Raw genomic sequence first — 70,390 nt, forward strand, 5'->3', positions numbered from 1 at the left:
GTAACTGAGGGTCACAAGTTGGAAGCCACTTTCCTGTTCTTTGGAAATCCACTTGCCTAGCAATCAATGATTCCTCCATGCTTCCCCTCACCAGGGATCTGGGACAGGTATCAAGAAACCACTCCCCATGCCAAGATCATATGAAGACTGGCAATGTGGTAGGATCTCTCTCTTTCTGCAGACACAGAACAGATGGCTAAAATGTTTCCCTTTCTCCCACCTCTGCCCTGCTGACCAACTCCACCCCGGAACATGCACCTCATTTCCCTGCGATCTCCTCACCTTTTAAACAAACTTCATTTTTTTTATGGGGATGCCTGCTGGTAGTGTGCTGAGAGAGCTAGAAGAGCAGATGGAGTCATAGCCTGAGCACAGTGCATGGCCGTGTGACTTTTCCTTCCCATCACCTTTCTAACCTTGAGGAAGTGATCTCAACTTCTCTCAACAGCACAAGTAAGCTACTGCAGCCGACACATTCCTGCGTGTCCGGGGATTCATAAAAAGTGGAAGAGAAACACATGCACTTTTCCAAATGGTAGCTCTGGTGCAGAGGGAAAAGCAGAAACTCGCCATTCCAAGAGACCTAAGTGCTGCTTTTAAGCCCTAATCCATGGTGCAACCATCAGTAAGGCTGCTGGTCAGTCCGATTCCTGGTTGCCTGCACGATGCGATCCCCACAGTGATTCCAGCTTTGTTGTTTGCTAACTAATTCGCCACGTGCTCATGCAGCAAGCCTTTCCAGGTTCAATGGCCTGGGTTCCTTCCTGCTTCCAGAAACATTGCCCCATCCAACTGGGCTACATGGAATCCCTGGCTTTCTCAAGTCAGAAATGATCCTTCAGGTACCTGAGCCAACTGAGCCAAAATTCTTCCCATGATTCGTTCTGGAAGCAATGAGCTATAGCTTGGAACCTGCTGACAACCGTCTTCCAAGGCATTGACAGAAAATAGTCGGCCATGAGAAAAAAAGTCAATGTCACGAGAGGCTGAGAGAGGTGCGGGAAGTCGGTCAGTACCTGACAATGGTTCCATGGCTCTCCGATACCCACCTGTACCTCCGCCTACCCACAGTTTGAATGGTTTTTTCCTTGGATTCTATAAGCCAAAGATTTCCCTTCTGGCAAAGCCAGCTGAAGTTGGATTTGAATCATCCGTAACCAAACACCCTGATTTGGAGCATGTTGTATTTTTATAGCAGAGCGGAGAGATAGAAAAAGAACACTGCCACCTGCTGGTTCACTCCCCCAGTGCCCACAACAAGCAGGGCTGGGCCAGGCTGAAGTCAGGAGCCAGGAACCAGATGTTCCATACCAGCAGCCAGGACCCCAGTACCCAATCCATCATTGCCTGTCAGCATATGCATGAGCAGGAAGCTGGAATGGCTAGTAGAGCAGAGACAAAAGCTCAAGCACTCCAGTAGGGATGCCAGCACCCCAGGTGGCATCCTAACTAAGGTGCCAAGCACCTGCCTGGAGCACCTTTTTATGTGATCTAAACAGGTCTCATGTTTATCTGGGCTAGCTTGGGGTTTAATATTTTATTAAACCTGTTGTCGGATTAACCTTGAGATCTGGCTTCTATGGCAAGATGCTGTAACTGCAAGGGAGACCTGGAGCTCCTCAGTGGTATATAATGAACCCTGCAGGGCCAGCAAACATCCTCTCCGGGGGTCCTAGCGGAAGCCATGCTGCAGAGCCAGGACACATCTGTCCTGCAGAGCTCTGTTCTCTTCTTGCCCCTCAGTGTGGACCTTCCTAGTAGATCCACCTTCCTAGGTTTAAACACACTTAACACAAAAAGTCAACAGTGACTCTGGGCCCCGGGTTTGGTTTGCCAGCCTGGCCAGGTAGGGTCCTCCTGGCAGCTTGGCTCTTCAGAGAAACTTAGTATTTCATGAAGCATCCAAAACTCAGTACTTTCAAACAAAGGAAGACCTTTGTTACACAGGCAACAGCTCTCCCCTGGCTGTTCTCTATCCGGCTACTCAGAAATGAACCAAGAATGCCAATGGATGCACTCAGGGGAGTGACTGCTGCTCGCCTTGCCTGTCGGGGTAACAGCGGAGAAATCAAGAAAAGAATGACAGTGGAGCAACTCAAGGCTGAGTGGCTGGACTGGAGCTGAACAGCTGAAACACGAGGCAGACCAGCTCTGCCAGACTCCAGGCAGGAGGAGCAGCTTGGAGTTTCCCCAGAGCAGGTGCACAGTCGGCCTTGATACTATCCCACACATCTTGCTCAAACCCATCCTAGATTCTGTTGTTTGCAACTTAAAACATCCTGTAATACACTGTCTTTGCCTTGGGTTTACAGTGATTTCTACACATTGGTATGGATCCCTTTCTTCTTCCGAGTACGGTAGTAACATAATCTAGGCCAACAGGGAGCAGCAAAAGAGGACAAAGGTATTTCTTCCATTCATTTTTGCTTGGTTATCATCTCCTACTTTTAAAAATTATATGTGCATTTTAATTATATATATACATACATGTAATAGTGTTATCAATTTGTATTTTGGGAAGACATTCATTTAACAAATATACAATTATGCATGTCACTTTTTTTTTTTAAAGATTTATTTATTTTTATTGAAAAGGCAGATATACAGAGAGGAGGAGAGACAGAGAGGGAGATCTTCCGTCTGATAGTTCACTCCACAAACGACTGCAGTGGCTGGAGCTGAGCCAATCTGAAGCCAGGAGCCAGGAGCTTCCTCCAGGTCTCCCACGTGAGTGCAGGGTCCCAAGGCTTTGTGCTGTCCTCAACTGCTTTTCCAGGACACAAGCAGGGAGCTGGATGGAAAGTGGAGCTGCTGGGATTAGAGCCAGCACCCATATGGGATCCCGGCATGTTCAAGAAGAGGACTTTAGCCGCTACGTTACCATGCCAGGCCCTATGCATGTCACTTTAAAAATTGTTTAGGGGCTGGCATTTTGTATAGTGGTTAAGTTCCTGCTTGAAATATCCGCATCCCACTTCAGAGTCTCTGGGTTTGAGTCTCAGTTCTAACTCCAATTCTACTTTCTGGCTTGTGCACACCATGTGACAAAACTGTGATGGCTCAAATACCTTTTTTTTTCTTTTCTTGCACCCATGTAATTCTAGGAAAATCTTTTAAAAATCTTTAAATGACTCACAGGGCAAGTAAATTGAAATGCACATTGGCTAGTAAGAAACTCAGTTTAAAGGTTCAAGAAATAAGACTTTTCCCATTTATTGCTTCAGACTTTAATATATGGTATTAAAATTATTCTCAGTTCTAAAACATGAAATATCGGAATGCTATTTCTCCAATGGGTTGTAGGTTACTTTCACACTAAGATGTGCCTAATTTTAGTGGAAAACGGCCTCAATTGATATTTTATTGCTGCTTAAACTTTTTTTTTCAATGTGGCTATTCTGCCTGCTGCACAACACAGTTACTTCTGGGAAATCATAAACCCATATTTAAAGGATATGGCTAGTCTGAATGAGGTTAAGGCAGCGATGAACAACAAAGATACTGCAAGAACCTTAAGAGGTTGTAAGGAGAGCTTAGCTCAGTACACTCGCTTTTTTTTAAAATAGGTTTCCATGTAATATGCTCTTGAGCCCCGACGATGATGGTGACCGAATTCCCCCGGACTACCTTCTGGGGCAGAGATGAGATAAGATGAGCCTCGTTTTTCTTTTCTTAAAGGGGGTACATGTCCATAATCACCATAAGATGGAGAATAAGAAACACACTTTTCCAATGGATGTTGTGATTCACCTCTGTGAGAGAATGCATCCAGAAAGTTGCCTCCAATTCCAGTCTTATGTAAGCTGGTTTTATTTGCAAGGGAAGATAAGCATACACTCAGGGCACCTCAACTGGACTCTATGCCCCTGGCTTTAGACTGGCTGGGGAAATCATTCTCTCTCTCTCTCTCTCTCTCTCTTTCTCTCTCTCTCCCTCTCTCTGCCCCTCTCTCTCTCTCTCCCTCTCTCTCCCTCCCTCCCTCACCCCCTCCCTTGCGCTTGCGTTTCTCCCTCTCTCAGATAAAAAGATTTTAAAACATGACCATGGAGTATATTCCTTTAAAATACATTTTAATGTGCCATTACTATATCACCTTCACACTCCAAATATTATTTGTGTTTTTCTCATTTAAGCATTTTTTTTCCTCCAGAGGGTAGTACCTTTATTGTTGTTTTCAAAAGAGTGATTTATTGATTCTATTCTGTTATATTCTGTTTCTTTTTTGTTTTCATTATATTCTTCTGTTTGGTGGGAGGAGTTTCTGTTTCAAAAACTCCAGATAAAATTATTCATGCACTCTATTTTTCCAGTGAATTAATCTGGTTCAGTTTTTAAAAACTTCATTGCAGTCCTGCTGTGTCAGGCCCGGGGAGAGGGTCACACAGATGTGTACAGCGTGAATGTGGGTCCCCAGGAACAAGCAATGAACAGACGGCTCACAGTCAGGTAGACCAGTAGCTATCTTTAGATGACACTGTTCATGGTTACACTTCCAAATGTATGCTATTTCAGTGATGCATTTTTTCATGTACTGGTTTTTCCTTCATGAACATGGATAATCAAAAGTACATGGATACTTTTTAAAGAAACAAGAATGTGGTGGCAGACAAGAGAGGTCATCTTAGCCTTGAGTCTGGGGAGTCCAGAATGAGCTTACAAAACAGAAAAGGCAAGCCTCCCAGTCCAGTGTGAGTAGTCCAAAGCCTGGTCCGCTGGCGTCACCCCTGTGCACTGGCAGCTGGCGGAGGCTGGGAAAGCACATGGTCCACAGGCAGACCTGCTGGGCGACACCTCACAGGTGTGCCCTGGGTGGCTGTGACCCTGAATGGAGGCGGGGAGGAGGGCCACGGTGAGGGGACAGCAGTGTTTTCCCAGGGGGCCAGATTTTTTGATGCAGTAGTCTGTTGCCACATTCAGAGCTAGTTTGCTATGTCTACCGCTCTCTGTTTTAGAGGCACAGGCACTGTTCGGGCCTGCAGGTGCGTGACCCCTGACGTAAGTTCTGCAGGGCCAGGAGAACTCTGTCTTGGGGAACAGTTCATTGCTCTCAGGAGTGACTCGCAGCCACTATTTCCAGGGCCCCAGAGGATGCTCAGCCAGAGAAGGCAAAATCCAGAATGAGAACATGCGGATGCCACTGCTGTTCTATCAGAGAGCCACTTAGGGCTAGACATCTTATGTGTACAATTTGTATTTATGATCATTTATAAATACAGAGATGCAGATATCACTCATATTCAGACACAGAATATAAAATATGTGCATAAGACATTGTATATGACATGTAATCCATACATGCCACATATAATGCCACAAATGATATTTGCACTTGCTGGCCTGTTTCTCAGTGTATAGCTGAGTTGTCACTCCGCTCAACAAGTTCATAGGATGTCACTTTCATCAATTACACTAGAATCCTAGTGATGTTTCCTCTTAAAATAGAAGTGAAATGTAAGCCTGATTCCTACAGAGATTTTTATAACCATCGCCCTGTGCTAAGAGGGAGATTAATTACTGCTTGCTTTCTCTGCTTTTGATTGAAAGTCTCCATGCAAATAGAACACATGGGAGGAACTTGGCTCTGGGCAGAGTCAGGTATGCAGTCCCTAATTAACTTGGTGGGAAACCCCTAGGCATTGCTCTTCACCCTCTAGAGAGAGCATCCTTTGAAGGCAGAAGCCAAACTGCCCGGAACTGGTGTGTTTTACAGCCACCTGGCTAGAGAGATGGGTGTGAGGGCTGTCTCCAGTCACCTGAGCTCAGGGACATAGCAGGGGACCGTGAAGGGAAGATCAGGCCCCTGGTGAGCACATGCTGTGTCAGTGTGGCTGCCCTGGGATTGCTTCCACGGGATAGGTGCTCCTGTGGGCACAGCAACAGGTCAAAGGACGAGCAAGACGACCGGGAGGGAGAGCAATGCTTTCCAGGCCTGGCACCCGGCTCAGCTGCAGATGCGGAGTCACCGGGACCCCTGGTGTCTGTGACCACCACCTGGCTTGTAGTGAGACACGTGATCCCAATGGAGAACTCTGCGTTGTCAGACGGCATCCTGGCACTCAAGCAATGGAGGACATGGTGAGTGCATCCTAAAATTCCATCTTAAAAATGTGAAATGTATGCACTTCAAAAAATGTATAAAACTTACAAAATGCAGATGATGAATTAAAAAAAATTGTAAGTGATCACATTAGATTGTTTAGCGGAAAAGAGAGTAAAAATAGTTCTTTAAAGTATGCCCTTGCTTTTATAACAATAATTTGTTCACTTTTAAAAAAATATTTATTTTTATTGGAAAGGCAGATTTACAGAAAGAGACAGAAAGATCTTTCATCTATTAGTTCCTTTCCAAATGACCACAATGGCTGAAGCTGAATTGATCCAAAGCCAGAAACCAGGAGCTTCTTCCAGGTTTCCTATACGGGTACAGGTTTTGGGCTACCTGTGCTTTCCCAGGCCATAAGCAGGGAGCTGGATGGGAAGCAGGGCAGCCACGACATGAACTGGTGCCTATATGGGGTGCTGGCACTTGCAGACGGAAGATTAGCCAGTTGAGCTATTGCACCAGCCCCTAATTTGTCCATTTTTAAGGAAGACACATAGTCACCTAAAGGAAGCAATTTTGGGGTGTTCATCCATTTACTCTTAAAAACTATCTTAAGGGAATAAAGGTAAACCAAGTATAAGCAAGAAAATATTTAACATTACTTTATTGTTTTAAAAAAGTACAAATCAATTCAGAATGAGTGTAATATAGCACTCTAGTATATATATATATTACAGAACAGTGACATAACTAAATAAGTTATTGCATATTCACTTGACAAATGTGACGCAATCATCCCAATAATGATCATGACTATGCCAAGATTTTATATGTGATTATGACAGAACGATTAAAGAAAAAGATTAGCAAGGAGTACGCATGTTGCCTATCGCATAACTTTGTAAATAGATGCACTCATTCAGATGATAACTGCAGAAATAGGTGTAAACAGAAAGACAATTACATTAGCAAATGATGAGCTTGGAGACGATTTTCGCTTTCCTCGAAGAACTGCTGTTATTCTTTGTGCTTAAGGGAGTATGGCGAGACAGTCCCCGGGCACCTGCAGGGTTCTGATTGCGCTAACACTGGCATCACTCCAGGAGGGTGACACAGCCGACTCAGAGAAGCAGGTGCGGCTTGTCCTAGACAGGCACACAGTGGGAGACACAGAAACAGCCTGCGTTGGCATCTACTTCTAATTACAACAATCGGAGAATCCTGTGGAAGACCAGACCAGGCTGTGAAACCTGCTAACCCAATCACCCATTTCACAACTGCTTCTCACCCAGGTCCCGCTTGTTAGGAATGAGAAATCAATATGATCGTTTCCCCCAGAAGTCTTTGTTGCCTGCACAGTGCATACAAACGTATGAGTTTAATCCAATGTATGAAACACTGTTCCAAATGCTTTGCGAAGACATTGTTTGCACTAACAAAAGTCAGATGAAAAAACTAAATGGGAAAGTCAGCTAGCTTGTTTTTCTTTTAAAAACAGTCACTATGGGGCTGGTATGGTGGCATAGCAAGCTAATCCTCCACCTGTGATACCAGCATCCCATATGGGCACTGGTTCTAGTCCAGCATGCTCCATATCCCTTTCAGCTCCCTGCTAATGACCTGGGAAAGCAGTAAACAAGATGCTCTGTTTCACAATAAAATCTGCGTTCACTTGCTTAGCTCACCACCCCTTTGACTGTTCACATCCTAATTCTTCACTGCTGTGAGCCCAAGAACAGACTCTGAATCCTGTAACAACAACGATTTTACCACATGGACTAGTATTAACGCACTATTCAGACGTGGAAACTGGGTGTATTTCAGCAATACACTTAAATAGTATATCAATATATGCAATATATCACTTAAATAGTAGAGAATAGTGAAATAGCTAAATAAGTTATTGCCTGTCCACTTGACAAATATTACACAATAATGATTATGACTATGCAAAGATTGTACATGCGATTATGACAGAATGATTAAAGGTTAAGTTACTTTTCCAACGTCACACCGTGAGTGCTGGGCTCCCTGGACCTGTAACTCATGTCCCGTGTCTCCCAGCCTGGTGTCCTTTCCTCCACATTACAGCACTAGAACTGATCAATTACCTCCTGTAGCTGGCACCTTACAAATCTTTGATTTAGTGAGCACAGTGTCACCACTATGTGATGCTTTCTCCCTTAGCTTGTTTAAAGTCCCTACTAGGAGGTGACGGAACTGTTGTTGGTCTTTCTTCTTCCGAAATCTTCACCATTTCCAGCATCCAGCTGCTCCCTTATGCCAAGCGTGTAGGAGAATCTGGAATCGACAGCCTCCCTCATGCTTCCCTTTATACCTCCCACTCACCCCTTTCTTCAGCTGTAGATGATCATCAATCGATTTATTATTTGGCTGCACTCATTATTAATCTGTTTTTATGGCTTACTGTGGGTAATAATTACAGCAGAGCAGATTAACATGGTGATGGAGGGTTATTGGAACAGAGGGTGCTTCTAAGCAGAGACCTCTAGAGGAGATGGCTCGGGCCCCCGAAAGCTACAGGATGGATCTGAACAGATGTTTCTGCGAAAAAGACACCATCCTGCAATAAACAGCTGCAAAGATGCGTAATATCAGTGAGCATCAAAATAGTGCATCTCAGACCATGGTGGGACCGCTGCATGCCCCCCGGGTGGCAGAGAACAGCAAGTGTTGGCAACAATGTGGGGCAATAGAATCCTCACACACTGCTGATGGGAATGTGAAATGGTGGTGATGTTTTGGAAGGCAATAGGATACTGTCCTAAACATTAATCCATAGGAGGTAGCAATTCTTCCTGTGTGTGTACACTCATGAGACACTCACTTTTCTCCTGCTCCTCACAATCAGTACAGGATTTGGAAGGCATTTTCGGGACACAGACAATGGTATTGTGGCTGGATACCCTGAGCTGGCATCATCAGGCTTTGGAGTCTATGTCATTGGGCACAGGGGGACAGGTAGAGTTTAGGCATCCAGAGGAGAATCGTTTTGGTCCTATTAAAGAGATCAGGTGTCCTGTGTGTTTAATATTTTATCTTCCATGCTGTCCAAGGCAGACACTTCACAGAAGGCTGTAAAAATCCATTAACTTACTTAATTGCACACTGCCCTACCATGGGAGATATATCACGTTCCAATCCCAGCTGGTCCTTGCTGTAAATATTCAAGTTTCATGTCCTCCAGGTAGCTTACAGATTTAGGCTAATTAATCTCTCTTCCCCCAGGAACCCTTTTCTTTCCAGGGAGATGGGAGGTCTGGCTCCCCGCTGCCTGCCTCCATCTGTGAACTTCTGCAATGACCTCCGGTTTCACCTTGGCCATGCCTGACCTGACACTTGCTAGGCACTTGAACTGCCTGTGGCATCCATCGCTTATTGAGGACCGGCTGTGCCAGGGCGGTGCTGGGCATGGAGGAGGCGGAAAGGCTGGGCTTGGGTTCTCCTGTGAAGGAGTCAGAGTCTACCAGGACCCCTACTTATACCTCTGCTCATTTATTCCAGTTATCTAGCAAGGGGTTGCTCTCCCGTGACACAGACACCACCTGCAGACCACAGCAACATGCAAAATGTGGATAAAGCACAAACCCAAAGCTCAGAAAAGTGAACTCTGAGCGGTCACTTCCACTTAGCATCTCACTGGTCAATGCCTGGACTAGTCATAAGCGAAGCATGGATATATGCTCACTGAATGGGATGACGGTGTGCCGGGATACCCATGGCAGGCCTGAGCCTCTGAAAAAGGCAAAAGGGTGTATTTCAAAAGCCAGTCAGTGGTCAACATCAACTGTTGGTAAGTGAGTGACACCTTCAGTTCTGTGGGTATGGGCATTGCTTGTGGTTCTGGAGGCATCAGGAGGGAAGGATGTGGGGCCAGGAAGACGATGGGAAGCAGTGGCAGGGGTAAGTGGCCAGGGAACGACTAAGACCCCAAACCTGCACCTGTGCTTTGGCTACGAGGAGCCATTGGAGGGAGTCTTTAAAAAAGCATTTACGAGAGCCCTGAAGGGGATACGCAATCTCTCTCGTGATGGAATTGCTACTATTTCGTCCTTGACGCTAACTTTGTATCCACAGTTACTATAACATATCAAGAATAGTATCATTCCTGCAAGAAATCTTTGAGTTCAAGGGCACACGAGGGAAGACATGAGGGAGACAGAGGAGACTGGCAGCCGGGAAGCTGCAAAGACCAGAGCAAGTCTCTCAGACAGGTAAGAAGCTGAAGGGGCCGGCACCTGGGAACGAGACACTCGGGTCGGCGGAACCCGAGCTCTGGCGGAACCTGACGGCGCTGCTCGGCGCGCCGCCCGGACGCTGGAACGGAAGCGCAGCGTGCGCCGCTTCCTGTGTTGCTGGCGGCCTGAAGGGGTGGGCGTCGGCGCTGTGATGTTGCCCTACACCGTAAACTTCAAGGTGTCTGCGCGCACCATCACGGGGGCTCTCAGCGCCCACAACAGGACGGCGGTGGACTGGTGAGGGGCCGGGGCCGGCCGGGGAGTGTGGCAGGGCGAGGCAGGGGACGTGTCACGGCGGGGTCGGGCCGGCCCGGCCACCCAGGCGACCCGTGCGCGGTGGGTCGGCCTCGCCCGGTGTGGGGAGCTCCGCTATGGGGCTGGGCGTACCCCTTCCTGCTCCCCTGCACCTGCGTTCCCCTGGACGCCCTGCTGTTGTCCACAGAGGGGAGACCCGGTGTGGGGAGCTCCCCCGGGGGCTGGGCGTACCCCTTCCTGCTCCCCTGCACCTGCGTCCGCGCTGGACGTCCTGTCCACGTCCTCCCCTGCGCCCCGACTTTCCCTGCACCCCCACAGACCCTGGTCGCTGCTCCTCACTTGGGTTTTTCTCTGTTCCCGCCCGTCCTGGGCCATTCCTTTCAGCATTTTATGCATGGCCAAGTCTTCTGGTGGGTAATAGAAGGTGCTGGCCTCTGCCTAAACATAATGCTGTTGTCTGCAGTGGTGCGTGTGCATAACATGGGCCATTCCTTAAGGATTGGCAGGAAGGGCGTATGTTGTGTTTGGTTGTTACATGGCGTTTTCACTCTGCTCCCATTAGGGGCTGGCAAGGCCTCATTGCCTATGGATGTCACTCCCTCGTGCTAGTCATTGATGCCACTACAGCCCAGACTCTTCAAGTTTTAGAAAAGCATAAAGCTGATGTTGTCAAGGTAAGCCAAGTCCCGCTTTGTAACTGTGTTAAGTTCCCCATAGACCCAGGTCCTCGTTAATTCACACATACACACATTAATGACCTTTTAACGGAAGCTTTATGGGTAACCCAGCGTTTTCCTGTATGACTTACTGTTAATCCAACGTGAATTATCGAATGCTGGTTCTTAGGTCATTTTTAAGCTGATGGGTAGCACTGAATCCGCCGTGTACCAAAACACCAGGCTCTTTCCTTCATGGGCGGAGGGTGGAGCTCCAGGTGCTCAGCTGGCTGCCTGGCCATCCAGAGTCAGGGGTCATCAGGCAGGTTTGCATAAGGAGCCACATCCCGCCTGCCGCTGTTGATGGAGCCGGGGGGTTGTTCCTGGAATCTCCAGTTGAGGGACTTCACTTAGCCAAGTGAAGAATGCAGGGAAAAGGAAGAATGCACTCAGAGCTCGGCAGTGGGCAGGGCTGAAACGTGCGTGCCCTTGTAGGAGCTGATGGAGCAGACATCCCGCAAGTCTCCCGTCGCTCCTGGAGGTTCCGGAAGGTGAGGAAGGAGTTTGGCCTTAAAGTAGGAGATAGACAGAACCGTATCTGAGCCTCAGAGCAGCTCTGGCCGCAGTGGAGGAGGGCCTGTTGGGGTCAGGAGAATGTTTAGGAGACGTGCGGTCGTCTTGGCAGGGTGTTCTGAGGCCTGCAGGAGTGCCGGAGGAGCTGCCCCCAAGGTACACCTGGCCGCCGCTGTTGTGACCAAAGCGAACCAGAGACAGAGCACAAAATGACTCCACGGTTTCTGCTTGAGCAGCTGAGTGGCAGTGCTGTGGGCTGGAGGAGGTGGGGTGCATGTAATTGTTGCCCTTGAACTCTCAGCACGCCATCTCAGAGGCAGGCGCCTACAGTGTGTTCGTTGAGCAATCTGAAGTCTGGGAGGGCGTTCAGAATTGGCAGGAGAGACTTCGGGTGTTTTTGTGTGTGTGTGTGTACGTAATAGCTTTATTGAGATATCCCTGCTTCAGAGTGTAGTGCTATGGTTTTTAGAATTTTCACCGGGATGCATGAAGTTCATTACCCTGAAAAGAAACCATGTGTCTGTTGGCGGTTACTTCCAGCTTCCCCACATGTCCGTCTCTTCTAGGTAGCCTCTACAGATGTGTCTGTGGGAACAGTTCATGTACATAGTCTCACAACATTCGGCCTGTTGTTGTTGGCGTCTGAGTTCCTCCTGTCGTTGCCTTTCTGTTGCTGGGTGATACCCGCTGTCGAGGTGCGCCACGTGTGACTGATGGACACGGGGTGTTTCCCCTCTGTGCCTCTGATGAATGATGCTGCCAGGAGTACTTGGTGCAGATCTTTGTGAGGACCTGTGCTTTCTGTCACGTGTATGTCTAGGAGGGGTTCCTCGCCCTGCTTCCCTTCCTGTATGGCTGATTTGGTAATCCGGTGGTTAACTTCAAGGAATTGCCAGACTATGTTCCATTCCCATCCATGGTTTGTGAGGACTCCACTTCCCCCAGATTCTCGCCCACACGTGTTCCATTCCTAGGGCGGTGAGCGTCCTCGTGGAGTGTTGCCCCCGGGGTTCTGGTTTGCATCCCAGTGGCTTAGGATGTTGAGCATCCTTTGCTGGACCTTCTTTAGAGAAGTATCTAGTCAAGTCCTTTGCTCGTTTTTAAGTTGGGGTTTCTGTTTTCATTATTTTCATATTCTTAAGTTGTAGTGTGTTTATTATTGAATTGTGAGATACTTCCTGTATTCTGGATACAAGTCCTTTACAACCTACTTGGTTTGCAAGCGTTGTCCCTCATTCTCTAGGTTGCCCTTTCATTAACGTGTCCCGTGAAGGAGGAAGTTTTTAATTTTGATATAGACTAATTTGTTTGTTCTTTCCATTCTGGCTTGTGTTTTTGGTACTATATGTGAGAAAGCACTCCTTTCCTCAATGTCAAGATGTGCAGTTTTGTTTTCTCTAAGAATTTTGTAGTTTCATCTCTTAGATCTTTCATCCATTTTTAAAAAAGATTTGTTTATTTTTATTTGAAAGATTTTACAGAGAGAACAGAGAAGGGCCATAATCTGCTGATTCACTCCCCAAATGCAGCTCCTCTGGCCGCAATGGTCAGAGCTGAGCTGATCTGAAACCAGAAACCAGGAGCTTCTCTGGATGTGTCCCGAGGGTCCAAGGTCCCAAGGCTCTGGGCTGCCTTCTCAGGCCGTGAGCAGGGAGCTGGATGGGAAGTGGAGCAGCTGGGACATGAACTGGTGCCCACGTGAGATGCGGCGCTGGCAGGCGGAGGATGAGTGCCACTGTGCCAGGCTCCCTCGTTCCATTTTGAGTTAACATATGTATAGAGTGACAAAGAGAAAAAAATGCCACTGATTTTACTTTTTACTTATTTGACTGCAGAGAGAAAGAGAATATCTTTTCCATCTTCTTGTTTACTCCCCCAGTTCCCTTACCAGCTGGAAACTAAGAGTCCAGAATTCAACCTGGGGCCCCTGCGGTGATGGCAGAGACCCAAGTACTTGGCCCATCACCTGCTGCCCCTCCTTGAGACTGGGGCTGGGATTCCAGCCCAGGCACTGGTGTGAGAGGCAGGCAAACTCATCAGTGTGGCATAAGCAACTGAGGATTTTGTTTGTTTTGTTTAGTAACTGAGGATTGACTGTGTACACACATGAGTGCATACACATAACTATACATACACACACATCTTCTGTTTCAAAATTACCTGGGAAAAAGGTAGATCATTGAGGCCTTAAGACTTAACACTTGGGTCCAGTGCAGTAGTCTAGCAGTCTGCCTAGTAGCCTAGCCTAAAGTCGTGGTCTTGCATGCTCTGGTATCCCATATGGGCGCCGGTTTGTGTCCTGGCATCCTCGCTCCCCATCCAGCTCCCTGCTTGTGGCCTGGGAAAGCAGTCAGGGACAGCCCAAAGCCTTGGGTCCCTGCACATCTGTGGGAGACCTGGAGGAGGCTCCTGGCTCCTGACTTTGGATCAGCTTAGCTCCAGCTATTGTGGCTGCTTGGGGAGTGAAACAGCAGAAGAAAGATCTTTCTCTTTGTCTCTCCTTCTCTCTATAAATCTGACTTTCCAATAAAAAATAAATGTCTAAAAAAAAGACTTATTAACACTAATTTTCAAAACTGCTTCCATTTTTTTCAAGAGTGCCATTGGAATCGGTTAGCTTACTCTGACCATAGCACAATGTACAAATACATTTATGTGCATACACACATACATGTAGTTGTAAACATGTTTACATATTTATGTTTGCAGATTTTGTGGTTTCTAAGGTGAATTATTAAAGAGAGAACCCCAATTCTGGGCCCTATTCTAAAGTCTGAAAAGAAATATAAGGCCTACATGGACTGCCCTGTGGAACCAGCAGTTCATGAGCAAATCGAAATGTAAACAACCGAAAATGTGAACAATTACAGACGCTTTGGGAATGTTCGGAGGGGCACAGCGGGATGCTGAGCTGGAAGTCGGGAGGCGGCACCCCGGGAAGGTGCTGGTTCATGGCACGGGCTGTCGTGTCCCTTGGCAGTACTCATTGTGGAAGGATTTAATCAGACTTGCCTTGAGGCTTTTCTGGTTTTTATTATGAAATTCTATACTTAATGATGTTACAAAATGTATGAACCATATATCTTTTATTTTAAAATTTTAAAGATTTATTTATGTTTGTTGGAAAGGCAGATTTACAGGGAGGAGAGTCAAAGAAAAAGAGCTTTCACTCCCCAAGTGGCCACCATGGCGGGAGCTGAGCCGGCCTGAAGCCAGGAGCCAAGAGCTTCTTCCAGGCCTTCTGTGCAGGAGCAGGGTCCCAGGGCTTTGGGCTGTCCTTAGCTGTTTTCCCAGGCCACAAGCAGGGAGCTGGAAGGAAAGTGGAGCAGCCAGGACAGGAGCCAGTGCCCTTAGGGGATTCTTATGTTTGAAGGGGGGGGGAGGATTAGTAATTTGAGCCATCATACCAGGCCCTGAAAGAACACTCTTAAGATGTTTATGAAAGAAAGACAATCACAATGCTGTTTTGTTGTTCCTGCTTTTTTTTTCTTGTTTGATATTTTTCTGTCTGTAACTCGTCTCCTTTTAATTAAAATAGTAGAGTTAAGGAAGTCGTTCTACTTGACAGTTTATGATCTTAGATATCCTGTGAGTTGTTTTAGGAGAACTAACATCCAAGCGTCCTGGAACGTTGGCCTGAGTTTCTCAGAGTGTTAAAGCTAGCGGGCAGGAACAGTGTGATGCTTTCAGAAGTATTTTAATGGTCACTTTGCAAAGCTATCACATGGGTGGGAGACCGGGTGGGGCTTCTCCCTTAATATCCCCCCCTACCCCAGATACATGAAGGAAACAATGTGGAAATAGTAGTCTTACCCACTTTCCTGTAGCCCTTGAACCTTTTTACCCTAGTAACTATGTAAAGAATGTAAAAAAATATAATAAAAAGAAATATTTTAAGAAAAAAATGCTATCACAAATAATTAGAAGGTCTCATTTCAAAATGAAAACCAGCTTCCTAATTATGCTTGCTAATCATTTTATAATATAAATGTAGTGCTAGTGATTAGTATTTTGTAAAAACTTTTTTTTGTCCAGCGCAAAAGTTGACTTGCTTTGGCTTCTTCTTGATGCCAGGTTAAATGGGCCCGGGAGAACTATCACCACAGCCTTGGCTCCCCCTATTGCCTGCGCCTGGCTTCTGCTGACACCACGGGGAAGATGATCGTGTGGGACGTGGCGGCGGGCATAGTGCAGTGTGAGATCCAGGAGCACGCCAAGCCTGTTCAGGGTGAGCAGGTGCACCTGTCACCTCCCTGCCCCTGCTTGTCCCAGCTCACGCTTCACAGTGAGCAGGTGTACCCGTCACCTCCCTGCCCCTGCTTGTCCCAGCTCACGCTTCACAGTGAGCAGGTGCACCCATCACCTCCCTGCCCCTTCTTGTCCCAGCTCACGCTTCACGGTGAGCAGGTGCACCCATCACCTCCCGCCTCTGCTTGTCCCAGCTCACGCTTTAGGGTGAGCAGGTGTACCCATCATCTCCCTGCCCCTGCTTGTCCCAGCTCACGCTTCACGGTGAGCAGGTGCACCCGTCACCTCCCTGCCCCTGCTTGTCCCAGCTCACGCTTCAGGCTGAGCAGGTGCACCCGTCACCTCCCTGCCCCTGCTTGTCCCTGCGCATGCCTCCTAGCACACATTCATGTTTCATCTCTTCTACTGTCTGAATGTCGCTTCGTTTGCCTTAGCAGTAACACTTCTGGACTTACTCTCTCCATGGATCTGTGATTTGGTAAAACATTAATTTCACTGTCAATCTCAGTCGAGTGTGGTTACGAAAACTTTTTTGCTGCATCTTGTAATGTAACCTGTAACAGAAGTTAACTTGGCCAAACTGCCAGCGGAGCTTCTTTTACAGAAATGAAATATACAAAGCTATAGTCTTACTCTGCTGTTGGTTTTCTCTATAATATGTTACCAAGGCCCAGTATGATATTCTTTCAACTCAGGTCTTTGTGCAGCTCTCTTATACTAGGTGTTGAGCCAGGGTTTTTGTTTTTGTTTTTGTTTTGTTTTGTTTAATTTGCATTTCTTTAATATGAAGTCACTCCGAAACCAGACGCTTTTGTTTCTTTAGTTTCTTCTGTACCACCACCGCTCTGGCTTAGGAACGATTTGTTCCTTTTCAGCGTGAACCATCTCCGTGTGACACGGGGCGCCCATGTACGGGTTAATCCGAGCGCGGGTTCTGTGGGTGTGGCAGTACATCTTGGGGGCCTTGTTCACCTCATGAGCCCAGTGACCAAAAGCTACGTCCGAATCCTGCAGGTCACCGTTACGCTCTGAGCTTTAAGTATGGGCAACAGAAAGTCCGTGCTCTTTGGGAGCCATTGGCCCCGTGTCCAGCCGCACTGTTGGCCTGGGCACACAGACCAACTCCACTCTTGGAATGACCGAGTGACACTCATGCTTCCGTGTAACGTCTCGCAGGTAGTTGCTGGCTCTCAGTTGGGCACGCCCCTGACGGCCTGGACAGTGTCTCGGGCATTCTTAAAGTGGGCATGAAGCTGTCAGCCTCCTGCTCTGCATGGTCTGGTGAGATTTTCTGGCAGCAAGCCATTCTTGCAGATCACCGAAGGCTGCTTTCAGAAAGAGCCTGAGCCAGATTTTTATCCCATTTTTGTTGTGAAAAATCATGAAAACTCATGAAGTTCCATTAAATAATTCCGCAAAATCGCTGGGAGACTCTGACATCTTGATCATTGTCAGAAGTTTCTCAATATGTTGATTTTGCAGTTTTACATAATGGTGACTGAAAATTTTGCCTTTGATTTTTGTTGAGATCTCAGATTATAAGTTTTGACTGTGAAATTTTATGCAGATAGTGCATTTTTCAATAAAATTGTTTTCTCCTCTGCTAGTACTGACATCCACACCTGTTGTCGCATGTGGTGGCGGGGGAGTGGGAGGTGAGGTTAGTTGAAGGACTGTGTTTTGCAAGCGGAGTGTCGCTGAAGGTGGTTCGTGGCTTTGGCCCTGCGTTGTCCGGTCCTCACAGATGTGCAGTGGTTGTGGAGTCAGGACGCTTCCCGGGACTTGCTGCTCGCCGTCCACCCGCCCAACTACATCGTGCTCTGGAATGCGGACACCGGCACCAAACTCTGGAAGAAGAGCTATGCTGACAACATCCTTTCTTTCTCGTTTGACCCTTTTGATCCTTCACATTTGACTTGTGAGTAATAAATTGCTTGTAGAAAACAAGCGAGCTACTTATGATATAGTGAATTCTATACATACAATAAATCCACACGAACTGCCTCTCTGAGTATATTGCCAAATGAGCCAAGTGGGGAGCACATGGACCACGTACTGGTGGCTCCGTATCGCCTGCAAGCCACACCTCAACTGTACTAGGCCGGCCAGGGACAGGGTTCCTACGATAGTCCACTTTAGAACTAATGAAATGTGCTTTTCTAGAAACATTTCAAGAACTTGAATCAAGGGTCAGATGAAGGTCCTGCTTTTTTGTGACAGGTGAGGGGACACCAGAGGCCCCGGGGAGTTTACTCCTAGCTGGTTTTTTCTGCTGTGCTTTGTGTTTTGCCAAGTGAATTGTCTGAAAATGATATTTGTTTTACACAGATTTTTTTGTGCCTAAATTGTTTTGAACTTTCTTTATTCTTGAACATAAATATCTTCATTCAGTTATGCAGATCTTTCTGGAGCTTGTTACTGCTGTTGTGGGGCTCAATGGTTCTTTGCAGAAATTGCATTCAAATTCAGGGCGTCAGATGATGAACTGTGAACATAGCAAAGTAATATATTCTGACGAATTAGGAGGTGATAAATGATGTGTAAGACAGGGGCCTGGAGATGAGAGCTGGCAGGCTGCGTCCGATGGAGTGGTTAGAGTAAGCTTCCTTTTGATCAGAATCAGAAACTCACAGAGCATTGAGGGAATTAGCTGGTGCAGAGTGTCTTCTCTGAGTGATTCGTAGCACTTATCTATCAGCATTTGTTGAAGGAGGAAGTGGAAGGCAGACAAGAGGAAGTATATTAAATAGGAAGCATTTTTTGAAAGTTACAGTGTGTAAACGTTTTTGTGTAGGTAAGTGTTTGCATCTGAATATGGGCCCACTGGTGCTTGCTAACTTACTCATCGGCTCGCTCTAGCTTGCTGCTGCGGGCACACGGGCGTTCTGGCGCACAGGCGGATGGGGGAAGTTGATTTGCAGGGAGGTAAGCAGTGGGCAAGCTGACGAAGGAGTCTGGGCCATGTTGTGTCAGTGCTTTGTGGCTGCACTGTGCAGCAGTGCTCCAGTTCAGGGCGTCATCTGACCCCGGAGCTGTCATCATCTCCAGCCGGTGTGCCGGCGCTGTCCCAGCCCGTGAATGCCTCCTGTTCCTGTGATAAAAGTTGCCTCACGGTAGATAAGGTTTGCCTGTTCAGAAAACCTGCTTTAGCGCGCCCCATCTAGAGGGGGATTGTTTTTACAGTCCTGACAAGGCGTCTGCACTGCAGGTTGTGGCCCAGCCTCCTGGGATGATTTTTTTTCCTGAATGCTTAGTAAGCCATCACTTCTTTCTAAACATGAAGGGGTAAGAAAGCACACTTTTCACTCATCCTGAAGTTCAGTCTGATGCTGGAGAAGAAAAGAGGAATTTGTTTATACTGAGTAGATGATGATAATCTTAAAAAGCATAGTGTCACCGAACCAAATATTGGAACTCAGCTAGTTATGCTATGCGGGTCCTCTTGCGTAGGGGATTTTTTTTCTGTCTCTGTGGATCTTAGATTCTGAAACGTGTTTGGATATAATGAGGAAAGAATTTTAGTGGGAATCCATGCACTGAATTTATCTGGAAGAACAAACATTTGTTCTTTCTGCCAGTAACCTCCTGGTGTCTTTCTAACGTGAGACGTGCTTTCGGAAGCCTCAGCTGAGTTGTAAAGGACCACCCGTTTCTCTTCAGCTCGGAGAGCATTTGCATTGTGTTACGGCTGCGCATCATTGCCAGCTCGATATTATTACAATGGCCCTTATTTTGCTCCAGAATCCTATCGGAATGAAGCTCTCTGCTGAACTTGCTTGAACTTTGATCGGAGCTTTTCTTCTCTCGATGTAGTGCTCACCAGCGAGGGTATCGTGTTCATCTCCGACTTCTCTCCGTCCAAGCCTCCCTCGGGCCCCGGGAAGAAGGTCTACATCTCCAGCCCGCACTCCAGCCCGGCGCACAGCAAGCTGGCGGCAGCCACGGGCGCCAGGAAGGCTCTGAACAAAGTGAAAATTTTGATCACTCAGGAAAAACCTAGGTAAGGTACAAGTATAAAGGTGAAAAGCATTGTTTGTGCATCAGATACAAAAGTGACGTTTCTGAAATTGTGCTAAAATTAATTTCCTGCTTCATCTCACCTTTTTTCACTTCTAGTTGGAATGTATTAAAGGGATATTAATGTATTATGTATTATGCCTGCTTCCCCACAGGAGGTCCAGCCTTTAACATGGCTGCTTTGTTTCTGCTAGTTGTACCCACCCAACCTCACCCCCTATATGCACCAATTTTTGCAAGTTAAAATATTTGGTTTCTGATACCTCCTTCTGATATGATTCTAGAGTTGAGGTTATTGGATATATTACAGTCCAGAGCATGAAGTGCTGGGTTTTTAAACATTGTGAGTACCTTTTCCTGACCTGAATGCTGTGTGCGCTCGTCAGTAAGATTGGTGTGTTGTCACATGCAGCCATTGGCCACCTGGCTGGGCGGGTTCTACAGGAGCCTGCAGCTGAGGGATCCAGAAACACTTTGTTCGTCTTGCTCAGATTTACTCTTAATCTCTAAAATAGAATTGTAGGGTTTTCACGGGATTACTGAAAGGTTACTAGGTGTGATGGTGTCACTATAGAACTGTCACTATAGTGGCTGACGCAACTAAACGATGTTGTGGGTAACAAATCTTGCGCCTGAGCAGTAGCCTTCTGTCTTTTTTCCAGGGCTGTGATCGTGTAGTTTTGTTTTTATTTTATTTTTTACACTCTTTTAAAAGATACTGTTTAAAATGCTAAGAGTCTTATACCAAGTTTTCTGGATATTTATTTGAAAACTTTCTAGTAAAAATATAAATTACAAATATATTCTGAATTTGTGGATAAAAATTTTTATTTATTACAGCATGAGCTAGTTAGGTTCACTGGTTAATTTATCTCTGAATTGCTCTGTAAGTATTTTAAGAGAACTTTCAATTTTTCATAAAATCCCTGTCATAAACATATTTGACAGTATGAGTAATTTTGTAAGTTATAATTTATACCTGTTAGGTTTTCTGTCATGTACAAGTGGTGTGCATCTTGAGTTTTGGGGAAATACATTGTTTATCTGTCTCAGTAGTTCTGGGTGTTTGTAGATCCATTGATTCCTCTAATCTTGCTCCAGTTCTGAGCAGCAGTGCGGTTCTCCTCTGGAGGACCACCAGGCCCTACACTGTGTTAAATACGGTACTCACCCAAGCAGGACATGACAGGCAGGGTTTTCGTGTCCAAAAAAATCCCCAACAAAGAAACACAAAACCTCCTTTCAATACAATTATACATAAAAACAGAACAGTGCCTATTCCTATTATTTTTTTTGTAAGAAGGCTGTGTGATATGCAGCATTCACACATTATTAAAAGTAACTTTTGAGTCTGACAGTCTTCTGCAATCACGCCAGTTCCCCTTCCTCCCTGGTTTTTCTACTTGGAAGCAAATGCTGTCGTATAAGTGAATAAAAACCTCTCTTCTGTTTCAGAAAGGAGTTAGGAAGAAAGTGGGGGAGGTGGCACTTGGGCAAGGCCTTGCAGTTAGTTGAATGGCTCGGGGCCCAATGAGCCTCACTCTCCTACATATTTATGTTTAATTTCAGCACTCTGTGTACCTCTGCTTACAAAGTAACAATAAAATGAAGCTATTTTATGAATGGCAGTATGGTAGTATCTGTGTAGTATAGTATACCTCATCATAGACATAAATGTTACTTTCAGTATTTCAAAAATGTAGAAATACTGTCATCTCCACCAAGCTGTACAGTATCAACAGCCATAGTTTGAATTGTAAAGCCGGGTGAAGGTCTGACTGCTGCTCATGGTGATCATTTCTGGAGATAACTGTGCACTTACCGATCATCTTTATGTGGGAAGTGCAAGATTCCTGTTAGCTCTTCCTAAGATAAGTCAGGTCTTTATGTGGGAAGTGCAAAATTCCTATTAGCTCTTCCTGAGATAAGTCAGGTCTTTATGTGGGAAGTACAAGATTCCTATTGGCTGTTCCTGAGATAAGTCAGGTCTTTATGTGGGAAGTGCAAGATTCCTATTGGCTCTTCCTGAGATAAGTCAGGTCTTTGACTCACCTCCTGTGCTTTACTTGTTTCCAGTGCGGAATTCGTCGCTCTCAATGATTGCCTTCAACTGGCGTATCTGCCTTCGAAAAGGAACCACATGTTGTTACTGTATCCTCGAGAGATCTTAATCCTGGACCTGGAGGTGAATCAGACAGTGGGTGTGATTGCAATAGAGCGAACAGGAGTTCCGTTTCTGCAGGTATCCAGGACCATAATCCTATAAAAGTCATTGGTTTTGTTTTCTCTTTTCTGTTCATTGAAAAGTTAACTATTCATATTCCTTACTTAACTATACTTTTACAAGAAAGGATTTAGTTATTTACTTGAAAGTCAGGATGGGGAGGATAGGGACAGATAGGGAAATTTTCCATCTGCAAGTTTTACTCCCCAAATAGTCTGAAACCAGGAGCCAGAAGCTTCTTCCCTGTCTTCCTCGCAGGTGTAGGGTCCCAAGGGCTTAGGCCGTCCTCTGCTGCTTTCCCAGGCCGTGAGCAGGGAGCTGGATGAGAAGAGCAGTAACCGGGACCTGAACTGGTGCCCAGATGGGATGCCGGTGCTGCAGGCTCAGGGTTGGCATGCTGGGCTGGCCCCATTGCACTTTGCATTGGTTTGATTTTCTCTAGGAAGTCTTAGGGCTGAACCTGAGACTTAAGAGATGTAACTATTTAAGTTATATGACCCAAGACAAGGTGTTAGCATTATCAGTGAATTTTCTAAATGTTCATTTAAAGCTTAAGGATTATGTGTTTATTAGGGGGATTTTGTTTTTTTGTTTTGCGACTCATTCTCTGAGTTTGAGTCTCACAGTATGTGTCTGTTGATCTGTGCATTTAAAAACAAATACATCATCTGTTTCAAGGTAATACCCTGCTTTCAGCGTGATGGTTTATTTTGCTTGCATGAAAATGGTTGTATAACTCTACGTGTTCGGAGATCTTACAATAGCATTTTCACCTCTTCAAATGAGGAACCAGGTGAGTTTACATCTCAATAATGTTAATTATGCCTTTCTTCCACTTTCTAAAAAAAATTCATTTGTTTGAAAGGCTGAGAGATTGATTTTCAGTGTACTGAGTGACTCCCCAAAAAGATACAACAGCCTGTGCTGAGCCAAGCCAAAACCAGAAGCCAGAACTTCATCTGAGTTTTCTTATGTGCAGTGGCAAGCATTTGGGTCATCTTTTACTTTCCCTAGCACTTTAGCAGAGAACTGGATCAAAGTGGAGCTTCAGCTTAACCTGCTATGGCACAAACCCAGTCCTTGGAGCATTAGTTTACAAATTTCCATGTGGCAAATATCTGCCACACACAGTATGCGTGATGATATTTGCCCTGAGAAAGTGTCAGAATGAATAGGTGCAATATGGCTGTATCATAAATGAGCATAAGGGAGAGCCCCAAAGTGACCCTCTTGATACAATGGCATGTATCATACAGGCCAGAGAGTAATATTTTGTATTGCCTTTTTTGTTGTCATTGTTGTTAAGGTTTATTAAGGAGTCTTTATTAACCAAGCTTGGTGATCACAGGGCCCACTAGAAATAGCAAATCACAAGTCCATATGGCAATCCAATTAGTTGTAACCCTAAGAGGAACAAATGGTCATTACCCTGAAGTCCGTCCATTAAGCTGAAGACCTATGTCCCAGCTTCCCCAGCAATACAAGTTATCCTGAGACATGCAATGAATAACCTGGACACACTTACAAAGCTGCAGACAGTCACCTTTCCCTGGCTTCTCTGCCCACATTCCATCACTGCTAGGCCTCACCTCTCCTGGAACTCCTGATAGTACACACATTAGAGATACAAAGCATCTTATCATTGCTGTCTTCACTGTCCTGCCCAAGCAGTGAACAGAGTGAGGGACACAGACACACAAGGGCCGTGCTCAGGAGACACCTGTCCCGCAGAGGTACTGGGGAGGCCAAGAGTCCGAGTGCCAGAGCTGTGGGAGCACAGGACCAGGAGAGTGAGCCCCTCCTAATCATGAGCCTTTAGAGGGGCTTGTGAGGACAGTGGTTACACGGCAATGCAATACCGCCCCCTCTCAGGTGATAGGCGAGAATCACAGGTGGGCAGCAGGGAACACCTAGGTGGTCGGGGAGTGACCCTGAACTAGCTGTCTATCTCACCACTTTTCCCCCTCAGAGATTTCCCAACCCTTAATCCAAGCTCAGTTTGATGTACCTTTATTACTAACATCTGTTTCACCTCTCTTTCCACTGTAAAGTGACACGATGGGTCTCCAGGGCCCTTGGTTGCCAGGCCACTTGTATCTGGGAGAAGAGAAGGAACGCTTCTGGGAAGTGATGTGGTCTGTAAAGGTGAACCGGCGTTCAGTTCTTTGGTGGCGTGCAGTGACGTGCTCACTGCTTCCGCACGTGCCACCTTGCTTCTTCAGTTAATTTCTCTAGAAACAAGGTGTCTCGATCATGTTTGTTTAAACAGTTATACTTGTGTACAGTCATTATGTGACTTTCCTTATTTTCTGAAGAAATGACTAGTAATTGTAAAAAATGCAGCAACTCCTGACCAATTTTGCATTAATGAAAGAATGGTATCTTTTTTTATCTTAGGTTGGATTTACATGAAGATGAATTACAGTGGTACTGGTTGCTTTCTGATACTTAAAAGTAAACCTGTTTATCTTAAGACCCAGATCCTGTTCAGGAGCTCACCTACGACTTACGAAGCCAGTGTGACGCCATCAGGGTGACAAAGACTGTGCGTCCCTTCAGCATGGTGTGCTGCCCTGTCAATGAGAATGCCGCAGCCCTGGTCGTGAGTGACGGCAGGATCATGATATGGGAGCTCAAGGCAGCGGCTTGTAGTAGAAACTCACGGGGCAGGTACGTGGCTCGAGGAGGTGGGGAGGGATTTCTGTAGCTGGTGTTTATGAACAGGGCTGTGTTTCTATAAATGTAGTTGGTAGTTGAGACCTTGAATTATTGGAGTTTTATATAAGTCTGCTGGAGCTGTGTGGCCTCTGGGTAAGGTTACCAAGTGCTGGTGTACAGACAGATGGGTGCCAGGGCCTAGGGCTAATGCTGTGCGTCCTGAAGGTGCTGTGCAGGCCTCTCTGTGTAACTGCTTCATCGTTGTGTCTCTGCAGTAGCTCCGGTGCATCCCCTTTGTATTCACCAGTGTCTTTCTGTGGAATCCCTGTAGGAGCGCTACAGAGCAAACTCCCAGACCTGTCCTTAGATAACATGATTGGTAAGCTGTTTCTTCTGCTGCTTTCCTGTTAGCTACTCTTTGAAGGGCGTGGTTAACAGTCATTGACTTGTAAAGTCAAAGTGAGTACTTGACAGAATCAGAAGATAGAATTCCCCCATGTTAAATCAGAGGGGTGTAAAACATTGCACTGGAAACGTGCCCGAGGTAGCAGAGCCTGGCACTGCCGTTGCGGGGAGGCCTGGGCCGTCGGACATGTGGCTGCACCTCGGCTTGGGATTCAGTGCGGGTTCCTTCACTCTCCCTTCCTGCCTAATTCAAAATTTATAACCTCCCAAGCCTGATTGAAATGTGCTGCTTTTGTGGTCTGTAATAGTTAATCAGCTGTATTAGACTTGTTGTTTTATTTCCATTTCCTCCTATAAATTGTAAGCTCTGCAGGATGGGACAGTGTTTGGTTTTAATTTGTTCTCCCACCCCCGAAGCTCAGCACAGGACCTGGGGTATTCTAGATGTGTAGTAAATATTGATTTCAAGGATTAAAGTAACTGAGCAAAATTAGAAAAAAAAATTCAATTTTTTAGAATGAATCTTCTTATTTTTATGTTGAGGATTATTGCTTTCAACTTACATTTGTGAGTAAAGTATCCAGCTGTTTAATCAGGTATATAACTAATAATAGCAAAGCAAGAATGAAGATTTGCGATTTCAAAGATTACACAATTTGAAATTTTAAAGATTCTTTAAATATGCCATACCTGTAGTTCATAAATAGCTTTCTGTAGTATTTAGCCTTCCAAACTGTAGCAGAAAATGGATATTGATAGGTTTTTTTGTTGTTTAAATGCTTGATAGGTGTTATGCTAGAAAGAAAACAACTACTTTATTAATAATCATATTAATCAGATATTGTTTTTGAGGGCTTATTACATTATAGTAAGTGCTATAGTATATAGTCCACATGTTGCCTCACCATATCCCTGTAAGGCAAACAATATTGTTTCCATTAGTGTATGTGGGAGCTTGCCCAAAACCACGCAGTGGAGCAAGGGAAAGGGCCACCCACACATCCCTGGTCTGACGCTGCTCCCTGGCAGTGCCTGGATATCCTGGTCTGATGCTGCTCCTCTGTCAGCCTGGACAGACCTGACCTCTCTAGACCTTGGCTTTGTCATGATTTCAGTTAGCTGTAGAATTCCTTCACACAGCGACACTAACTTTTACACTGAAATTCTTTGTTCACCATCCAGACATCAATGCTCATGAGGATGTTGAGATGCATACTGATTTTGAAAACTCATTTTATGAAGTAATGCAATTTTCTGAGTTAATTGACCCTGTCCTTAGTATAAAGTATTAGAGTGGAAAGAATTATAAACACATGAGAACAGAACTAATCAGTAATATGAAGCCCATGGGAGGCAGAAATTTTATGCTGTTTAGGTATCTAAGTGGTATAAATTATAGTTTTTAAGAGGCAAAAGAATACAGGTTGTAAAGCAGTTCTAGATGGTGCAGTTGATTTAAAACTGTTAAATAAAGCTTTGTTGAAAACATTTTAATTAGAAGTTTTAATTAAACTATTAATTTAAAGTTCATTGTGTACTTAGTGAAAACTGAAAGCAGTTCTGTTAAACGCAGGGGCTGGTTTGTGCTCATGGATGAAGGCTGCTTGCTAAGGCCTGGCCGGCCTGCCTTGTGCACTGCCTGGCAGACGGATGGGGCGGTTCTCAGGCGTCAGCTCCTCACTAATGGGGCTGGCATGTGTGGTTCCTGCCTGTGGGCACTTTCTGTGCCTTTTACACCCTTGGTTGCCAAAGACAGAAAGGTTGCTATCAATTGTATGGCTACTCCTAAAGGATCACTTTGCTTGGATTAAATCGATGGCTGTGGTTTCTGTAAATTTTCTAGATTTTAAAGTAACATTATCAAGGGCTGAGCGTTAGTCTAGCAGTTAAGATGCTGGGATCCCTATCGGAGTCCCTGAGTTCCGCAGTTAGCTGTACTGCTCCTCCAGCTCCTGCAGGTGCACACCTGGGGGTGGGGCAGAGGGGGGTTACTGCTCAGCTCCTGCAGTTGCATACCTGGGGGTGGGAGGGGGGTTACTGCTCAGTTCCTGCAGGTGCACACCTGGGGGCGGAGGGGGGTTACTGCTCAGCCTCCTGCCTGGCTAGGGGACCTGGAGACCTGGGTTGAGTTTCTGACTTTGATCTGACTCAGTCTCTTCTGCTGTCCCTTTTAATAAATAAATGAAATTTTTAGGAAATTTCTTACACTACAAAATCTGAAACACTCCTGGATAAGAGATGCTCAAATTTATTTCATATTTATTAACTTTATTTATATACTAAGTATTTAGTTATAAAGCTTAAATTGTGGTGCCAACATTGTGGATTTCAGGTGAAAGTACTACCTGAGATTCCAGCATTCCCTCTGGGCACCACTGGCTGGCGTGGGAGCCCCACTCCTGAACCACCGCCCGACCCACTCCCAGCTCACAGCCTGAGGGAGACAGTGGAAATGACCCAAAGGTTTAGGTTGAAAGAACCCACAGAGGAGATCCAGATGAGGCTGCTTGCTCGACCTGGTCCGATCCTGGCCCTTTTGGCCAACTGGAGGGGTGAACCAGCAGATGAAACATCTTTCTGTCTCTCCCAGTTTCTCTATAATTTTGACTCTCAAATAAGTAAATGTTTTTGAAAGTTTAAATTTTATAATTATATTGCTATATTAAAGTCTCTAAGAAATCAAGTGAATTCAATGACTTTTTTGATTGTTTTAGTATTTGAGAAGCAGAGAAGCAGCAGCTGAGAGGCCGAGAGAGAAATGGCTGGAGTGCCCTCTGCTGGTTCCTGCCCGTGGGCAGGGGGGCGGGGGCTGGGCGCCAGGGGGCGGGGGCTGGGCGCCAGGGGGCGGGGGTGAGGCTGGGCGCCAGGGGGCGGCAGGCCCTCCCAGGTGCTGGCGCAGGGGCTGAGTCTGCAGCTGGGGCGGCTGTGAGCTCCAGCTTTTGCAGGAAGGAGCACACTCTCGGCTGCTAGGCTAAACAGTCATTCTTGAACCTGCTTTTGGTGCCCACCAGTTTTTTTTTTTATTTTTTAAGATTTATTTATTTGTATTTGAAAGGCAGAATTACAGAGAGAGGAAAGAGATCTTCCATTCACTGTTTCACTGCCCGACTGGCTGTAATGTCTGGAGCTGGCCAGGTCCAAAGCCAGGAGGCTGGAGCTGCTTCTGGGTCGCCCACATGAGTTCAGGGACCCCAGGACTTAGGCCATCCTCTGCTGCTTTCCCAGCAGGGCTGGATCAGAAGTGGAGCACTTGGAACTCCAACCAACATCTGGATGGGATGCTGGCATCGCAGGCAGGTGCTTAACCTGATTTGCCATGGCACCAACCCCTCAGGTTTTTGGAATCTGAGAAGAAATAAATCTAGAGTAATCCGCCTTTTGGTTTGTTAGCCAGTGTGATTTAAGTGTCATGGCCAAGGACAGAGCCATTGCTAGTAGCTATAGCCCCTCAAGGTTCTTATAAGCCTGAAGAACAGGCACAAGAAAGTGTTTCTTCGGGCCCGGCGGCATGGCCTAGCGGCTAAAGTCCTCGCCTTGAACGCGCCGGGATCCCATATGGGCGCCGGTTCTAATCCTGGTAGCTCCACTTCCCATCCAGCTCCTTGCTTGTGGCCTGGGAAAGCAGTCGAGGACGGCCCAAAGCTTTGGGACCCTGCACCCACGTGGGAGACCCGGAAGAGGTTCCTGGTCCCGGCATCGGATTGGCGCGTACCGGCTTGTTGCGGCTCACTTGGGGAGTGAAACATCAGATGGAAGATCTTCCTCTCTGTCTCTCCTCCTCTCTGTATATCCGGCTTTCCAATAATAATAAAATCTTTAAAAAAAAAAAAAAAGAAAAAGTGTTTCTTCAGGTTCTGAAGGCTAGTGTACATTATAACCAATATACATGTGTACATTTGATTGCAAACTAGGGCAAAGTGCAATTGCTGGGGAAGAACATCCCAAAGGCTCCGTGCTGCAGGAGGTGCACCTCAAATTCCTGCTAACAGGGCTGCTTTCGGGGCTGCCCTCCCCGCAGTTCGCTATCCGGATGTGCCCGCCACTGACCACCAAAAACATCAAGATGTATCAGCCGCTGCTTGCCGTGGGTGAGTTGCCTGTGCTTTTTAGGATCCCTAGTTGTTTTCTGTTGTTTTACTATTGTTTTTGTTGCCACTTTACTGCAGCTGTCTTAGTTTTCATTGTGATGGAGCATCCTTTGAGCCAGGGCAGTCAGAGCTGTAACAGTGCAGGGTGTTCCTAAAAGGCACAGGGCTGGTCCTTGTGTCCTGAACACATGGCTCCTTGGCTCCTTGACCCTGTTGGGCCTTCCCAGTCATTCTGCGTGGCATATGTATTGGATATGTGTTAACTACTAATGGCCAAGGTTAACTATTTAATAATAGCCAGTCTTCTTCAGTTGCTAAGAATTATATGCTGAACATTGTTTAAATGTGCCTTTTGGCTTGAAATTGTGTTTTAAGTAATTTTATGACTAGGAAATTTGTCTGTGCTTTGGTTTTCTGTTACGTTAATCTCATAGTAGTACATTGTGCCTGATTTCTCCTAAAGAGAAGCCAAAGCTTTATTTTGACTATTAATTACATTCCTGAAAAGTAGTTTGAAATTGTCACTATTTCTGAAGATGAGATTGGTGGCTTCTGGCTTTCTTCTCAAGTTGATACAGATATGATTTATGATTGTACATATACTTTGCCATCAGCACGGCTCAGCTTAATGGCTGCCCCTGAGTGCTGAAGGCCTCATCACAAGGTTTAATAGTTGGAGAATTTGATAGTAGACCCATTTTTAACAAGGAGAAGTACAAATTTGTGAATTTTTTTCAGTCCCTTTTTGAGTTCCTTTTTTGAAAGATACTTGTAAAATGATTGAAACCTCAAGAAAATACTTATGAATTATTTATTTGAGAGAAGAGAAAAAGAGACAGAGGGAGGTTCTCCTCCCCTGGGCTGTTTCCCAAATGCCTGCAGTAGCTGGGGCCAGACCAGGCAGGAAATAAGGACCTGAGGCTGTAAACCAGGGGTCCTGTGTGGGTGGCAAAGACCCGAGGGCTTCAGCCCTCAGCTTCTTTTTCCCAGTGAGTGGAATGAGAATTGAATCCAGACAGAATGAGGTGTGGATGTACCCCTGGAGTTTTAACCCCAAGGGCAACACCCTTGGGAGACAAGGTGGTTGGGAAAAAACCTCGAAATGCGGCTAAACTCCAACTCTTGTGTTTGACAGGTACGAGTAGCGGGTCCGTGCTGGTGTACCACCTGACCAGTGGGCTGCTGCACAGGGAGCTGAGCGTGCACTCCTGTGAAGTCAAGTGAGTGCGTCATTGTTCAGTCGACATCACACACATGCACACCACCAGAAAATATTCTCAGGGAATTTTCTTTTCTTTTTGTTTAGATTTATTTTTTTTTTATTACGAAGTCAGATATACAGAGAGGAGGAGAGACAGAGAGGAAGATCTTCTGTCCGATGATTCACTCCCCAAGTGAGCACAATGGCTGGTGCTGTGCCGATCTGAAGCCAGGAGCCAGGAACCTCCTCCAGGTCTCCCACACGGGTGCAGGATCCCAAAGCATTGGGCCGTCCTCGACTGCTTTCTCAGGCCGCAAGCAGGGAGCTGGATGGAAAGTGGAGCTGCTGGGATTAGAACCGGCAGAGGTGAGGTGTTAGTTTAAAGTAACATTTATTATCCTGGACATCAGATTGTAGATGTCATTAAACTCATGACTTTACCCAGGTCCTAATATTCATTAATGATTTATAAACACTAGAATGGCCTATCAAGTGTAGCCTAGAGCCTTGACCACCAGGATTTTGCTATCCGGATAGACGAATGCTGTCAATGATCATATAAAGATGTGCCAGTTTTTATATGAATTTTCCCTATTAGTCACTGTTTTGAAGATAATTCACATTTTATATTCAGAGATGACTGCCCAAGAGAAATGGTAAGGTCCTGCTGGCTTTGTGTTTCACTTCATGTCATGTTAGTGTTACATAGGAGCTCCTGAGAATTGCAGATCAGTTATAGCAGTGTCGGGAGGGCCTCTGCAGCTCCTGCGGGGAGGACCAGTGGTCGCTTTGGACTGTGATGAGTCGGAAATGCAGCATCTGCCAGAATTCTAGGTTACAGCTGTTCCAGGGACTCGTGCGTCAGGTCAGGAAGTGAGCTGTGGTTAGTGGCCTGGCCGGGTGTCCCGCGGCGCTGGTGCTCACACGCGGAAGTCTTCAGGGTTTTCTCCGGAGAGATAATCCCCTACTCCTGTACTCCACTTTCAGATGCAGTGGAATTTTTCTTTTCTCCTGTGGGTTCAGATACAGAAGCTGTTGCTGTGATCTGTGCAGAGACAGCTTGCTCATCCCGCTGGGTTTTAAGAAGCTCTGCCCATGCCTTTGTCTGGGGCGTGTTCTGAACAATGGGAAAAGGCAGAGGGTGTGGAGGGTGGTTGGGTGTGTGCTTCCGCATCAGACTGTCTGACACTGGAGGGTTGAGAACGAACAGAAACTGCTTTGGCTCATATTCCGGAAGCTGGGGAGTCCAAGACAGAAGAACCAGTGTGGCCTGGGCCTCTGACCATGTCACTGTGCAAGGGCAGGCCAAGGACCAGACGGAGGGCCAGACACTGCAAGTCTAGGAGCTTGTTTCGTGTTTCCGCTTCCTAACCAAGAAGGAATTTTGATCAAATTCCCTGGTATACTCAACTTGAAGCATTCTGTCCAGAATATTTCTGCGTGACTTACTTTTAAGCAGTTAGGTTTCTTGGAAATGGCTGTGATGTGACTCCATAGCCAGATATTAGTGGCCCTTTTAATAATATCAGTTCTGATCACTGTATTTTTGAGATAAAGCTTTAGGTATTAATATCATATCATATAATATAGTTATAAATAAGAGATAATATTTTAATTAAATTGTGTAATAAAAGAGAGTCTTAGAAAACCTGTCTTTTTTTTTTTTTTTTTTTTAAGTTTATTTTCACATTGAAAGAGTGACAGAGATAAAGGCAGAAGTTGAGAAATCTTCTCTTGCTGGTTCACTCCCCAATTGTCCACAACAGCCGGAGCTGAGCTGGTCTGCAGCCAGGAGCCACGAGCTGCTTGTAGATTTTCCATGCTATGGGCTGAAGGATACGGGCCATCCTCTGCTGCTTTCCGCCATCTACAGGGAGCTGGATTGGAAGTGGAGCAGCCAGGGCTAGAACCAGTACCCATATGAGAAGGCAGCACCACTGGCAGAGGAGTAGCCTGCCATGCCAGCACCAGAAAAACTATTTTAAAATGACTTTTTAAATCAAAGAAGGGTATTAGGCTAATTTTTGCTTGGTTTCTTGTTTTAGGGGTATTGAATGGACAAGTTTGACTGGTTTTCTCTCTTTTGCTACCTCAACACCAAACAACGTGGGGTTAGTGAGGAATGAAGTTCAACTGGTTGACCTCCCAACAGGTTTGTGTATTTCTACAGTGAAAATGTTCAGAATCATTCAAAGACCTTGTTTATAAACATGCTCCAGAAAACTTTTTTCAAACAGGAATTTTTCTTATATTCAGTGCTTACCTTTCGAATTTTGTTTTATAATAATTGTCTTAGAAAAATCTCATTGTTTTTGTATGGAAACTTTATTAATACAAGTAATTAAATGGAACAGCATTACCTGAACAGACGGATTCATGAGAAGTGTAATGCCAGTTTTGGTATCACGGTGGTGTGCATTACTGTGTGTAACCAGAAGATCAGTTTTAAAGTAACTCATTAGAGTTGACTTAATTATGTTTTTTTATTAATCATTTGTATATTTGCACTAAATTGTCAGAAAAATTGTGACTTAAAATTTATCTGGGTGCCTGGCACGTTGGCTCGACTGGCTAATCTTCCACCTCGAAGTGCTGGAATTCCTTGTGGGTGCGAGTCAGCTCTTGCCTGCTCCACCTGCCGTCCGGCTCCCTGGTTGTGGCCTGGGAAAGTGGCAGGGATGACCCAAGTGCTTGGGACCCTTCACCCATGTCAGAGACTGGGAGAAGCTCCTGGCTCCTGGCTTCGGGTTGGTTTAGCTCTGGCCATTGTGGCCATCTGAGGAGTAAACTAATGTGTGGAAGATCCTTCTTGCTGCTGTTCCTTCTTTCCATGAATCTGCCTTTCCAATAAAAATAAATCAATCTTTTTTTCAAAAAAATACTATCTTTAGGTCCAATGCAGTAGCTCTACTTTCTAGCACTGGCATCGCATGTGGGCACTGGTTCAGATCCTGGCTGCTGCATTCCAATCCAGCTCTCTGCTTATGGCCTGGCAGAGCAGGAGAGGATGGCTTAACTCCTTGTTCTCCTGTCCCCAAGGGGTAGACCTGAAAGAAGCCTCTGGCTTTTGGCTTCACATCAGCTTGGCTCTGGTCATTGCGGCCCTGTGGTGGGGGGTGAACCAGCAGATGGAAGATAAATAAATCTTTAAAAAGTTATTATTAAATGCTCAAAAATTTGATAGTTTCTGAACTAGGAAACTTGGAAGTTTAAAATGTTGTAAGATGAGTTTCAAATTATTTTATGGCACTTTTGTGGTGAATTCCTTTAAAATAGTATACCGACATGAACATATGTAGGTGATTTTTTAAGGACACACTATGGGTGCATAATAAATCAAGTATGTGGTTGTTTTCTCATAGTCTCAGCTATTTCCAGGCTCTGAAAGTACAGTTGAACTAACTTACCCGACAGTGCTCGGCCTGTTCAAAGGCTCGGCCTCACCGTTTAGCTGGTGGTGCTCCTGACAGGCGGGCGGCTGCCCAGGGAGCCAGCCTCACATTGCTGACCTGGGCCAGCTGGCCCTGGCTCTCTGCTTGTGCAGCACTCTGGATGAGGTGTTGCTCTCCACTGTCATTCACTTCCAAAGTCTGTTTAGTTTCTCCAACCAGCTCAGGTTCACGACTGTTAGCTCACTCCCAGTCGAGCTTTCCGAGCTTGAGGAGTAAATGCCTACTGTCATTGTGACTGGCGTTCTTAGCTGGGCCATGTGAATACCTAAAGCTGTGATCTTACTGTCCCACAAGGAAGGTAGACTAGCAGGAAAGTAGGGACATGGGCTGTTTGGGTACAATACTGGTGAGCTTGGTGGCATGACAGGGCAGGGGTCCATAGGCTTTCAGTTGTCTTTGAATTGAGTCTCTTCCCCCTTATAAATGCCTATGGAAAGATACTAAAATATAAAGTAGAATTTATATGTTTTTCTTCACAGGAAATCATTTAGTTTTTCGAGGCAGCAAACTAACTCGTAGACAGCTTGCATATGCTGGAGTTTTCATAGGAATATAGCCAAAGTGTTTTACCCATAGCACAAAATCTTTTAAATACCTTTCATTTTTTTAAAAAAAAAGATTTATTTATTCTAATTTGAAAAGCAGATTTTCAGAGAGGAGAGGCAGAGATCTTCCATCCTTTGGTTCATCCCCCACATGGCCACAACGAGCAGAGCTGAGCTGATTCCAAACCAGGAGCCACACGGGCGCAGGGCCCAAGACTGTGGGCTGTCCTTTGCTGCTTTCCCAGGCTGTAAGCAGGGAGATGGTGGGAAGTGGAACAGCCAGGATTGGAACCGGCGCCTATATGGGAAGCCAGTGCCACAGGCAGAGGGTTAACACTACCATGCCTTTCTGAAGAGTTTTTTTATCCACTAGTTCATGTTTGGAAATATTACATTAAATATACATATAATTTGTACAGTGGATGGTTTCTTTACCAGTTATGTTTCTGTGTTTGTAAAATTGAATTATGCAGTGCAAGAAAGTCTGTAACAATTGGAAGTATCTTTTTATAGTAAAGATACTTGAATATAGCTAATACATTATTATTAATTGAATACCTCAGAGTGTTTTTTAGATTTGGTTATTGGAGCCCAGAATGCACTGGGAGACTGAGCAGGACTCCAGAGGGTGCTGTGATCCAGTTACGTTGCCGTGGCTTCTTGACTTGGATGTGTTTTATGTGTTGTTTCCTGTACTCTTGCTATTTGTAATTACAGGCAGGAGCATTGCCTTCCGTGGTGACCGAGGCAACGATGAGTCTCCCATGGAAATGATCAAGGTGTCACATTTGAAGTAAGTGTAAAAAAATATGTCACGTTATCACAATGGACTATTCTACAAGAAAGTGGGATTATGGTAACAGGCATCTAGCATCTCTTAGTGATGGTAAATTGGTGGCAAGCAGCCATTATCAGAGAAAATACTTTGTGAAATGAAGTTGCTGTCACTTGCCAGAAAAGGAGGTAACTTGGGCTCGGCAGTGTGGCCTAGTGGCTAAGGTCCTCGCCTTGATCCCATATGGCCGCTGGTTCTAATCCCGGCAGCTCCACTTCCTCTCTATCTCTCCTCCTCTCAGTATATCTGACTTTGTAATGGAAATAAAATAAATCTTTAAAAAAAAAAAAAAAAAAAGGAGGTAACTTTCATATGTATCTTAACCTTTTATTAGATTTATAAAGCCAGTGACTTCCTTTGGTTCTGTGACGGCTGTATTGATGTAAATGCACACCACCCGCAGATGTTGTCTCGTGGCTTTTTTATGCACTTCAGCATGGAGTTACTCTGTTAAAAAAAAAGCTCATTTCCTTTTTTATAACTTAGTTCCCATTTCCTTCCAGTAATTTTGTTTTGTTTTTAGTTTTTTTAGTGTTTTGTTCCAGGAGAAAATAAATAGAAAACAGGAATAGAAAAAAAAAAAAAAAAAAAAACATGAGTTAAAACAAGCCAAAAAAGCTAAAGTAAGCTTTGAAAAGTAGTTTTTAAATAATTTTCCACTTTTAGTATCTTTGTATTTCCAGGGCTGATGTCACATACCCTGATTCCCACAGACACTGTGTCCGTCCCTGGCTTCTGGCATTATCCTGTTTGTAATTTGTCTGGAATCCCATTTCCCTGATGTCGAGTTTATCTCCTCATTCATGGGGAATATTTATAGCATTTACCATCTCTTATGTTATGTTAGTTATTTTATATATACCTTTAGATTCTTTTTTATTGAATGAGTAAACAGTGTAATATGTTGTATTTCTGTAATTCATCATAGTTTATGAAATTCTTTCATGTCTTAAAAGATCCTTATAGGTTTTGTAAGGCAGCTACAGCAGGAGATATTAACAGCATTAAATATAAGTAGAATAAAGTCCAAAAAGGTTCCACAGCTTTTCTGAAGAGACAGACAGAAACAAGTCCCCAGATACATGGAGTGCAAGGACCCTCTGCCCGGCGTGTCTCGTGGGTGTCAGCAAGGACCCTCTGCCCGGCGTGTCTCGTGGGTGTCAGCAAGGACCCTCTGCCCGGCGTGTCTCGTGGGTGTCAGCTCTTGTGTCTCGACAAGGTCTTAGTTCCTTTCATTCATCCAGTGCTTCTCTTGGCTCGACAGAAAGCCAATAAAGCAGCATTTATTGAGTCACTGTTGTGGTAAGAGACCGAGAGCTTTCCACACTTGGATTTAATTTCATTCCGCATGGCAGTCCTTTGCGATGGCTGCTGGCTTTCTCACGACAGTGGCAGGAGAGTCGAGATGTGACATCAGGATTGGAATCCAAGCCATTCTTTCTCCTGAGCTGGACTCCTTGCCTAACTCTGTGCTCCCCAGGGTCAACCTAGAGCGCTGCCTTCGTGTAACTGTTGATTATAGGGGCTAGCTGTTTATTTAAATTGCGCTTAACCTGTATCATCCGGGTTTTCAGATTTAGTGAACTTTCTGTCTGTACTAATTCATGATGAAGTTTTTGCACAAAGGGCTTATTTAGTTATTTTGTTCTAGGCAGTATTTGGCGATTGTATTCAAAGATAAGCCGCTGGAGTTATGGGATGTTAGGACTTGCACCCTTCTTAGAGAAATGTCCAAAAATTTCCCTTCAATAACTGCTTTGGTAAGTGACAATGTATGAATCAAAGAGTTTCTTTAAGTATGTGATGTAGGCTTTCCTTGGCTTGAACTGACATTGCTGCCCTACGTTTTCTGTTTTAAAATGTGAGTTTGGAGAAGATGTTCTAAAAAGAGAGGGAGAGTGATATCTGATACATAGAGGCCACTCTGATTTTCTTGGTTGAGTCAGCCTAGTACTGGGTTAGTGCAATTCCAGTTCAGCTTTCCTTTGGGTATTTTGAGCTGCATTGTAAACATATTAAAGAATATTTACATGGAAAGAAAGATCCTAAATAGTTAAATCAAGACATGCATCATTGTGGGAAGTGTGATTACGGCTGGGACATGCTGCCGGGTACTAGTATGTATTACAAAGCCATGGAGATAAACTCAATATTGCGTTGGTGCCAGCATAAGAACAACAGAATACGGAGTTTGGAAACCGACCTGTAGATAGTTGAGAACATCACAGTAGTGAAGCAGCGCACAGACCGAAGGTCTGGTTTGTTTCATAGACAGAATTAGAAAAACTGTCTGACTTTGTGGACAATACTGAATCTCCAATCTCCACCTGATACCATATTAAAAAGTGGGGCTCACAGAATTAAAGACCTAAATAGAAGAAAGGGAAAACTGTAACATTTAACAGAGTGTCCAGAAGAATATTTTTGTGACCTGGGCCGAGAGAGGGCGTCAGAAATGAAACTTAAAGGGGAAGAATTGATGTGTTGCCCCCAGACTGCTGCTTTCTGGGGCAAGCGTCAGGCAGCGGCAGAGGCCGACCTTCGGACACTGCATCCCGCATCACTGTGCGTGCAGTGAGTCCCGGCTCTGCTTCTGGTCCAGCTTCCTGTGAGGGTACTTCTGTGGATGCTGATGGCCTTGTTTGGATGAGCACAGTTATCTCACCCACGTAAGGTGGTGCTGGAGTCAGGAAACAGCACATAGCATCCTTGAATTCATGGTTGGAACATTGGAAAAAAGGAAAACCTCAAAAGGCGAGTCCTTTGGAAGTTCGCCGGTAGACTTCCTTTCCTTAAGCTCTATTAGAATGCGGTCAGCCGTTCTAAAATCTAATGGAGCCTGCAGTCATGAGTGGGCTGAGCGCTGGCTAGCGTGGCCCACTGTTCTGGAAGGATTCCTTGTCTGAAGGAAGCCGAGCCCTTCAGGGTTTATCTTGGCTTCACAGGAGTGGTCACCATCCCACAACTTGAAGAGCCTGAAGAAGAAACAGCTTGCCACCCGGGAGGCCATGGCCCGCCAGACCGTGGTCTCTGACGCAGAGCTGAGCGTCGTGGAGTCATCCGTGATCAGGTACGCACACCGTTTCCTGTCACAAGCATTTGCACTCAGTCATTGATGGGTGAGCAGAGCCCAGGGGTGCCTGTGGTAGCCAGCTGGGCTCAGTCATTGATGGGGTGAGCAGAGCCCAGAGGTGCCTGTGGTGGCCAGCTGGGCTCTGCCAGTGAGCACCCTTGGTTTCCCACTTCAGCACCTGCAGATGCCTGGAAAGTTCATTCGGTCACTGTGTTGCTTAGTGCAGCCGATGGTGCATGCAGTGGTGTCCACCTGTCACCAGACACACTCCTGCTGTTTCCTTCTGTTGTTCATAAGCTTCAGCATCTGAAGTTCAAGTGAACATGGCATTAATGTTCAGAGAGATCTCATAACTATGTGTGCACACTGAGGAAAATATATTAACAATTCTAAATGTGCCGGCCTCATCCACAGCGAGTGTGCAGTGAAGTGCTGGGGAGAGACAGGCCCGCATGAGCCTCACTTCTGTGGAGGGCTCCACAGTAGCAGCAGCTAAAAGTTGACTTTTCCTGGTGTCAGACTGAAGAAGCTGTTGTCCTCTGTACAGGGCGCACTTTCTTGGTGCAACTATTTGGGAACGATGTGTTTCCCAAGCAAACGTTAGCTTGGGGCTTTTAGGCCTGCTTTGGGCACCTGGGCTTTGGGTGAGTCACTTGGTCACAGGTGTCAGTAGGCAAAAGAGAATCTGATCTTGTTTTTCCCTTATTCCAAAGCTTGTTGCAGGAGGCAGAGAGTAAATCTGAACTGACTCAGAACATCTCTGCCCGGGAACACTTTGTGTTTACCGACAATGATGGCCAAGTTTATCATCTCACTGTTGAAGGAAACTCTGTCAAAGATAGTGCTCGTATTCCACCGGACGTGAGTCTAACCCTTAAGTCTTCCAGGGCGCGGGGGGGCATTTAGCCTGGCACTCCAGATGCCTGCATTCCATATCCGAGTGCCTGCTCCCTGGGAGGCCGTGGCAATGGCTCAGGTGATGGGCATCCTGTCTCCTGGATAGCAGGCCTGGGCACGGTCCTGGCACCTGGCTTGGAGCTGGCCTCACGCTGTCTGATGCGGACATGCAGGGAATGCAGCACACATCACGTCACACGTTTGATGAGTGCGTTGGAACGTGTGACTTCCCCTTTCTTTCTCTCACACACACACACACACACACACACACACATACCTTCCCTTCTTCTTTTTGCCTCTTAAATATTTTTAAAAATCTTTGCAAAAATTGCTGACAAGTATTTGTTAGTTCCATGGCCAATGAAAGCATAGTTAAGTTGGAAAGCTTCAGAAAAGCTTGGTGTAAATAAACTATGCTATTTAGGGAGACATGTTCACTCATTCAACTTGTTCCATACTGCTAGATAATAACATGATAACTTTTTAATTAATCATCTCACCATGTGCTACTTACTTTTATTCACATAGTAATCTGTAAGGAGTAATCTTCATTGTGTCTTAGCACCTGACTGTGTTCAGGTGACCTTGTTCAGCACGGGGTGGAGCAGTGCTTTCCGCTTGGCTCTGTTGGGCTTCAGGCCTCACTCTGTCCAGGGTACTGCCCTGAAGAGTTTGACTGACAGTATTGTTTTTAGGGAGTTGTATTAGTGATAGTAGTCAGTCCTGTATGTCTTATGTATGGCTTATGGAATTCTTTAACTGAGATTTGACAGTTAATTGTTGCATTAGCATGCGTGTGATGGACTCAGAGAATTTTTAACTAATGCAGACCAGTATAATGCTTAAATGGAGTCAATAGAATTTCTAAAGACTACGTAAAATTACTTATCACTGCGACCTAAAGCTGGGATGCCGACTCCTGTGTTTACTAGATGGCTGGGCCTGCAATCGTTTGATGGAGATGAGGCAGTGGGAGCCGCTCAAGCTGGCTCACGTGTGCCTCTTGCCTGTTCACAGCCAGGCTGGCCCTCGCGAGAGCTCCCCCCTGGGCACTTCTCTCCAGGACTGATGAAGTCTCCTCACAGTGTGGCAGCTGACTCCCTACAGAGCCAGCGATCCCGGGGAGATCAGAACCTCTGCAGGGTGTCTGAGGAGCTGGCCTTGGAAGTCACATCACAGCCCTTCTGCAGTGGGCAAGCTGGCCCCTGGACCAGCTCTAGTCCTTGTGGGAGATGGCTGGCAGAGGCCGCGGATTCCAAAAGCAGGTCTGTGGGCCTCTCCGAGAAGGCCTGCCTGATCTTCCTGAGTAGCAAGTTCACAAGTGGGGACATCCCCTCACAACTGCTTCGCTGCTCCTAAAAGTGAAAGCAAACACATGAAGGGTGCTTTTCAAAATAATTTAATTTTTATTATTGTATAGGATAAATCATAGCTGAGACTTAATGATTCTCTTGAACTGCTAACATCGCCAAAAATGTTCAGAATTTTGAAAGGATGAAGATTATAATGCAAAGGTGGAATTTCACTCTTTGGTAGTAATAGCACAAAAGTGACCCAACTTTAAGTGTGTGAAAAGAAAAACTGTTTACATGGTACAGATATAGTTTTCGTGCATTGTACTGCCCTTCAGGAAAGCATTTGCTTTCTTCTTATCCAAGGTAGGTCTTCTTAGAAGCCTGGAGAAGAACCCACCTGAGTGGGTTCAAGGCCACTCCTGAACAGCTCTTTCGGGTCAGCTCACCTTGGATGTGAGAACAGTACAGTAGTTGTTGACATGCCAGCCCTGTGCCCTGCCCACTGAAACAAACAAACGGAGTAGCCACTCTTCAGATCTCCTGTCACTAATGGTGAAGCCACAACCCAGAAGGTTAAGTCAGTGTGTCCCAGCCACACACCAGTCTAAAGGTGATCCTGGGATTCAAGGCCACCTGCCCTGTACCCACTGGTGCCTCAGGCTGTTGCCTCCATGTTGGATTTATTTTCAGAATGTTGCCTTTTTATATTTGTGTCTCTATATAACCAGCTACAATATTTTCTATTGGTACTACAAAGATGCATTTAGTAAATACCTTGTTTTCATTTTCATTATTCCAGAAGGTTCCAGAATATATCAGTAAAGCTTTGGATTTTCTTTTCAATAAAGAAATCACTGTACAACTACTTAGGAAACAGCTCTGAGTTTTTCTTGAAATGGATTTGATTCTTTCACAGTGGGAAATGAGTCAGAACCAGCACCTGGGGAAGGCTTTCCTTTATTGCCTCTGCCTTTTAATTTTCTTTTTCATAGGATATTTTCTTCCTCAAAAGACACCCATTCTCTATAAATCTAGCTTAGATAACCTAATGTCTTTCAAAGTAAAATCTCTAGTTTCTCCAGAGGTTAACCTGACATGCTGTTATATGGCTCTGTTAGTGCCGAAAGTCTGCTTTAGAGTTTGGTGATATTCACACTATAGCAAAGCTCTGATTTTACTGAGATTACCGTAACTGTTTCGCCTCAGATGTGGAGTGGAGGTTTTCTGTGTGCCAGCTTGCTGGCAGTGGGATGCATGTGTCTGTTGCTGTTGTTCCCAGGGAAGTATGGGAAGCATCACCTGCATTGCCTGGAAAGGCGACACGCTGGTTCTGGGAGACATGGATGGAAATTTAAACTTCTGGGACTTGAAGGGCAGAGTCTCCAGGTATGAACCCAGAGAAAAGGAAGTTCCCTTGAAGACCTGTGACTAAGCAAGCAGGACATGTCCAGGTGTATGTTGGATGCTTGGGTACCTCGCCAACCAAACCTGGGAGGAAAGGTCTTTTTTTTTTTTTTTTTTTTTTTTTAAGATTTTATTATTATTGGAAAGCCGGATATACAGAGAGGAGGAGAGACAGAGAGGAAGATCTTCCATCCGATGTTTCACTCCCCAAGTGAGCCGCAACGGGCCGGTACACGCCAATCCAATGCCTGGGAACCAGGAACCTCCTCCGGGTCTCCCACGCGGGTGCAGGGTCCCATAGCTTTGGGCCGTCCTCGACTGCTTTCCCAGGCCACAAGCAGGGAGCTGGATGGGAAGTGGAGCTGCCGGGATTAGAACCAGCACCCATATGGGATCCTGGCGCGTTCAAGGCGAGGACCTTAGCCGCTAGGCCACGCCGCCGGGCCCGAGGAAAGGTCTTGAGCCGAGTTCCGAAGCATTCCTGGGAGACCCTGGTCTGCAGGTGGCCCATGGGAGAGTCTCGGGCTATTCCCAGAGGTGACGCAGTCAGATGGCTGGTGTCAGGCAGTGAGTAAAATGTGAAGCTGTCAGAAAGGACATAGGAGGACAGGCCGGACAGTGTCTGGTGACTGGGTGTGGTTCTCCATCGTGTTGTTGTTTTGTGCTTAGAGGGATACCTACACATCGAAGCTGGGTGAGGAAGATTCGTTTTGCTCCTGGCAAAGGAAACCAGAAGTTAATAGCAATGTACAACGACGGTGCTGAAGTGTGGGATACTAAAGAGGTAGGGTCAGTGGGCTGAACCACTGTTCTCTGCTCCCCGATTTAGAGGGGAAGGCTGTACCACTAGGGAGTTTGCCCCAAATCTTAAGCTAGTTTCCTGCTTTTAAAATATGTACTCTTACATGTTCCTGTACTAACATGTCATTTCAACATATTGACTTTATTTTTCAATGCCATCACTGTCCTTGACACCTGGAAAATGTGGGCTGCAGGGGAAGATAGGCTGCCCAGTGCTGGCCGACCTCTTGTAGGCCTTTGCTACAGACACCATTGATCTGGGGCAGGAACCAACTCCTTCTCCAAGTGACTAGCACATTGGTTCTTGAAGGTCCAGATGGTGAGCAGTTTAAGAAGCGGAAGAAACGTGACCTTCAGGATATTGGATGTGGACTGGTGCACGTCAGACAAGGTGATTCTGGCGTCGGATGACGGGTGCATCCGAGTCCTGGAGATGTCCATGAAGTCCACGTGCTCCAGGGTGGATCAGCAGGAGCTCACGGGTACGTTCTCCTGACTGCCCTGTGCTGCCAGCGCTGCTGTGTGCCAGGGAGCAGGCCACCTGCCTCCCCCTGCCTCCACCTGCCTCCACCTGCCTCCACCTGCCTCCACCTGCCTCCACCTGCCTCCAGCTCGCTCTCACTCCGTGACAACCAGAGTTGGCCTGTGAGACCTGAGTGCTGAGCTTCTGAGCTGCCGTCCTGCACAGACGTCCCTGACCACCTGCCCAGGGTTTGGAGGGGCCCTGTTGGCGCTTTTCTGAGTGGGTTGTTAGTCAGAGAAGACATGTTTGCATTTAGGAAAGTGGCTTACTCAGAGGATGTGAGTCTGTGTTGAGACATGCTTGTTAATAATCCTTGATGCTTTGCAGCTCTGCCTCATTGGAAGTCACTTTGCACAGTGTTCTGTGAAATGGTCAAAGCAAAATTGGAGAATTACAACATCTTGCCCATTTTTATGGTTGTATTAACATTCTTTTTTCACCAAATAGAAAATATTTTGGCAAATATGTGACTGAAAGGAAAATCGCTGAGTTTCAAAGGCAGCTTTTGTCTCAGGGAGGAGCAGCGCTCCCCTGGGACATCCCTTCTGGACATCTCCCGCAGGGGGCGCTCTGCCTCCTCTCTTGGCTGCTTGAGAACAGTGGCACCCTGAGCCAGCTCTGGGAGTTGTTCGGTTCTTGCAGACAGTGGGGGTTGCTGCCCGTGCTAGGTGGACTGTGCTTCCCCGTGCCACTGCCCTGCCCCTGCCCAGTGTTTGGTTCCTGTGTCACCGCTGTGAGGTGAAGACGGAAGTGGAGTGCTGCGTCTGGCCGCTTGCCAGCTCTCCTCCCAGGGAAGGGAACAACTGATGATCATTTTAGACCTGAAGTTATTCAATTGTTAGTTCTCAGTTAAAAAACAAGTGTGCAAATATAATTTAAGTACTTTAAAAACCCTTTCTGCATCATTTAATTTAAAACTTGAGTCTAAAGAGCTGCAAAGCCAGGGTAGCTTGTTCTTAAACTAAACTGACTCTAGAGCTAAAGTCCATCGCGTTCATTCGTGTTTGGCACCGTCCTTGAGCATCCAGCCTATAGCCGGATCACAGGTTTCATTTTATTTTAAAATTTTTCTGATACTAAGGCAGCACTGTATCCAGCGCTTTAGTGTTGTAGCCTTAGTGAGGAAGGGAACCATTTCTTAAGTTATTTCCTCGTTACTACAGTGAGTGTCCCCTCACAGAGTGCCTCTTTCATACCTCCTCACTGAGTGTACCCTCACAGAGTACCCCCCATACCTCCTCACTGAGTGCCCCCTCAGAGTGCCCCCCCATACCTCCTCACTGAGTGCCCCCTCACAGAGTGCCCCCCCATACCTCCTCACTGAGTGCCCCCTCACAGAGTGCCCCCCCATACCTCCTCACTGAGTGTCCCCTCACAGAGTGCCCCTTTCACACCTCCTCACTGAGTGTCCCCTCACAGAGTGCCCTCCATACCTCCTCACTGAGTGCCCCCTCACAGAGTGCCCCCCATACCTCCTCACTGAGTGCACCCTCAGAGTGCCCCTTTCATACCTCCTCACTGAGTGCCGCCTCACTGAGTGCCCCCCCATACCTCCTCACTGAGTGCACCCTCACAGAGTGCACTCCCTCAGTGCACAGATTTATACATTGTTCTTAGCTCACTTCTCTGGAAGCCAAAGTTTTATTATAGTATGAAAGTTTGTTTTCAAAACTCTTGTTTCTGTTTTGTGTTTGCTGCAGAGCCTGTGTGGTGTCCACACCTGCTCGCCCCCAGGGCCTCCCTTGCCCTGAAAGCCTTCCTGCTACACCAGCCTTGGAATGGACAATATTCCTTGGACATTTCTCACGTGTGAGTTTTCCCATGTTTGTTTTGTTTTCTTGAGTTCCTTGAGTTTGCAGGACACCCATGGAAATTGGAGTCAGTATTCCAGGGCTTAAAAGGACTTGGACCTTACACCAAGCCAGGAGAAGGCTGGAGGATTCCAGTGTGCCTCCCAGACCCACCCTCTGGGCCCCTGGCAGGTGTGTGGGTCCCTGAGGAGCTGGAGCACGTGCGTGGACGTCAGGCAGCCCTGTGATGTAACCTTGGGTGGGCACAGCATGGTGAGAGAAAGCATGCGCGTGCAGCGGGCCAGCTGAGGCCGGCGGGTGGCGGCCAGGCCTCCCCTCCTGAGCAGCGTCCGAGGGCCTGCTTCAGCGGCTTGGAACAGCTTATAGACCTCAGGCGAGGGAAGACAGTGTCACAGAGATTACTGTTTGAGATGAAATGGTCAAATGCCCATGTGAGTGAGCTCACACTGCAGAAGGCACAGGGATACTTAGAATGGGGACCTTCTAAAAGACGTGATGAGGGGTCGGCTCTGCAGACTCTGTCTGACCCGGAAGTGAGGGACCAGCCTACAAACAGAATGAGCGGATTCCCGTGGTCACACGAAGTTCTTCGTTTAAAGGAAACTAAAGCTGATAAAATTAAGAACCTGCTGACAACTTCTCTGACTTCTTGAAAGCCAAGAGATTTTCTCCACTTATTTCTTTGTTTTGACCTGATACAGTAAAAGCAGACATTGAAGGTGATGCTGGGGTCCAGAGTAAGTTACTGCTGTTTCGCTCTATAGTGAGGTTTTTAACCAAGGTTTACACAAAGGTCATTTCTGCATTAATTTTTTCTGATGAAGAAATGAGTGGTTGAAGGTGGCATGATAATGAACTCATTTAAAATCTTTTCTGCACAGTGATTACCCGGAAAATGAAGAAATAAAGACTCTTCTTCAAGAGCAATTGAATTCATTGTCTAAGTAAGTTCGCTGTGTTTTATTAGATAAGACTATGAGAAAGAAAAATGTAATATTGAATTTTTGCAATTGCAGTAGTTAATGTTATGGAAATAGTGTCCGAAGCGGCGACCATTGTGTTCACAACGCTTTGTTTTCTCTTAGCATCTTTGTTTTGTGGAGGAAGAATCCGTCACGTGGTTGTTGTAACAGTGTCCTCTTCCCAGGTGTGAGGCTTGTCTGCCCTGGTAGGTGGGCCTCCTGGTAGCTCAGCCTGCCTGCCTCCTGAGCTTCCCAGAAGCCAGATGCTGTCAGACACCTGCTAGGCTAGCCTTCTGTGGGCACCTGCCCTTCTAAAGGAGTCCTGGGTGTGAGCACACTGGGAGAGGAGTGCGCTGTCCAGAGCCAAGAGCTCTAAACAGTACGTGTTGGGAATAATAGCGCGAAGAAAGGGGAAAAATGTGGGTCCACAAGGAGTTCCTGCATTTATTTTTGTAATTTATATCTGCCACATGAAATGATAAGAATTACAAAATAGAACAGTAGGTTATTCCATCAGTACTCATTCAAAGTAAGTGCTTTGTTTTCTCCATCCAGATACTAATGTTTAAATTTAAATGAAAAACTACAGACTTCAAGAATGTCTTTCTCCTTGGCTTAAGAATATTTCTGTTTTTTTGGACATTTTAGAAATATTTTATGAAAATACTAGCTGTTGCTCCTTAAATGTCTTACTTTGGCATTGTTGTCACAGTAAGTTCTGGGTGCCAGCTTCTCTGATGTAATTAACAGAAGATGAGCATTTTCTCAGTGGCGCCATGACCCTTCCTGTGGTGCGTATGTTCCAGCACAGGAGTTCAACTCTTGCAGGCCCACCAGCCAGCAGCAGAACCGTGGGTCCCCTTGCCTTTGTAACCTCTGGGTCCTGGCAAAGTCACTTTCCTTTTTTTAGAAGTTGTGCACCTATAACATTCATAACATAACATAACATGTTATGTTATGAATGTTATATGTTGTGTATAAACTAAAATTGAAGTGTAGGTGAGGTGGTCACAGAAGGTGGCTGGGAACTCGCATTTACTTTTAACATGTTGGTTACTCATTACTATGTCAATTAATTCCATAGTGATGTAAATTTTTGCTGATGGTATGTTGGAGCTTTCAGTTGACTGGGATGATACTCTGCTGGCTCTGTCTTCAGACCAGAGAGGGTATACCTAAGAAGCTGTTGAACTTGACAATAAGATGCTGGACTCTATGTGTGGTATACGCTTGCAATGGGGGAATCTCAACTGAACTTGAGCTGTGGTTACGCAACAAGGTGGAGGAATCCACCATGGTGGGAGGGTTTGGGGAGGGGTGGGGAGAACCCAAGTACCTATGTAACTGTGTCACATAATACAATGTAATTAATGAAGAAAAAGAAAAAATAAAACACACAAATCAGAAAAAAAAAAAAAAGAAGTTGTGCACCTAGCCTTTAAGTAGAAGATTCCATTTCCAGGGCATGTTGACTTAGCTGCTTGCTTTGTTGATGGGTTGATAACTTCTGGATTCCTGTCTGCAGTGACATAAAGAAACTCCTGCTTGACCCGGAATTTACCCTGCTGCAGAGGTGCCTGCTCGTGTCGAGGTAACGCTCTCCGCTGTGCTCTATGGCAGAGACAGTTTGTTAGCTTGGACCTTTTATGTAGGATGCTTAGTTATGACCAGACTTTCAGAATTTAAAAAAATAGGTCAGTTGGTTCTTCCTGTGTGTCACCATGAATTTTGAGGAGTGATCCAAATAATCCTGGAGAACAAGCAGTCACCGCCAGGCATGAGCTCTAGATCCTTCCACACGGAAGAGTCCGCACGGACAGCTAACAGATTGTGTGTGCTACACCATCAGCCATCATCACTGATCTTAGCCTGGGACACAGAGCTTGGGGACCTCAGTGCCCTGGGTGTTGGAACGTGGCAGGCCAGCTGGAGGAGTTGCCACTTCATCCCTTTCCCGTGGCAGGCGCTGCCAGGTCCCAGTAGACTTTGGGGAGAGAGGTTCTGTTGGCCCATCCTGGGAAGCTGGGTCCCAGTGCAGGCGTGCTCGGTGCTGACTGGGTCCACCTTCTCAGGCTGTATGGGGATGAGTCAGAGCTGCACTTCTGGACGGTGGCTGCCCACTACCTGCACAGCCTGGGCCACGACAAGCCTGCGAGCATGGCAGCCACAAAGGATGCCACTCCTCCGGACAAGCTGAACAACCCTCTAGATATATGTTACGACATACTCTGTGAAAACACCTATTTTCAGGTATTACACTTTATGTAGTAAAACATTTAAAGCTATCCTCTTGATAATTTCTGTCTTTGTAAATATCCTAAACTTGGCAAAGTTTCAAACTCAGTTGAAGTCCATGTAATAGACTTAAGTAGGCTTAAATACGTTCCTAATATTTTGTTACCTCTTTTAAATTTTGTAACAGGGTCATTTAATTTTCTTCTGTAGAAACAAATGTTTCACTTGCTTGGGTTAGATTGTGTGGGAGAGGTGGCCCCTGTGCTTTGGTGCTTAGGGGGTTCTTGTCACCCAGGACCCTGGAATGTCACTTGTCACCCCCTCAGACACGTGTGTGCACATGAAGGACACCCGCCCACCCCCTCAGACACGCGTGTGCACGTGAAGGGACCTGCCCACCCCCTCAGACACGCGTGTGCACGTGAAGGACACCCGCCCACCCCCTCAGACACGCGTGTGCACGTGAAGGACACCTACCCACCCCCTCAGACATGCGTGTGCACGTGAAGGGACCCACCCACCCCCTCAGACACGCGTGTGCACGTGAAGGACACCCGCCCACCCCCTCAGACACGCGTGTGCACGTGAAGGACACCCGCCCACCCCCTCAGACACGCGTGTGCACGTGAAGGGACCCACCCACCCCCTCAGACACGCGTGTGCACGTGAAGGACACCCGCCCACCCCCTCAGACACGCGTGTGCACGTGAAGGACACCCGCCCACCCCCTCAGACACGCGTGTGCACGTGAAGGACACCCGCCCACCCCCTCAGACATGCGTGTGCACGTAAAGGACACCCGCCCACCCCCTCAGACACGCGTGTGCACGTGAAGGACAGAGCATTTCAGTCCTGAAGAAGCTGAAGCTGATTGAACAAGCTCATGTTTATTAAAATGGCCTTATTAAATACATTAACATTTGAATATCTTGAAAGTCTTATCATCTAGCTTCTCTGTTTTCCTTTTCTTCTTTCCCTCCATCACAGAAATTTCAGCTGGAAAGGGTTAATCTGCAGGAAGTGAAAAGGTCGACTTACGATCACACACGGAAATGCACAGACCAGCTGCTGCTCCTGGGTCAAGTATGTGGGCTTCTGTCCCCGTGGCCTGCTTCCGGGGGCTGGGCGGGGACGTGTCCGACTCAGGAGGTGCCGCGTGGTGCCTGCGCTGGAATGGGTCGCCATCCCTGTGAGTGCATACTTGCTCTTCGAGTGACGCCAGTAGATGCTGCGAGGAGAGCAGAGCGTGCGGCGCGGCAGCGTGTCTGGCTCTGGCTCGCGTGCAGCCCTGCTCGTTCATTCTGTTTTGTGTCTCGGAAATGCCTGGTGCCGATCTGACCAAGGCAGAGCCTGGGCACCTGTGTGTACCGCACCGGCTTCATGCCTGTCCAAAAATAAGTGTACGCTTCTGTGTAGGTTGCATAAACAAAGATCGGAGACTCAGTTTTTAAAGTGGCCATCTTTCTTAAGCTCTCGAGTTCTGGATGTTTCACATTATGAATTTCAAAAGGTGGTGTTAGAGGAAGACGTCGTAACAAGCAAGCGTTGCTCTTCTAGACAGACAGAGCCGTGCAGCTGCTGCTGGAGACCAGTGCCGACAACCAGCACTATTACTGCGACTCCCTGAAGGCCTGCTTGGTCACCACCGTCACCTCGTCGGGCCCCTCTCAGAGCACCATCAAGCTGGTGGCAACTAACATGATTGCCAATGGCAAGCTGGCAGGTAGGCACACCCACGGCTGTGTTTGTCGGTCCCGTGGACATCAGTGTGCTCAGCTCAGTGTCTGCTCGTTGACAGTGGTTCTTTCTTGGTTACATATCCTGAAGACAAAGTAGTCATACGATGATGTAATTTCATGTCTGATAGTTTCCAGGACAACAGGCAGTTGGGTAGCTTGGGGAGACCAGAACCATGAAGCCTGTGACACAAGCCCACTTGCCCATTCTCCTGACTGTGCTGTGTCTCCTTCCCCGTTCGCTTGATTGGAAACAGCATGGAACTGGGTCATGCAGCACTGGGCTTGGACAATGGCCTTGGGAGATTTTATTTTAAAATTTAAGTCAAGAGTCTCCATAGAAACTCAGTGCAGGAGAGCAGCTGAGGTGGCGACCCCCTGTACGACGACTCATCCCAGACAGATCCGCTGTTTCTCTCCTGCTTTCCAGAGGGTGTTCAGTTGCTCTGCCTGATAGACAAGGCTGCGGATGCCTGCCGCTACCTGCAGACGTATGGCGAGTGGAACCGCGCAGCGTGGCTCGCAAAAGTAGGTGATTCGAGTGGGCACCTGTGGCATTCAGGACACAGAGCTGAGCCTTTTGGCTTAGAAGCATTGTTGGCCTGCAGAACCGCCTCGCAGGATTTTCTTGCACATCTCACCCTCCTATTCCATTTCTTCTTGTGGGAAAATGGAGCAGTGTTGTTAGCCGTTAGGTGAAAGCAGCTGCCCCTGTCCCTGCTGGTCCGAGCAGCCTGAGCATTATTCCTGCTGGTCAGCCTTGCCTCTGGGCAGGACTAATAGAGCAAGGCCTCCTTCCCAGGACCATGTCTGGTGTCGGGGACGTTGTTGTTTCTTCGCAGTGAGCTCGCCTGTGTGACTCTCAGCATGTGCCTCTTTTCAGGTCCGCCTGAGTTCTGAAGAGTGTGCTGATGTCCTCAAGCGCTGGGTGGACCACCTGAGCTCCCCGCAAGTCAACCAGAAGTCCAAGGCCCTGCTGGTCCTGCTCTCCCTGGGCTGCTTCTCCAGCGTGGCGGAGACTCTTCACAGGTACCCGCGCCCAGGCTCGTGGCCTCGCCCAGGAGGCCTCGTGCTGTGGGCAGCCTGAGCACACCTTCCAGGCTCGCTGAACCCTCTGCAGGGGCACGGCACCCTCCGCACTCACTGGCTGCTGCTTGGTCTAGGAGCTATGGAGATGTCCCTCCGATAGACTGTCAGACCACCAAGCACCTGTTAGAACCTAAGAGAAGTCTTCAGAGGCTTGGGAACAATTCAGTTTTGAGTGTAGGAGCAGAGAGGAAGCCCAGGGAGCAGTAAGAAGGCTCCAGAAAGCATGGCCTGACGGGGCATCCTCTCCAAACACCCCCAGCAGGACGTCCCAGGGCTTGTGTGGGGACCTCTGCTGGTGGCAAGCCAGGAGATGGGTTGAAAGGCTGTGACTCAAGATCTCTCGTTCAGTCTGGACAGTGGGTATCTGAATGTTCGTGGAGTTCTTTGTACAAGGAAGTGTCAGTAAAATAGAAGTTTGTTTTGGGGCAAAAGATTTTGAAACCCATGCATAATTCCTTCATGATGTACATTTTCAGTGAGCTCTTGAAAACCCTTCATATTTAAAGTATCTTATAATGTCTTTAAGTGTTAATTTTTTAAAAATTCTTGGGGCTCAGGGGTGTTCTCTGCTTCCTTTAATAAGCCAGGTCTTAGGAAAGCATCAGTGTAACATGGGACACACCCGTCCCAGGGAGGTTGCGTCCCACGTCTTGCTGAGCAACCCTCAGCTGGTTCGCCCTCCCGAGGCTAACTCTGCCCTTGTGTGTTGAGCAGCATGAGGTACTTCGACAGAGCAGCCCTGTTTGTGCAAGCTTGTCAGGAGTATGGCGCCTTGGAAGTCAGCGAGGACACGAATATCCTTTCAAGTGTGTGCATGCCAGAGGAGGCAGGTGGCAGCAGGGCAGCTCAGGCTTTGCTGTCGGGCTCCTGACACCTGCAGGGTGGGCAGAGAGTCATGTTCTGATTCGCCCAGGTTGTGAACAGGGGAGGAGTGGGGGAGAGACCCAGGGACAGGTCACCGCAGCACCAGCATCAGCTCAGGCGAGGCAGGGAGCTCTGCGAGGGGAAGGGTTGAAGGTTTATAATGCTTGGTTGAACAGAAAAGGCAAGTAAAAAACCACAGAAGTATATAGCTGCTTCTTTCGAATGGTACTGAACTTTGTGTTTCCTGGAAGAAGTGGCTAGGGAGACGTGCCACTGTGAGCGTGGTGGGATTCTGACAGTCTAGGGGGCGCGGTACAGCATCTCCCAGGATGCATCCCACGGGCACCTGTGGCTGAGCGCATCGTCTCGCTTGTGTATCTCACTTGAACCACCACCTTTTCCTTAACCGTGGTCTACAGAAGCTCAGCGCCGCCGTCTACGCGGATTATGCCCGAAGTTTGAAGAACCTTGGTTTCCAGCAGGGAGCAGTTCTCTTTGCATCTAAAGCTGGAGCAGCTGGCAGAGAGCTGCTGAATGAGCTGGAGCGCTCTGCACAGGAGTGAGTCGGCGGTCGGAGGCAGGCTGGGAGTGCACGCAGGTGTGGCGTGGCATGCTCATGCTCACAGTGCGGACTGATGAGGACCAGGCGTAGCGGCGTCTGCAGCGCAGGGCGTGGGCGTTTACATGGGAGTGAGTTCTTTGTCCCATGTTGATCTCAGAAAAATGAATGCTTCGGATTTTGTAAGCGTGTCACATTTTATACTTTTGGAGAGAGCTTTACAAATCCCTGGAAATACTTTCAGTTTTTTAAAACTTAAAACTCAAGAGACTGAATTACTCTTCTCGCTGAGTAAAAATGCGGAAGAAGGCGTGAGGCCTTTGCTCGAATGAGTGCTGGGCCTGTGTTTAGGTGGCACACAGGCAGGACCAAAGTCGTTCAGGATGGGCGGCCAAAGCACTTGCTGTCTTCTTAGCTTGAAAACTGCATTTGATTCCTTGGTGTAGGCAGTTATTAAAATTTTGTAATTTCAGGCTCATAAGCTCCATGGTTTTAAGTTCCATGGTTGACTCCAGTATGTGGAGTCTTTGATATTTTGGATTTTAGCTCCTTCTATGATGTATTACAGTACTCATTTTTGAAGTCTCTCTTGAATTTTCTATCTTTTGTTCTTCCAGTAGCTGAGATATGTGAACTGTAACTATTGTAAATTATTGCTGGAAATTTCAATATCTGTAACTTGGAAAAATGATAAATAAAAAGAACATTCGATGCGGCCTTGGCGTTCTGTGCGAGCCCACCCTCCAAGGCCCAGGCTGCTGCTGCTGCTCCCACTCAAGCTGCGCAGAACAGGCCTAGAACGCGTGCCTGGGGCTGTTGAGCCTTCACACCCCAAGAGAGGCTGTGGCTCCATGGCCAGGTGGCAGAAACAAAGGGTTGAATGTGCGCCTCTTTCCCATCCTGGGTCTCACCCACCATGGCTTTTCTTCACCGTTTTAGCAGCCAGTCGGGTCCCCCTGCCATAAAGTAGACAGGCCTGTCCTAGGAATGCCTGCCCCCAGGGAGTGCCTTTGCTAATGGTTCTAGAAGGAACCCCAGATCCATCCATGGATCCTGTATCTGCCTCAGGGCTTTACTTGTTAGATCTTATTTTGAGGAGGCAGAGAGCAGACAAGGCTTTCTCCCGGGGGTGCAATGCTGAAAGTGTCCAGATGTGTTGTATTAGTCAGCCCTGGTGTCTCAGCTCACACTGCCACAGCCAGGCACTGCGCACTGGGAGGCTGAGGCAATAGCTACTGCTTTCTCATAGTTACGGTAGCGGAAGGTCCAAGCCGAAGTCGGTGCTGGTGAGGGCCTGTTTGTGGAACTTTGGGGGCACAGCCTCCTGGCCGTGTCTTACACGTGGAGACAGCAAGGTCTCTCATCTCGCCAGTCAGACCCTCGTCACCTCATCTGACCTCGATCACCTCCCAAGGCCCACCTCCAGATGTCGTCACCCAAAGGAGTGGGCGTGTGAGAGGGCCATACAGACGTTCAGTCCGTCATCGCCCTCGGCCAGCTGAGGAGACAGAATGCCGAGCTTCAGTGGCAGAAAGGAGGCACAGAAGTTTAATTCCAGAGGGCTGTGTTTTGGAAAACCATCTGTTCTTCAGGTTTGAGGCCACAGGATGAGCAGTGAGGCATTGCGTGCCGGCTGGATGAGACACAGCAGCTGGGTGGGAGCCTGGTCTCTGTTGGGGAGCAGCCGGCAAGCGTCTCACAGCAAGACAGAAACCAGGCTTTTGTGAGCTGTAATCAGAAGTCCCCTGCGACACCCGGCCCTGGTGACAGCTATACTGCCTTGGTGAAGTGGTGGAGTCGTGAACAAGCGGGGAGCCACTTTGCAGGAAGGATTTTCAGGAGCTTGTGCTCCCGCCACATTCTCCAAGGGACCTTCTCCAGAGGGCCAAGCAGCTGGAACCCAGGTGACAGTGTCGGGGAGTGCAGGGTGGCAGAGCCCAGGCTGTCCCTCCAGGAGGTTGCGGCCAAGGCCAGGCCTCGGCGGGTGGGCAGGGGCTCCTGGGAACGAGGCAGGCCAAGGTTAGATTCCTCCTCTTGGCTGTCCTCGTCAGCATTCCTTCCTCCTTTCCTGCTGTCCCTCTTGCCCTGTCTTGCTCCTGAACTGCTCTGTGTCTCACCACAGTGCTGCTGGAGTTCCCTACCTGGCTTTGGAAGCAACCCTGGAACCTCAGTTCTTTGAAAATAGCCCTCGGAGCAGCGCCTGTGTCATGGCCTTCGGCCAGTGGCACCTCGTCAGGAAGTCTCATCGCAGCAGGTGCGAAGGCAGATCCCGGCTCAGCTGCCCCCTTGGAGGGCACCGCTCGGGTGCTGTTGCTGTGACTGCTGAGCTCAGCGGTAGCTCTTGCGTGTCACTAGTGTGCGCCGCAGCAGTGCTCGTGTTAGGAGTGTTGAGGCCCTCATTTGTCATTGTGCCAGGCAGGCAGGCAATGTGACAGTGTTCTAGCCATTAGGGCCACCCCCTTTGGAGTGACTCAGAATGACCTGTGACCAAAGGAGCTCGTCCAGGTACAGCGTGGAGGTGTTGCTGACTGGTTAGCTCAGCTGCTGCTTTCGAAGAAGCAACGAGAAGGCACCGAGTGTCAGCTGACAGTCCTTGAAGCTGCCGCAGTGGAGCCGGCGAGCCTCAGGACACAGAAGGCAGCCTTGCAGACGGCTCCCCGGGCTTCCTGCATGATCCTGCCTGCGTGTTGGGTCGGACATGCAACACCCACGTGCAGTAAAGCCCTGCTGTCCCGCGTGGCCGTTTCCAGGGGCTGCAGCTCTCAGGTGAACAGAGTGGAGAGACAGGCACGGGCATTTCAGCATCTGGCTCTTGGGGGTGGTGAGACTGGGCAAGTCTACTACTTAACCAAGAGGAGAGGGTTCTAGAAACAAATTGGCAGACCCAAGGTGACCCATGTGCATTGTGGGAAGGCAGGGGAGCCTGGGAACCAGGACGTCCCACACTCGGGGATGGCTTGCATGGGTTTCTTCAGAGCTGCCTGCCCAGCATGGAGGTGGGCCCTGCAGGTTGCTGCTCCCAGCATTCCTCAGGAGCATGATCGATCAGGTCATCTTCACCGAGCACAGGGGAGTTCTTCTTGCCCACCCAGCAGCTGGGAAGCCGTGCTTTGCACGACCACTGGGAGTGCACGCCAGGGAAGCTGAGAGTCCGGTCTGAGCATGGCATTGAGAAATGCCATTGCACGTTTCAGAGACATGCGGGCACCTCTAGCTAATGGTGGCTTCGGCTCACCTGGCAGACCTGCTCGGGAGGGGCCTCAGCACCGGCGCAAGAGGTGTAGCACAGGGGCAAAGGGAAGGAGCCTGGGATGGCGCCTCCAGCTTCCTACTGCCGGGCCTGGGCCTCCTGCTGCTTCCCCAGGCGCATCAGCGGGGCGCTAGATGAGAAGTAAAGCAGCAAGCAGCGGGGACTGAACCCGTGCTCATGTAGGATGCTGGGCCCGCAGGCAGCAATGGCTTCACCTGCTCCTGTAGCAGTCCTGTCACTAGAGAGCCAACCCTATGAGTGTTGTTCTTCCCAGGCTTCTCAGGGGCCCCAGGAGAAGGTCCAGGGAAGGAAGGCACATGCAGGAGGAAAGGGTGCAGCTCAGGGAGGGCTTTGGTGAGGGGAGGAGAAAGGAGCTGACTGAGCCCATGGCAGCCGGCATGCGTGCCCCCTGGTCACACTGTGTGCCGGCAGCCCTGTGAGTTCCCACTGCCTGGGATCGCTTCATACCTGTGGCACTGCCTGGATCCTTGCACCAGGTCCCCTGACTAGGTCCCTGTCCCCAGAAGCCCCCCACGGCAGGTTGAAGGGGTGCCATCTGCAAGCGCCATCGCAGCTGAACTGGAAGCACTCAGGGCTGGCACTGGCCCACCCTGCTCCAGGGGCAGCTCTGCCCAGCAGCACAGTACTGGCAGAAGCCACCACCCTTCCTGGAGCTTCTGCAGTCCTACCGCTTCAGGCCGTTTCACAGGTGGAATGAGCCCGCACCAGTGTGAAGATGTGCCCTGTGTCAGTCTCTGAAGGGAAATGGGACGGCTGTGCCCCCTGCAGGGAGACTGGCCTCAGTGGCCCAGGACCCTGACAGGCGAAGAGGGGCTCCAGGATGGTAATGGCCTTCGAAGCCCTGGCCCTCATGGCAGGGCAGCAAGAAGGGGTCATTTGGCACAGCTGCTCGATCTGTGGGAAGATGGAGAAGTGCCCGGGGGTGGGTTCAGTTTGCAGGAGATGCTGCCGTGTAGACAGCCCCAAGGGCCTGAGTGTCCAGGCTGTCCTGAGGGCTCCCCCTGCCAGCCGCACGTCATGGCCCGTGTACGGTGAAGCGACAGGCCCTCAGGACCCACGTGCCCTCTGCAGCTCTGAGTCTACGGGTGTGTGACGGGGGCGTCTGGGAAGAGCTTGACATGAGGCTGAGACTTGGGTCAGAATCAGCACCAGACTGAGAGAAGGTCACCCCGGGCTGAGGGACAGCCCCGCACTGGGAGGAGGCCACTGGGAGGTCCCTGAGGGCCTGGCCGGGAGGACGCTGTGGCACCTGCTGCTGGTGAGGGAGGGGACAGGGATGGCACTGGGGACCGTAGGGTTCACCTGAGGCCAGCCGGCACCAGGCTGAGCACATTGCTAAGGCTTGCCCAGCCTGTGGAGTGTTCTAGAAGAGTTAGGAGCGGATGTTGAGTCAGCACAGTGTGTCCTGGCACCTGGAGCAGGATGAGGCGCTGCTTTTTCTCATCTTTTGCTTTGTAAATGCACATGGTGGTTTATTGTACTGCAAGTCTCAGACACTCAATACCCAGAGCACTCAGCCCAACATTTCCTCTTGGAGTGACGGATACAGACCGAGCTGGGACTGCCTGGAGGAAGTGTGCCGTCACCTTCTGCAGTGTGCCGACAGGTTGGGCCCGGCAGGCAGCCTCATTGTGTCTGCTCACCATGTGTGTGTTGGTGCCTGAGCTGCCATCTGCACCTGCCACACCAGCCCTTTGCAGGGAGCAGCTGAGCTCAGGGCTGGACCACGAGGGCTGAGTCAAAATTGAGCCACTTGCCAGCAGTCGACCAGAGTGGGTCTGGACAGACTGACCCCTGCCTCAGCTCCCTCATCTGTAAAACGGGCCTCGTGGCAGTACTTTCTTCCTTGGGCCGTGAGGCTCTCAAGATCGAGCTGGGGGCAAAGGCTGCAGCTGCCACCCCAGCCCTGCCATTTGTCTGACTTGCTCTCAGTCTGGGGGAGAAATGCCTCTTTCTGGGGTCACCTCAGAACTCAGCAGCCCAGTCTCCCAGCAGGCTCTGAGTGCATATTCGACAGGTACTGCCAGAAAAGTGACCGTCCTGAAACAGCTGAAGTCCAAAGGCAGTGCCTGGAAACACCAGGCTCCCAGGCGAGTCTACAGAACAAAGCCATGGGAGCCAAATGAGATGGAGGAATGGGGCTCCCGGGCGCTGCCTCGTCCCTGGGCCATCCCAGGGCTCTGGAGCCCTTCTAAGGCCTGAGAAGTCCTCGGGAAAATGTTTCCACTGAGTTGCACCAACACTAATGCTGCAGCTGCCTTTATAGCCACCTCTGTTCTCACGCTGTTTCCCAACACCCTGTCACCCGTGCCTGGGCTGTGGAGGAGGCTTCGGAAAGTGCTGTTCTACGCAGGGTGCAGGGCCCCACTCCGCGTGTGAGTCCCAGGACGCTGGCAGTGCGGTTCTGAGTTGAGGAGGACGAGGGGGGGTTGCCACCTGGGCCACGTGGCCAGCAGCTCCTTGCCAGCACTTAGCCTCATGGCTCTTGGGTTGCAAAGGGGCTTGACGTCTTCTGGAGAAAGCCACTGCCACCGATGCTGGTCGTTAAATCGGCCAGCAGTTCTCCCCAAGCCTTGCTTCATGGGGAAGCAAACGCAGGCGCTTAGAGCAAAGCAGAACCATCCCGAGAAGCCGTCAGCTGCACTGGAAGGTCTGGACTCCCGGGGTGGAATGCGTCAGTAAGCAGTGGGCTGTACCTCACTTTATCCATTTATCCACCTGCAGAATGGGGGATCGCGCACTGCCCTCCCACAGGGCTTCTGAGTGATGTCAGGCTCTGGCTAGATGCTGTTCTTTATACAGTGTGGTGACTTGGGGCCCCCACCAGCCCAGCACGCCACAGATGTTTGAATTGGGGTGCACAACTGCCGCTGTGACTCCCGGCTTCCCGTCCATGCCCATCTTCAGCACAGCCCTGGTATCGAAAGGACAAGGCCAGGGAGAGGTCTGAATAGTGGGCACTGCCCCGCTCAGAGCCAGGTCGCCAGGCCTTCCCTTTTGCTTGGGCTGCCTGCCTCTCTTGGTCCAATTACACCTTTTTAGCAACTCTGCCCCCAATGGGCAGGGTCTGTGGTTCCCTGCTGTGCCCCCTCCTTAGGAGACAATGCTAGAGGTTGCCTCCCCACTTCAGCCACCATCTGCCTGCCAACCTCAGGGCCTGCTGAAGGAACTTGGTCCCAGGTGGGATCCCCAGAACCGGGGGAGCAAGTCACCCAGGAAGGAGAGTCTGTCCCAGGGTGAATTGTGGCATCTCCAAGCGACTCCCACCAGAGAACTCCACTAGGTGGCGCTCAGAGCAGGAAAGGTGCACATCAGTTACCCGAGATGCAGCCTGGCAGCGTGCTGCTCAGTGTTTCCTGAGGAGCACGGCGCTGGAGTCACCTTCCTCCCCAGAGAGCTCCTCCCATTCCCTCAGCTTCCTCCTGGTCCTTCCCTAGGGACGCACTGTAAGCAGCTAAGAGGAGGATGGGATGGAAAGAGTCCGGAGTTAAGGAAAAGGGGGGTGGGAGGGGATGGGGATGGGGACATCCCCTCAGGGACAGGAGAAACTTGCACCTGCATGTGCGTGCCCAGCCCTGCACCGTCCATCCTCACAGCTTCATAGCAGGTGTGATCGCCCATTTAGCAGAACAGCACACTAAACCTCGGAGACACTGAGAAAGCAAGGGTGACCAACGACCCTCCTGGATGCCTCCAATTGAAAAGTTTCCTGAGACACTGGGCTTTTGATCCTCAAACTAGGACAGTCCTAGGTAGAGTGGGATACTTGCTCACCTTTCCAGTAAGTGACAAGGCCAGGAAGCAAGAGAGACCTGCCTGCCATCAGATCCCTGAAGGCGAGAGTTCTGGAAGCTTCCATATCCAGCTCGGTGGGACTCATGGAGGGGCAGCTGAGCTCAGTGACGAGGGGACGGAGGAGGGCAGCCCGGAAGCCAGCGGGAGCCGGAAATAAAGGATTGGCTTCTGACCCCCCACACTTGGAAATAACACAGTTTTCCAAACATTCCTCAGAGGTGTTCGTTCCAGGTTGGTTTCTGTGGCAAGGCTGTAGCAAGCGGGACCGCTTTGGTATGGGGTGCTTTCCTTTTGCCCAAAAACTGCTGAGGAATGCCGTCATGATCTGTGGTCCCTGTTTTAAACGAAGAGCAGATGCTTGGGGCGGGGGGCCCAATGAAGCAACACTTCCCTGCTGACCAATCAGAGCCTGGCTCTGCACCGCCTGTCTGTGCGTCCTCCCGCTGAGGACGGTGGGCCTGGGGTCTGGGCTGCTGCCGAGGAGGTGGCCATTACAAGGCCAGCAGGGTTGGCGCTGGCACCTCTCCGTAGCAGCAGCAGAGCCCGCGCTGCACCTGCTACGTAACTAGATGAGCACCCTCAGAGCCAGAGCCCTCAGGCGAGCTGGGAATCCCTCACACCAGCCGATTTCCCCAGGTCCAGCTCCACTCCACTATCATCTTCACGCTGGTCACCAGTAGAAACCCCCCAACAGCAGCTCGGAGGCTTGGTGGTCAGCGGCTGGCACTCAGGATGCAGGAACCGCCCAGCAGCAGCTCGGAGGCTTGGTGGTCAGCGGCTGGCACTCAGGATGCAAGAACCGCCCAGCAGCAGCTCGGAGGCTTGGTGGTCAGCGGCTGGCACTCAGGATGCAAGAACCGCCCAGCAGCAGCTTGGAGGCGTGGTGGCCAGCGGCTGGCGCTCAGGATGCAGGAACCGCCCAGCAGCAGCTTGGAGGCGTGGTGGCTCAGGGTGCAGGTGCTCAACAGGCAAATCAAGGGCAGAAAGGGGATTTCACTCAACTGTGAAGCCAGGTGCATTCCCTGTGGGACAGTCTGCCTCACATCGGGAACTTTCTAAGATCTTGAACCCCAGGGCTCTCCCCTGAAAACACTGGAAGGAGCCCCGGAAGGTGTGGAACCTCCCTAGTGCTCACAGCCATAGCCTCCCTGAGCCTGGATGCCGGCACAAGCCACTTCATCTCCCCTGTCTGCTGTAACTCCAGAGCCACACATTCCGCCAAGTCTCCACTTCTGTAGTTTCCAACAGAAAGTAGAAGTTCCCACCGATCAGGGCCCCACCCATACAAGTTCTGAACCACTAAGTCTGGTTGAGGGCTGGAAATTCAAATTCCTAGCAAACTCCCCCAGGGCCATGTTTATGCCACTGGCCCCAGGGTGCCCGTGGAGCTGGCAGGGAGGCAGGACCCTGGGGATTCACCCTGCAGCTTAGAGGACATCACTGCCCACTCTGACCTAGGCTCCTGGTGGGGGGAATGTGACCCTCCCTGACTCCATGTGTCCAACCGGTGCGGGCAGCAGAGGGCAGCAGAGGTCCACGGTGGAGCTTGTTGGTGTGGCTTCGGCCAGATTCAGGGGTCATAGACTTGGTGCCCTTAGAGGTCCGGCTTTCCAGACCCCTGGGCATGGGCCCACGGCGTCTCTCGATCTCCCTTTGCCCTTTTTGGGGAGGAAGAGGGGTGAGTCCAAGGCCCACATTAAAGCCAGTTCCTGGGGTACTTGTCTCTCCTTTCCTTGTCAGCCTCTGCCTGCTGGGCGTTGGGCAGGAGCCCCGCCCGTCTCCCAACTGAGGCTCAGCCAAGGGTGTCCCCAGGCACTCCCAGGGCTACAAGGACCCCCGCGGTCTCCTGCCCCAGGCAAACGGATGTGAACGACTGATGTGCCCACCAATCTTTCTGCAGAGTCGGTGGGAATCCCCCACCACGTGCCCCTTCCTCTTCCTGGGCTTGCGTTCCCAGCGATGAGGGCCACGTCCCTGCCCAGAGCCCAGCTTTCCCACTCCAGAAGGCCTCCAGTCTGGGCCAGGTAAACTGCTCCTGGAGCACTGGGGGTCCAGGCTAAGCTGAGGTAGGGGAAGAGGACACCTGGCCTCGGGCCCCTCTGGCCCCAGAACTCAGCTCTCTGGAGGTGGCCTCCGACTTCTAGCACCTGGGGGCTCGAGGCCAGCTGGAAAGCAGAGGCCGCATCTCTAGGATGCCTTGTGAACCATAATGATCCACTGTTAGGTCAACATCTAATTTCTCTGCCTTCAGAAATACACCAGAGGTGGCAGGGTAGGGGGTGTAGGTTGATGTGCACTGAGAATTCCCACCGAGACAAAGGGCAGGTCTGTGTTCACACACCCAGGACCCCACTGGTCCCTTCTGCCTGCCACGCCCCTCCGGGACAGCAGCACTGCCCTTGGCCTGCAGGGAGCTGCCCCCAGCTCCAGGTGCTCCTGAGCAGCCCCAGGCGGGCCTGGAAGTACTGCTTACCCCTGCCGGAGCCAGGGTGGGGCATCTGCCAGGCTCCTGGGAAGCAGAGGGAGTCCCCAGTTGGGCCGAACAACCATGACCCCTAGAACATCCAGAACCCCGCCCTGCCCTTCACCCCCCAACAACAGGAAGGCCAGCTCACCTGCTGCTTCCCAGGAGCCCTGGGCCTAGGAACCTCCGTGCACCCCATGTGCTTGCCAACCCCAGCCTGACCCCCTGGGCTACAGGTGGGCCACAGGCTTCAAGTTACAAGAACTCAACCATGCTGCCTTTGGAACCCAGGTCCTGGCTTCAGGGCTGTCTGGAACCCACTTGCAGGTGGGCTGTGTGTGAGAGGTGGGGCAGGGAGCTGCTCCTTCCTGGGACCCGGGTCACCTGCTCTGAGTGGTAGAGCCAGGAATCCCTGTTCTCACCTCTCCCTGCCCCTTTCCCAACTCTGCCACCCAGCACACTCAGAAGCAAAGGATGCACTGTTTGGAAACTTCCTTTTTATCCACAGAGCATGTTCTCCCTGGGTATTGTCCAACCCCTGTCCCTTGCACCTGGGGGACACACAGCTCTTTGGGAAGGCTTCTCCCTCTTATTCCAATGTCATGTCCTCACTGGCACCTGTTCCAAAGTAGCTGCCACCCCCAGGCCCTTTCCACCACATCCCCTCGCTTAGTTCCTTCTTTGCCACAGGTCTGCATGAGTTTCTCTGTGATGCCCCGGGTCACCCCCTTGTCCTCACAGTTGCTGGGATCATGTGCGCTCAGCCACCGTTTGGGGAATGATGAGGGAAGCAACCAGAACCCGGCATCCACAGTGGGGCAAAGGGGGGAATGCCTGATGGAGAAGGGGCGTGTCTGTGAGGTGCAGCACTCTGTGGGTGTCGGAAGCTTCCAGGTTCTGAAGACGCGGCAGGTCTGAATACCCACCCTCTCTCTCTGGGAGGAAGGAGGGCTCGGGAGCTCAGGGTGTGGTGGCAGGCTTTCTGGAGCTGCCGCTGTGCAGGTGGAAGGTCGGGGCCCCAGGCTGGGCAGGACCAGGCTGGGCAGGACCTGCGCCATGGAGCCGGCCTATGTGCAGGTGCCCCTCTGGAACGCCGGACAGCGGCTTCTGGCCGCCTGGGTAGGAGATGGAGCTTTCTTTCAGGCTCACCTGTGCCTTGCTCACCCCCTCCCCTAAGAAGGCTGGGGGCGTTGTCCCCCAACCAAGAGCTCAGGACTGACCATAGGGTCCCGGCCAGGCCTGACCAAGCCGGCCCACGCCCTTGGTTGCCGCAGTCTTTCACGTCGCTGTGGACACGAAGGTCCCCTCTGGCTGGATGCCCACTTGTCCTCGGCTGCACCGCCGACGTTGGCCACGCGATGGCACTGCGCGCTGGGCCATGGAGCCTCGGGTCCGGCTCCGGCTCGCTCCCTGGACTCCGGAATCCGGGAAGGGCTCTTGCGGGCGGCCGCGGGCCTCGTCGCAGCCAAGCGGTGGTTAATAATCAGCAGGTCGATTACCCATCGGTGACCCAACGATGACCCAGCGGTGACCCAGCAGTGACCCATCCATTCCGGGGCCTGGAAGCCGTCCCTAGGGTGGGACGCGCGGGAACGCAAGGCTCTGCACCCTGGGAGAGGGACTCCAGCAGCGCGAAGGAGCACCCCCGGCTCGCCCGTCCCAGGCGGCCGCGGAGAGTGCCTGCAGCAGGCTTGCTTTGTTCCCGGCCGCCGGGTAGACGGGAGCACGGCGCGGGCTCGGGAGCTTGGGGTCCCCTCGGCGCCAAGGTCCTGGGACCGTAGCAGAAGCGCCGTTCCCGACTTTGCGCTCGAGGGGGCGCGCAGCATCCCGGCCTGGAGGCTGAAGGCTCGAAGAGGAGGGGCACCTGGGAGGGGAACTCAAGAAAAGGATGAGCCTACACCCTAAGTTCATTAGAAATGGGAGCCCTCACTTCGGTAAACCGAGTTCTGCTTAGAAAGGAAGCGCAGCGGGAACCCAGCCACAGCTGCCGCTTGTCCGATGAGCAGGTGTCCTTTGGCTGGTCCCATAGGGACAGGACCAGCCTGGGTCCCATCACCCCTGAGCGTCTGGGGACAATCCCCTGGGCCCAAAGGCTGGGGCTGTGTCACTGGTGTTATCAGTGTAATGACCTGCTTATGACGTGTTAAACGCAGGCACGTGGGAACTCGGGGCAGCTGGCTTTTGCTTTACGGGCAGGCTTCAAACTTGGTGCTCGCTGGTTTTGAAAATGCCAATTAGTGAAGGGGGCGGAGTGTGTGTGCCAGAATTTCTAACAGGTCAGAAGGCATCTCATTGGTGATAGCCCCTAAAGCTGATGGCACAGCCCATCCAACCCCACACACATGCACGCATGCGCATTCACACTCAACGCAAAGACGTGCAGGTTTTGTTTGCTTTTAATTAAGGCGGCACAGATCTGCTGTCTCGTGCTCCACGTCCCATGCTGAACCAACTGACGTATTTTTTGCAGAGTTTAGCACCAGAGACAGCACCCATCTCCCAGAAGTCGTTCAAGGAAATGTGTCGTTTCTACTCGATTCTTTCAGGCCAGAAAACAGACGATCTTTGAGGACTATTTAGTCTACTTTCATGAGAAGAATTTCTGAGCGGTCCCTTGAAGCGGTGAAGTTGGATTTGGAAGAAGTGGAAACATTGTGAAATTGCTTCATTTTCTCCCAAAACGAGAGTGTTTTTCTTCCTTGTGTCCTTTTCCACCCATGCCACTCATTAGCCACCGTCTCTCTGCGTGATAACGCTCAGCAGAATTCTCACGCTCTGTGACTGCATTCCGGATTAAACTTTTCTGTTTCCAACGGAAAGTATAGTGAACGTTTTCATGGGACGGACCTCAGATTGCCGAGAGGGGGGCGGGAAACCCAGCTTTCTTCTCCAGCCCCTGTGCCTTTGCTGCTGTCTCACAGCTTGGAGACACAGCATCCCAGGGGTCTTGCAAGGACTGTTCCCCATTTGGGGAGGCGGGATAGTCAGGAAGACGTAGACAGACGAGCTCAGCTTCACTGAAGCGTGCTCACACACACTGGTTCCGGGCAAACCCCGGGATTTCACTGCGAGACGTGACCAGGGCTGCCTGCAACAGGTTGGGGCGTGTTGCTGGTGAAGGTTGCCTCACCAGGGAGCCTCTGCCTGCAGAGTCCCAGGGGCTGACAACTGCACCCCCAAGCTAGAGCCCTGAGGTTACAGAGCCCTTGCCCTCTGCCAGCTTTCTGAGCAGCTATGGGCCTTGGGGACCCAGGGCAACGGCTGGGAGCCGGGGAGAACCACATGCTTGTGTCCTGGAGGACCCACAGCCATCAGCACTGCACTGCCCAGGAAGGACCATGCTGGCTGCCTGAGCCGACACACCTGCTCGGCGGGCCACGCACACAGTAGCATAGAATACATCTCTGATGCATGTGTCGGTAGCTCCAACCAGCTTGGCCGTGTTTCGGGATGTGTACTAAAAGTGTTCTAGCGCTGTGGGGAGCGGGGTGAGAAGGAAAGAAAAGTGTCTTGTAAAACTTCCCCAGGCAAATTAAACCATGAACAGATGGGGCAATGTCACGGAATGTCTCAGACACGGGCCCTGATAGAGATAATAGAGATAAAAAATTAGTATGTGGCAAAGATCTGTGAGGAAAGAGAGGTTACTCAATAAATGATGTTAGGACCAACCATGTGGAAAAAATTAGACCTAAGCCCCAGGTCTCCCCATATACCAAAATAAACTCCACATGCATGAAACAGCTCTATGTAAAAGCAAGGCAAGGTACGAGCCACAGGTACATGGCAGATCGTGACAGGAGACCTTCGCAGACAAGGAAGTTTAGAAACAGACTATAAACTTGTTGAGTGTAACTATGGAAGCATCGAAACTTCTGGACATCGGTCAATTGGGGGAATTAATTTGGATAAATAGCACAAGGAATAGATTTCATAGTTAGGCAGAAGTCTATTGCAAAACAACAAGGAAAGCGTGAGCCCAATACTATCACAGCATGCAAGCAAAAATTGAATTGCAAATGTTCAACGAGCATGTAAAATAGTCACATTTGTTCATCAGAAATGCATGTTAGGGCCCAGCTCAGTGACTCCATTGGCTAATCCTCCTCCTTCAAGCACTCAGATCCCATATGGGCACTGGTTCATGTCCCAGCTGTTCCAACTTCCCATCCAGCTCCCTGTTTGTGGTCTGGGAAAGCAGTAGAAGACGGCCCGAAGCCTTCGGACTCTGCATCCTTGTGGGAGACCCAGTAGAAGCTTCTGGCTCCTGGCTTTGGATCAATTCAGCTCTAGCCGTTGCGGCTGCTTGAGGAGTGAATTGTGGGTGGAAACTCTTTTCTCTCTTTCTCCTCTCTACGGAGAACTACTACCCAGCGAAACGCTTCTAGTTGCTGCTCTGCTTTCTGGGAGAGCTCCATGTTCCATAGAAACCTTCAGCACACTCCTGGTGGGGCTAAAAGCAGCCTCCATGGGCTCACCTCATGCTTTGTGGGGGGCAGGACAAACTGGGGCTTGATTGGACTGGTGGCTTGACTGGTAGCAGAAGCTGGGGTGGGGAGAGGGGGCTGTAGCATCAAGAGGGTGACCAGGAGCGCCATGCCATCTTCGTAAGGGACAGTGTGGGCCTACAGCCAGAGCCCTTGGGCTCAGGGTTGTCACAACAGAGCTGGACTGCTTGGCTAGCCTAGACTGCAGCCAACAACACCCTTCCATTTAGTCTACAGTTTAGCAGCCCAGCTGGTTTCACAGGGAGGATGACTGGGCTCCACATCTTTTAAGTAGTTGTGTTTTGTTTTGTTGTGTTTTTTTTTGAAATGCAGATTTACAGAGAAAAGGAGAGACAGAAAAAGGTCTTCCATCACTGGTTCACTCCCCAAATGGCTGCAACAGCCAGAGCTAAACTGATCGGAAGCCAGGAGCCTCTTGTGTGTCTTCCACATGGGTGCAGGAGCCCAAGAACTGCCTTCTCAGGCCATAAGCAGGGAACCGGATGGGAAGTGGAGAATTCGGGACACAAACTGGCATCCACAGGGGATACTCGTTGAGCCACAGTGCCAGCACTAAGGGCTGCACTTCTGGATTCAGACTCAACGAGCAGGCGGGCTGAGAAGCCCTGTTCAGGGGAAGTTGTCTGTCCAAGGGTTTCGCAGTGGGCTCTTGCCCAGGCTGCAGACCACTGTTCCCGCTCTTAGTGGGCATGGCCACCCGCCCCCTCCTGAGCAGAGGACAGATGGAGGTCATTGAAGGTCAACTCCTGCAAGCAGGGTGATCTGATTATGAAGCTTGGGATATGTTTGTGGTTCAGGGTCATGATCAGGTTTAGAGTTAAAGCCAAAAGGGGATGGGTAGACACCTGACATTTTACCTTGAGGTGAACCTGTAATTGTGTGTGTGTGTGTGTTTGGGTTTTTACAAATCTGTTAATTCAGAGGGGTAGAGGATATAGAAAACAAGGGACTTTTCTGTCCCATTTTGTGGTTGGTCACACAGTGGCTCACTTACAGATTTTCATAAGTAGTTAATGAATGAAGGGAGCCAGAAAATTACCCCCTCTAAAAAAGAAAGCCAGCTGCACACTGAATCCAGAAAGAGGGAGCTCTGGTGTCACCGCCAGGGGCTGGGGTGGTTTTCATGGCGTAGCAGGTGCAGCCTTTGCTAGGAACTGCTGCACCCTACACTGGTGTGCCTGCCTCGAGTCCTGTCTCCCCCACGTCCGCTTCGGATCTAGCTTCCTGCTAATACACCCTAGTAAGCAGCAGAGGCCGGCTCAAGCACATGGATCCCTGCCACCCACGTGAGAGACCTGGGTGGACCTTCTCACCCCTGGCTTTGGTCTTGGCCAATCCTGGCTGCTGTAGGCATTTTGGCAGTGAACCAGTGGATGGTTTCTCTCAGTCTTCATGCCTTTCAAAAATTTTTCTTTTAGAAAAGATATATTTATTTTTATTGCAAAGTCAGATATATAGAGAGGAAGAGAGACAGAGAGGAAGATCTTCTGCCCATTGATTCACTCCCCAAGTGGCTATAACGGCCAGAGCTGAGCTGATCTGAAGTCAGGAGCCTGGAGCCTCCTCTGGATCTCCCATGCAGGTGCAGGGTCCCAAGACTCTGGGCTGTCCTCAACTGCTTTCCCAGGCCACAAGCAGGGAGCTGGATGGAAAGCAGGGCTGCTGGGATTAGAACTGGCATCCATATGGGATCCTGGTGTGGAAGGCAAGGACTTTAACTGATAGGCTACCATGCTGGGCCCCCAAATAGATTTTTAAATACACATATCTATATCTATATCTATATCTATATCTATCACTTATGCCTTTCATTTTTAAAAATGGTGTATTCATTTTATCAAAAAGTCAGATTTACAGACAGAAGGAGAGACAAAGATCTTTTATCCTCTGATTTACTCCCCAAGTGGCTGCTGGAGCTGACCAGTTTGAAGCCTGGAGCCTTGAGTGTCTTCTGGGTTTCCTATGTGGGTACAGGATCTCAAAGACAGGGGCATTATCTGCTGCTTTTCCAGGCCACGAACCGGGAACTGGATGAGGTGGAGCAGCAGAGACATGAGGCAGTGCCCACAGGGCATGCTGTGCCTGTGGGTGAAGATTAGCCAATTGTGCCAACCTGCCGGCCCCCAGATTGCTTATTCTATAATGAAATATATATGTGATCACGAAAAATAATGGATTAATATGAAATGCTCACGAAATAATCAGTCTGTCTTCCGTGTTGTACATGCTATGTTGGTGGACTCATCCAACCAGGTATCAGAAGTATTTTTTTATTGTGTTTTTCCTGAACACTAAACACATTCCCTTCTTGTCATTATTCCCCAAGTGACACAGCATGACGATTGCATCCACTTTGCATTGGGTGCTGCAAATAACCCAGAGAGGGTTTGAAGCACACAGGAAGAGGGGCACAGGTATTCTGCAAATTCTAACCTCTTTTACCAGGGATCTGAACAACTGCAGAATTCACTGCCTTCAGGAGGGTTCAGACCCGCCCCATCCAGACTCCGCCCACTCCAGACTCCACCCAGACCCCAGCCCTAGACCCCACCTCCTCCAGACCCCGCCCCATCCAGACCCGCCCATCCAGACTCCACCCAGACCCCGCCCCAGACCCCGCCTCCTCCAGGCCCCGCTTCTTCCAGACCCGCCCATCCAGACTCCACCCAGATCCCGCCCCAGACCCCGCCTCCTCCAGACCCCGCCCCATCCAGACCCGCCCATCCAGACTCCACCCAGATCCCGCCCCAGACCCCGCCTCCTCCAGGCCCCGCTTCTTCCAGACCCGCCCATCCAGACTCCACCCAGATCCCGCCCCAGACCCCGCCTCCTCCAGACCCCGCCCCATCCAGACCCGCCCATCCAGACTCCACCCAGATCCCGCCCCAGACCCCGCCTCCTCCAGGCCCCGCTTCTTCCAGACCGCACCCCACTGCAGACAGGGGCCAAGCTGCACATCGGACAACACGCCTTCTACAGCTCCATTTGCGCAGACTCACACCACATAGCTTACACGACATAAACACATTGTTTCTGATGTAGGAGTTCTCCATTTCGAGGTCCTCATCAGCACGGGGCACTGTGTGGGGTGGAGGGAGATAGATTAACTTTGCCCTTTGTACTTCTCAATTCTTCTTAAACTTGTTTGCCCAAGAATGTATCATTAAAAAAAAAAAGATTTATTTTTCATTGGAAAGTCAGATATACAGAGAGGAGGAGAGACAGAGAGGGAGATCTTCCATCGGCTGGGTCACTCCCCAAGTGGTCACAACAGCCAGAGCTGAGCCGATCCGAAGCCAGGAGCCAGGAGCCTCCTCTGGATCTCCCACGTGAGGGCAGGGTCCCAAGACTCTGGGCTGTCCTCAACTGCTTTCCCAGGCCACAAGCAGGGAGCTGGATGGGAAGTGGGGCTGCTAGGACATGAAGCAGTGTCTATGTGGAACCCTGGGTGCATGCAAGGAGAGTACCCTAGCCACTAGGCTACCGTGCTGGGCCCAGAATGTATCATTTTAATAATGAACATATTGCAGGTGCTTATTGTTTTTCAAGTACAGGGCTAAGTTTCTGAACTTTTGGATCTTCATGGAAATTTATGAAATAACAGTGGCTTCTATTTCACAATTACAATAAATGTGGCAAATGCC

The 70,390-nt window shown here is 49.1% G+C and overlaps 2 protein-coding genes across 2 annotated transcripts in view; both read left to right on the top strand.

The window, feature by feature from the left end:
- Positions 1-2,078, top strand: part of PLPP4 (phospholipid phosphatase 4) — a 543,342-nt gene extending 541,264 nt beyond the window's left edge. Inside the window, exon 7 of the mRNA XM_058671851.1 lies at positions 1,989-2,078. Coding sequence (XP_058527834.1) covers positions 1,989-2,029 — 41 coding nt within the window. The 3' untranslated portion in view covers positions 2,030-2,078. The remainder of the gene's footprint in view (positions 1-1,988) is intronic.
- An 8,305-nt stretch (positions 2,079-10,383) lies between these two features.
- On the top strand, positions 10,384-52,751 carry WDR11 (WD repeat domain 11). Its single transcript, XM_004580200.2, has 29 exons — positions 10,384-10,539; positions 11,120-11,231; positions 15,861-16,014; positions 17,779-17,952; positions 19,848-20,034; positions 22,128-22,293; positions 22,954-23,068; positions 24,750-24,945; positions 25,209-25,312; positions 29,250-29,426; positions 30,562-30,646; positions 32,673-32,779; positions 35,342-35,417; positions 37,111-37,219; positions 38,405-38,529; positions 39,246-39,393; positions 42,004-42,110; positions 42,798-42,912; positions 43,240-43,411; positions 45,153-45,261; positions 46,145-46,207; positions 47,751-47,816; positions 48,298-48,475; positions 49,448-49,543; positions 50,018-50,183; positions 50,627-50,724; positions 51,080-51,225; positions 52,000-52,079; positions 52,567-52,751. Exons 1-29 carry the CDS (start codon positions 10,454-10,456, stop codon positions 52,710-52,712), a joined length of 3,663 nt encoding a protein of 1,220 aa, XP_004580257.2. The 5' UTR covers positions 10,384-10,453; the 3' UTR covers positions 52,713-52,751.
- The last annotated feature ends 17,639 nt before the right edge of the window (positions 52,752-70,390 follow it).

Source organism: Ochotona princeps, chromosome 13, assembly GCF_030435755.1.
Source record: "Ochotona princeps isolate mOchPri1 chromosome 13, mOchPri1.hap1, whole genome shotgun sequence".
NCBI lineage: Eukaryota > Metazoa > Chordata > Mammalia > Lagomorpha > Ochotonidae > Ochotona > Ochotona princeps.

Bases quoted from the DNA above. Each gene is read 5' to 3' on its own strand.
- WDR11 (XM_004580200.2), top strand. From the start codon at position 10,454: ATGTTGCCCTACACCGTAAACTTCAAGGTGTCTGCGCGCACCATCACG. The intron at 45,262-46,144 runs GTGAGTTTTCCC...TTTTCTGCACAG, and splicing joins TCCTTGGACATTTCTCACGT to TGATTACCCGGAAAATGAAG. The intron at 48,476-49,447 runs GTATTACACTTT...CCTCCATCACAG, and splicing joins GTGAAAACACCTATTTTCAG to AAATTTCAGCTGGAAAGGGT.